Genomic DNA, 70,405 nt, shown 5'->3' on the forward strand with positions numbered 1-70,405 from the left:
GGCATCGGTGGATCTCTGATCATTTTGGAGCTAGGCCGATCACCCCCAGGCAGGAGGAGGATATGTTGAATGTCTCTGAACTGTTGACAGAGAATGGAACATGGAATGGAGAACTTATTCGGAATCGGTTTTTGCCAATAGATGCGCAAGCAATTCTTCGACAGCCGATAGGAAGGAATGAGCAGGATTTCTGGGTTTGGGACCGTGAGAAATTTGGGGTTTACACAGTCAAGTCCGCCTATAACCTGCTCTTTGAAAAGAAGAATGAGGTAGCTAACTCTCAGCAGCCGGCTCTTCGAATGATGCAATCTGGAAGGCAGTCTGGAAGTTACAAGTCCCCCCAAAGTGAAGGTTTTCTGGTGGAGAGTCCTCCATGAATTTTTACAGACTCGACAAATCCTTTGGAGACGACACATTGAACCGGTGGCGAATTGTGAAACATGTGGAGCACCAGAAGAGTCAATAAGACATTTTCTACTAGACTGCACTGTGGCCAAGGATTTTTGGTCCCAAACAAGATTGGCTGCAGGGGTTAAGATGCCGAGCTTGCAAACAACCACCTGGGCCTCTGATCTGATGTCTGACATATGCACTAAACGTGAACAAGCAGTCATCCTTTGTGGCATGTGGGCTCTCTGGATGATGCGCAACAAGCGGCGTCATGGTGAGCAGTCGATGACAATACAACAAGCGGCACTATGGGCAAGGGATACAGCCTTCGATCTCTGGCAATTGGTGCACAAGCCGGAGCCTCGAGAGCCGGTGTCTGTCGCGCCGGGCTGGAAGCCGCCAGAGTCAGGCTGGGTGAAAGTTAATACCGATGCAGCGTTTCATGCGGGCAGAAAGGAAGGAGCGACAGCAAGTATTATTTGAGATCATCATGGAGGTTTTCATGCGGCACAAGCGCAGTGGTATGATCACTGCTTAGATGTGTGCACAATGGAAGCAATGGCGTGCCGTGATGGATTGATGCTGGCTGTACAATTGGGGCTACAGCGGATTGCTTTGGAGACTGATAGCCTGGAGCTAGTTCAGCTATGGAAGGAGTCACAAAGGTCCGTCGTTGATCCGGTATTGCAGGAGATAGATCAAATTAGACTTGCCTTTCACGAATTTTCTTTTTCTCATGTTAGTAGAAATTGTAATAAGATTGCACATTTGTTAGCCAAGCAGGTCACTAGTACAAATCGCTCAGAGAGGTGGCATGTAACTCCAGCGTTTGCTAGTGATTTGATCTTGTATGAGGCCTCGGCCGGTTGAGTTATTGAAAGGCAAGTTTTACACCAAAAAAAAAAAAGCCTCTTCCACTTCTCTGCAAGTTGCAAACCAGCTTCCCGAGTACCCAGCAGGCCAGCACCAACCAACCTCGACCGAGTTCCTCTTTTCTGCTTTAAGAAATCCATCAGCGTTTCTTCCTTTCTTGGGAAACAAGCAGCCTGTTCGTTTCCCACGGTCACTCGCCGCCGCGGCGTTTCCCTCGTCCTCGTCACAACACAACAACAGAGGCCTTGTTTAGATCCCATCAAAGTTCTAAGTTTTTTCACTCTCTCTCCATCACATCAATTTTTAGCCGCTTGTATGGAGTATTAAATGTAGGTAAAAAAAATAACTAATTATACAGTTTAGTTGGAAATCACGAGATGAATCTTTTGAGCCTAGTTGATCCACGATTAGACAATATTTGCCAAATAAGACGAAAGTGATACTATTCATCAGGTTAAAAAAAAAAAAAGTTACAATCTAAACAAAGGCCAGAGCCAGAAAAATATCAGAACGCATCTCTAGCGACTGCTTCGGCCTCGACGCGACCTCCCCTCCACTCGCGGATCCGGACGGCCCGGCCCCTCCGCCCTCCCATGCGCACGGCGCCGCCGCGGCCGACATGACGCTCGCCTCCCTCGCCCGCGCCCTCGGCCGGTCCGCGCGCTCCTCCCGGCCGCGCCAGGTGAGTCTCCCCCACTTATCCCTCCTCCCTTGCCCTCTATCCTCTCGCGCTCATCCGCCCCGCCCCGGTGGGGAACGGATGTCTGACCTTCCGCTGTTCCTTTTAGGGTTTCCAGCTCGGGGGCCTCCGGCAGCCGCCCGCGCCGCCGCTACCGCCGCCTGTCCACGGCGGTGAGGGCGGGGCGATAGGATTTGTCCGCAGCTACTTGACGGCGGCATCGTCGGCAGCTCTTGGGAAGCCCGCCGCGGGCAAGACTGCGGATTGGAGATACATCCTTGCCAGCCCACAGTTCCGACGCCTCTTCTCGGACGAGTCCAAGAAGAGTACGTTCCTCTTTTTTTTATGAGATTATTATCAATGGGTTTGGTGGCTCTGGTTCTGAAAGGGTGCTCCTTTTCTGATTTTAGACTACGAGAACTACTACCCGAAGGGTAAGAAGGAGGTGCCGAAAGGAGATGGGAGTAACAAGTCTGAATCGAAGCGTAAGTTTCCCTCGTGCTTCACTTGTTTGTGTAGAGGAGGGTAGCCATGTTATGGATGTAAATATCATAGCTTTTCATGCGCCCATAGTAAATGGAATTGGTGCATATTATTTGAGTTGACTAACAAGATGGACGACTAACGTGTGGTTTGTTGATTTACTTTTTGCTCCAACTGCTTTGTTGAATTGTTATACCAGCTATAATTTATAAATAGCTCTTGGAGTAGAAATGTATAATGATTTATGCACACTGTGCTCCGATGTGTGTTTTCGTGACATCAGTGCTAACTATTTCACTTTTGATGAAATTCAATCTTGTGGTGTGCAGAGGAATCCAATACAGATGAAGGATGGAACTTCCAGGGGAATGCTATGAAACACCTGCAGAATTTCCTTGCACCTCTATTGATTCTTGGCCTGATGCTATCATCCATGTCATCTAGCACCACAGACCAAAAGGAGGTGATTAATTTCCTACTCTGTATCTCTGTTGGGAATAGTTCTGCAAGTTGATAGTTTCATTTGTTCCTTTTATGGTAAGCTATCTTTGTTGGGCTATGTTTAATCCCCTAAGAACTGGTAATCTATGTATGTTTGTTCTGTTCATACTTGCATAATTTGTTTGCCAAACTTCAAGGAAATGGAGAAAAAAGACTACACCACCATAGGCGTTAAAAGGCTAAGCACTGTATTTAAATTTGTGCCCCCATCAGCTTTCCCAGGATTAGTAGTAAGTTATGAGAAACACCAAGGAGTAGGACCATAAGAGACAAAGATCTTAGAGACGATATGCTATTGCAGAGTAACCTTTATGTAATTCACTGGCCTAAATTGAAGTTCTTTTCATCGATCCTCTTGTGCTGATGCATGGGAGAATTGTTAGTTTGCTACTATTTGCTTTGTGCTTGAAGTTTCCTTTCCTAGCCTTTGAATGTGAATGCAATATTGGGAACTCATTGTTTTCTGTAATGGACAACTGTCCAACAATATTGTTTCATGTAAACATATATGTTCCCTTTTAAGTGTACATACTATATAGTATAATGGTTCATTACAATATCTTTTGTATCAAACATCTGCAGATAAGCTTCCAAGAGTTCAAGAACAAGTTACTAGAACCTGGTTTAGTTGATCGCATTGTTGTTTCAAATAAATCAGTAGCGAAGGTCTACATCAGGAATTCACCTCTTCCAAAGAGCCAAGGCCAAAATAGTGATACCCATATTTCTACCACTGATGTTTCAGGCAAGCCTGCTCCCAGGAGATGCAAGTATTACTTCAATATTGGTAGTGTTGATTCCTTTGAAGAAAAGTTAGAGGAAGCCCAGGAAGCTTTGGGAATAGATCCACATGATTTTGTCCCAGTAACTTATGTTGCTGAAGTAAATTGGTTCCAAGAAGTTATGAGGTTTGCCCCAACAGCATTTCTTGTTGGTCTGATATATTTTATGGGAAAAAGGATGCAGAGTGGTTTCAATATTGGAGGTGGTCCTGGCAAAGGAAGAGGAGGTATTTTCAACATTGGGAAAGCTACAGTGACGAAGATGGACAAGAACTCCAAAAATAAGGTTTACTATTTCTTTTCTTACGTCACTCTGTTTTACTGTTTCACTAGGTTATGTTTTTTATGTATGATTAAAAACAATCTGGCCCAAATGATTTTTCATGCACAGGCTAATTCTTGACCTATGATAACTCCAATTGCTTAATTTTCCTTAAGAAATAAAGCAAGCTACATGAAATTCCTGGATGTGTCTTTTCACTAACGCTTACTTTTCTGTTGGTCCAGGTGTTTTTTAAGGATGTAGCCGGTTGTGACGAAGCAAAACAAGAAATAATGGAGTTTGTGCATTTCCTTAAAAATCCCAAGAAGTATGAAGATTTGGGAGCTAAAATACCCAAAGGTGCTCTACTTGTAGGCCCTCCTGGGACAGGGAAGACTTTGCTTGCCAAAGCTACGGCAGGAGAGTCTGGTGTGCCATTTTTGTCTATTTCTGGTTCAGATTTCATGGAAATGTTTGTTGGTGTTGGACCATCCAGGGTACGGAACTTGTTCCAAGAAGCTAGGCAGTGTGCTCCCAGTATTGTATTCATTGACGAAATCGATGCTATTGGTCGTGCAAGAGGGCGTGGAGGTTTTTCAGGTTCAAATGATGAACGTGAGAGTACTTTGAACCAGCTGCTTGTAGAGATGGATGGATTTGGAACAACTGCTGGTGTTGTTGTTATTGCTGGGACAAATAGACCTGACATCCTGGATAAGGCATTATTAAGGCCAGGAAGATTTGATCGCCAGATAACAATTGACAAGCCAGATATAAAGGGTCGTGATCAAATATTCCGCATATATCTTAAAAAGCTTAAGCTGGACAACAAACCATCATTTTATTCGCAAAGGCTAGCTGCCTTGACACCTGGATTTGCAGGAGCTGACATTGCTAATGTTTGTAATGAAGCTGCTTTAATTGCTGCGAGAAGCGACGAAGCTCAGATTACCATGCAGCATTTTGAGTCTGCGATTGATAGGATTATTGGTGGTTTGGAGAAGAAAAATAGGGTAAGATCAGTAGTATAACCTATGAAGCTGATTTGTGAGATTTGTTTCAACGTCTTACTTTTGGATCCTAATTAAGTAACTTGGCAGCCTTCTTTTTCTATGTAATGTCATTCTTTTTGTACATGTAATTACTTTTATTCCTTATTCTGGCCTCTGAGCATGTTAACCCTTTTGCAGGTCATTAGCAAACTGGAGCGCCGTACCGTTGCTTACCATGAATCTGGACATGCCGTTGCTGGATGGTTCTTGGAGCATGCAGAGCCTCTTCTGAAAGTTACAATTGTTCCTCGTGGAACAGCTGCTTTAGGCTTTGCACAGTATGTCCCAAATGAAAATCTTTTGATGACAAAAGAGCAGCTTTTTGATATGACATGCATGACATTAGGTGGCCGAGCTGCAGAGGAGGTACTGTTTTCTTTATTCATATCTTATTTTTGCTGATGTTTTATGATAAATAACCAGGATTCATGGATGTTTCTCTTATACTGTTAAATCTATACTAACCAATTCAAGCCATTATAATGTTTGAATAGAGTGAATGGGCTGTTATTTTGAACTTCCTACATTCGACATGGACATTAATTATGGCCTGCTTCCTTGATATTATCGCCACTTAAATTATGATCAGATCATATGAATATGTTCATAGTTGTCAATTTAGTAGAAAAATTATAATTCATTTGTTAACTCAGGATACTGCATCATGTAAACTTTTGATTGCATTTTAAGGGGACCAGAAGACGATAATATTTTCCATTATCTCCTCTGCCCATGTGATAAACACGTCGATACCATTACATTTATCAAATTGGTTGCCATCTAAATATGTGGCCCCGTTCGGCTTACCCAGAAACCGGCTTGTTCGACTTATTTTTTCAGCCGGAACAGTGTTTTTCTCCCACAATAATTCAGCCAGAACAGTATTTTTCAGCCAGTTTCAGCCAAGTTTCAGTAAGCCGGATCTCAAGTTGTTACTTCAAGACATCGTAGAAATAATAATCAGTTCCCTGTGTTCCAATGTCTTATGTTGGGATATCTGTTTATTTCACAGTATTATCACCAGAAATTGTTATAAACATATTGTTGAAAGGCGCTAATTGAGCTTTGTTTCAGGTTTTGATTGGCAAAATCTCAACTGGTGCTCGGAATGACTTGGAGAAAGTTACCAAAATGACATATGCACAGGTCGTCTTGTATGGTTTTAGTGAAAAGGTTGGGCTTCTATCCTTCCCTCAGAGGGATGATGGTTTTGAAATGACCAAGCCTTACAGTAATCAGACGGCATCCATCATCGATGATGAGGTCCGGGAATGGGTTGGCAAGGCCTATAAGAAAACAGTTGAATTGATAACAGAGCATAAGGAGCAAGTTGCGCAAATCGCAGAATTGCTGCTTGAGAAGGAAGTCCTACACCAGGACGATCTAACCAGGGTACTAGGAGAACGTCCATTCAAGGCACTGGAGCCAACCAACTACGACCTCTTTAAGCAAGGTTTCCAGGATGATGATGACAAGAGCCAAGCATCAGCAGAGAACGCCGAGTTGCCTGATGACTCATCTCCCCCACTTGGTGAGGTTGTACCCACCTAGTTTTTTCCCCCCTCAAAGTTAGAGCTGTACATTGAGTGCTCATTCTCGATAGATTCTTGTTTGCTGTTGCACCATAAGAAAACTGTATAAATTAGCGCCCTCACTGATTATGCCAATGTGGAAATGCATTTGGATTTTCACAAATGCATTTGGATGCCTTGGGCTCTTCATGGCATCAACAAATGTTCCGACAGTCTGTTCGCTTGTTGGTTTCAGCCAGGGCTTATCAGTCATGGTATAGTATTTTTCTTTCACAACAAACCAGCACTAGCTGGACTTATCAGTCTAGAAACCAACCAGCGAACAGGCTGTGAATTTTGTATTCGAATGTTTTGAAAAGATTCTGTCAGAATGGGGAGTTGGCGCAAAAAGTTTGATTGTCCTGTCTGAGGGCTTGGCTGTCTGTAGCTGGTAACGAAAGTGGCTAAGATGGTGCCTGGAATCTGTGTGGAAGCTAATAGAAAGTAACAAGTCATTGACCTTTGAATTTTTATCAGGTAGCCACTGTGCTTACTTTGTTGGACAAGCACAAACATATTGGACAACGTTGGCAGAGTGGATTTCACTGCAATCTCATGGCTGTTGCTCCAATCTCATGGCTGTTGTTACAGTGACTGGATTTGACAGCAGGGTTGACTTTGACGTCTGCCCCTGCTATGGCTACAGTGTGGTAGGGGAGTCTTTCGGCCCCTGCCCCTGCCGGGCTACAGTGCAGCAGTAGGGGAGCCTTTTCGGCGTCTGCCCCTGCCGCGCGTACAGGAAACAGCAAATTACTTTACAAATTTTTTTCTAATCCTGCTGCTAACCCTAGAACCTCCACCATGTCAATCATCTTCTTCAGCTCCGTGAACTGAAGACGACCGAGCGGCTTGGTGAGGACGTCCGCGAGTTGCCGACCAGTTTCGACGAACTCGATGACGATCTGCCCTCCATCGACACAGTCCCTAAGGAAGTGAAACATGACATCGATGTGTTTACTTCGGTCGTGGAGAACCAAATTCTTCGCGAGGACGATGGTGGACTGGTTGTCCACCATCAGTGCTGGTGGGTGAGCTTCCACATCGGTCAACTCATCTAGCAGCCAGCGCAGCCACACAGTTTGACCCGCTGCTGTGGCCGCCGCCACGTACTCTGCCTCGTACGTGGATATCGCCACCACCTTCTGTTTCAGCGACAACCATGAGATTGGAGCCGACCTGAGGAAGATGAGCACGCCAGAGGTGCTTCGTCGTCCATCGATGTCCCCCGCAATGTCTGCATCGCTGAACATAGTGAGCTGCAGCCTACTTTCGTCGATCTTGGGGAAGACGATCCTCTGATCCACCATCCCCTTGACATAGCACAGCAGTCGCTTCACCGCGGCCCAGTGATCCCCTCGGGGATCCTCCATGAAGCGGCTGACGTAGCCCACGGCGAACGCAATGTCCGGCCTCGTGTGAACTAGGTAGCGTAGACCGCCGATGATACTCCAGTAGAGTGTTGCATCTACCCTCGCCGCGGTAGTAGTCTTTGTCAGCTTCAGCCGCTCCTTCATCGGAGGCACGCACGGTTTGCACTTAGCCATGCCGCTCCGCTCCAACAGCTTCGAGGCGTACGCGCTCTGATCAAGTGTAAGCGTCTTCTTTCCCTATCTCACCTCGATGCCGAGGTAGTAGGAGAGCACGTCAAGATCGCTCATTCGAAAATGAGCCGCCATCTCGCGCTTGAAGCTGTCGATGTCCTCCGCACGCTTGCCGGTGACGATCAAGTCATCCACATACACGTCGACGATGAGCTCCTCCTTCCTCCATCGCCGCGTGTAGAGCGCATGCTCGGTTGCGCATCGCGTGAACCCAAGCTCGGTCAGCGTGGCGTCAAGCTTGGCGTTCAACGCTCGCGGGGCCTTCCGCAGCCCGTAGAGCGCCTTACGCAGTCGAAGCACCCTGTGCTCCGCTCCATTGATGACGAAACCTGGAGGTTGCCTGACGAAGACTGTCTCCGCCAGCTCGCTGTTGAGGAAGGCCGATTTTACGTTCAGGTGATGGACGCGCCAATCCTTTGCTGCTGCCAAAGCTAGCAGCAGTCGGATAGACTGCATGCGCGCTACCGGCACAAAGACTTTCTCGAAGTCAATGCCCTCGCGCTGGACAAAGCCTCGTGCGACGAGGCGCGTCTTATGCTTGACAATGGTGTTGCGGTCGTCCCGCTTGACCTTGTATACCCACTTCAGGCCGATCGGACGGCATCTAGGAGGTGGATCGATGAGCTCCCAAGTCTCATTTTCCACGATCGCCTTTATCTCCTCCAACATCGCCCGTCGCTAATTTGCATCGCGCTCGGGCAGCGTGAACATGGGTGGTTCCTCTACACTGATGAGAAGCAACTCTTGGTCATTGAGCAGCCGACCCACCAGGCCTGAGGACCCTATGCCGCCGATGATGTCGTCCAGCCTATGGAACCACACCTCCTCACCATCGTGGAAAGCATCTACGAACTCTGTGATGTCGCTTGGAGGTGAGGCGAACTCGATCGGCATCGATGGAGTCCCATGTTCCGCAGGAGTGGTCGGCACAGCACCTAGAGTGCTTGGCCCCCCGCCTACAGTGCTCGGCACTGCTCCTCGACCGCTCGTCACCACTCCTGGAGTGGTTGGCACCACTGCATGAGTGCTCGGCACCACTGCAAGACCTCTCGGCTCTGCTACGGGAGCGTTCGACACCCGTTCTAGAGTGGTCAGCACCAGTGCAGGATCGCTCGGCACCTCAGTACCCCTCCCGGAGTGCTCAGCACCCTTCTCGGAGTGCTCGGCTCTGTTGCTAAAGTGGTCTGCACCTCCTCTCCAGCGTCTTCACCACCATGGATGACCAAGTGCTCGACGACGAAGGTGCTGGGGAAGCCGCTAGCTTCCCCCGTGCCCAGACTGTCCCAGTCCCAGGTCGTCTTCTCGTTGAATACGACGTCGCGCGAGACAACCACCTTGCCTCCGCATGGGTCGTAGAGCCGGTACGCCTTGGTACCTTCCTCGTAGCACAGGAGCACCATCGGTGTGCTCCTGTCCTCCAGCTTGGTGAGGACCGGCTTTGTCTTCCTGACGTGGCCGATGCAGCCTGATGTCCAGAGGAAGGACACGCACGGCTTGCGCTCATATCAAGCTTTGAACGGCTTCAGGGCCTTTATGTGCGCGTGGTTTAGGATGAACACCACCATGGTCACCGCCTCACCCTAGAATCTTAACGGCATGCTTTTGGTCTTCATCATGGATCGAGCCATGCCGACCACCGTCTGGTTTCGCCGCTCCACCACGCCATTCTACTGTGTTGAGTATGGCACGGTGTGGTGTCGCACCATACCCTGATCTGCGCAATACGCAGCGAACTCCACCGAAGTGAATTCGCTGTCGCGATCAGTCCGCATCACACGCAGCTTCCTGCCGCTCTTCGCCTCCGCTGCCTCGTCCTTGCTCGTGAGGAGTTGCAGCCACATATAGCGTTTGCAATCATCCATGAGCAGGAGAAAGTATCGCCGACCATCGTTTGTGGCTAGCGTGATTGGCCCGCAGAGATTGCCGTGGACGATCTCGAGAGCGTCCGCCGCGCGATACTTGGCCGCCTTTGAAAACGGCGGCCTCCTCTGCTTTCCCGCTAGGCAACTGTTGTAACACCCCTGGTGTTATGAGCTCGTTTAGCACCACAATTTAGGCCTAAGACAAATTTTCGAAACGAGTTTCTCGAAATTTTTTATTTAAAATATACTTGATGCGATAAGCGAATCTTGTGTGACTCAGTTTAGTGGACTCACATAAACGCCCAGGTGAAATTATTCAGTGCGTCAAGATATTTAGGAATGTCGGACAACAATCCTAGCAAATAAATAGTGAACGGTTTATTCTATTAGAGTAAGCATGAAAAATAACTTTTATAAATAAAATAAAATCCATTAATAAATAGAACGATATATATATAGCCTTGGTCTAATGACATGTTTAAGTATAGACTCGTTTTAGTCCCTATGATAAGTTGGTAACGTCCTCGCTAAGCACCACCGTCCATCTGCCCGTTTTGTCGCATCATCTCTGCCTGCTTTGCTTGTTTCTGTCTGACTCTCCTGTCGCCGTGTCGCTGCTCCCTCTCCCTCGCATCCTTTCTCTGAGAGCGTCTTAAGAAAGTTGGCAGGCTGCTGCTGTCGTGTACTGCTTCGCTTGAAATTCCCCTAGGAGAGCACATGGCCCTGCTTTGCCCACGACGTGTCCTTTTGCTTCCCTGTGCACGCGCAGGTGCGCCGCTGCAGGCACGCCACGCTGGCCCTGTGTTCCTGCTTCCGTGCAGGCCGAGCGTTCACGTTGTTTCCTCCTTCCTTTTTCTTTCCCTGCTGCCGATGGGATGACGCCCAGTTCCTACTCGCCCTCCCCACTGGCCCTCATTCGCGTCGCCTTGGTCTGCTTTCTGCGTCCCTTGCTCGACACTCCCGTAGCTACCGCGCCCAGTCCATCGTTGTCCAGTTTCGCACGCGCGCGTGAGGCCACGGCCGCACTGAACCATAGCTCCTCGCCGTGTCCAAAGCTCAGCGCAGTGACCACGACCTCCTCCTCGCACCTCGTGGCTTTTCCCCACCGTGTCATGCTCGCTCGGTACCCCGGCGTCCGTGTCACTCCACGCCTCGCGCTGGTACGACTGCTCCATGGCGCTGCCCCTTCCAGGCGCCCCTGTCGTCCGTCACGAGCCCACCACCACCGCAGCCGCCTCGCATACCTCTGCACCCCGCTCGTGCCCGCCCTGGCTGTCCGGTCAGGCGACTCGTCGCCCTATCCGTTGGCCATGGCCGCGCCGGGCTGGCTGGCTACCGCCGCCTGCTGTGCGATGCGCAGGGGCTAGGCGCCACCAGCGGGCGTGGCCGAGCCGTCGCAAGCCACTGCTGCTGGGTTGGGGCCAGGTACGGGTGGGGCCGATGCCACCGGTGGCCACCCCCGCTGGAATCGATCTCACCCCGGTGCTCCTCTGCTCTACGGTCGCCGCGGTGCATGGTCCCGACGCCTGGCACCGCCTCCGGCCGTGTCGTGGCTGCCTTGGGGTCACGGAGGGACCCACGCTGTGAGCCGGCCGTTCCGTCGTCGCCGTGGTGTCCTTCCCTGCCGGACCGGTCGTCGGTGAGGCCCGACACGCGTTCCTCTGCTCTGCTCATGAAAAGGTAGAAGGACCTTAATGCGAATAGAAACTAATATGGGGTCCTCATTGCACAATATGTGACTCATATTAATAGGGTTGAATAGTGTCTAGAGTACCGCGGGTTAGTTTAAGGAAAATACAGGGGTTGATTCACAAATGTGCCGCACCACCTGCCCGCGCTGGGCTGGCCTGCCTTGGCCGCGTGGGCTGGCTGGTGAGCCGCTCGTGCGCCTCGCGGGCCATGGCCTAGGCCGTCGGCCGCACGCCTGCCTGGACCGGCTTGTGTCTGCGCGCCAGGGCCACCGTTCACGCCGCGCTAGGACGCGCGCACCGCGTCGGCCTGGGCCGGACTGGATCCGCCTGCGCTGGGCCGCGTGTGCACGCTGTGCCGGGCTGGCCGCGCCATTATCACGGGCCGCTGGGCCGATTTGGTTGCCACCGGTCTTTTCATTTTTCTAAATGATTTTCTAATATAGGTTTCTAGTTAACTTGTAAAATCAATATAAAATAGTAGAGGAATTCAAAAATTGTGAAACCAATTTTGTTAAGTTCCTAAAATCATGATCTATCTATTAGCGTAATTGGTCCATCTAGTTGGTGCTGTTTTTAGGGTTACTCTAATTATTTTAACATGCTTAATATCATTAAAATGTAAACTTGTAGGAATTTCAGTGATAAATCGGTGATAGCGACTCTAAAAATTTTACAGTAAATTATTAATATTATTAGCTGCTCAAGGTAATTTCTGTAGCACCAGAATAATTAGTTTACTAGACAGATAATGGTGCCCTATGTCGAATAATGATTAAATCGATAGAATGGAATAAAGAAACAACTTGGGTTTGTATAACTAAAATAATTGTTGGGAAATAACGTCTTGTTCGACAACATGGATACGTAGCTTAGTACGTTAGTCGTTAGAACTAGCTCGTTAACTTAAAAGGCATAAATCGTATTTTACGAGTCACAGTTGCAGTTGGTTATTTACATCTATGCATTTGCATCAATGTATAACATATAGGTACGATGATGGCTCAACGGATCAATTGAAGGATGATTGTGGATCCGAAGATGGTGTAATGGTATTCTCTCCAGGAGATGATGCAATGTGCTTTCTATTCAGTTGATGGTGGATGATCTGAAGATGCAAATAGTAACTTTTGGTTATATCTTATCCAGGCAAGCCCCGGTGCATAACCTCTACTTTTCTGCACTTTAAATTATATTTGTGCATTAAGTTTTAAGGAGTTGAATGAAACTCACTTGCATATATATATATATATATATATATATATATATATATATATATATATATCTTTATCCTATGAGTCTTACTAGTATAATAGAATCATATAGATTGCTATGCTTCAGGACTTCGGTAGAAGTCGAGTGATTGTCTGTCACTCGCGAGATATAGAAAATATATTACTGTATTATTATCACTTAGAATATATGAATGGTGGAAATGAAAATGGTGACCAGACAGGAAAATGGTTTGGGTATTGGTGGGTGTAAGAAGTTATGTCCTGCGGCCACGGGGCATAGCTTGGTTACACTGCTTTTCTTGTCTGTGTCGGTTAAGGACCGGCCGTTGCATAAGGCTCTAGGTAAGTCACAGACTTATTATCCTGAGCGCATACTTGGGTATGGACGCTTGGAAGACTTGTTACTCTCTTGTCATAGGTTTCGGCTCTTTCTGGACCAACTGTCATGGTAGTTTTTGGGTTAGGAGGTTCTTGCACCGCACTTAGTCTGGGACTCAGGGGCGGGGGCTTAGAGTTCCAGTTTGGACGGGGACCTGGACCCTGTGACAAAAGGATAGTGGGTTAGTCCTGCTTGTGCCTTGGGTACAAGGGGGGCGTTTGTTTTCGGGGTACCCAGCTGGGGGCATTGATTCGCGAATCACCGGGCGATCCGGTACGGCTTGTCTACAGTTTAGCATCGTAGTAAGAACTGAAAGATGAAAGATGGAAAAAGGAAATCTGATTGCTTACCACCTGCTTAAAAGTAGAACAGGTGCTTACATAGAGTGGTTAGTTAATGAACTAATGCACTGCTAATAAAAATCAAATATAATGACGCACTTTTAGTAATGCTCTTGTAGATGAAATAAATCCACAAGCGAGATAGCCTTGCATATCCTTGGAGTCTTTTCTTTCCTCCTGTCGGGTAAGTCTTGCTGAGTATAATTGAGTACTCAGGGTTTTATTTCCCCCTGTTGCAGGTGACAGGTGGATGCTAGAGCTGACTCTTATGTGTGGATTCCTCCTTGTGGGCTCAGAGAGGATTTTCTTTACGCTGCGATCATAGTTTCTATTTATAACTCTTACTAAATGTTTTTATAAATAAAAGTTTTATAACCTGTTGTCTTAGTTTATATATCGATGTTTTATCATGTCATGAATATATGTTTAATTCTGCTGTAACTATGTTCACATGTTTATATTCCATTGTTCAATTAAATTATTCATAACTCTGATAATATGATTACATTCCGCTGTTATAACAATAACTATTATACTCTGATATTGTATCAAAAGTGATGTAAGAAATGGTCAAGAATGATGTAAGCTTTATTCTCTCATTTGTGATCCTGATGGAAAAATATGGATTTTTGGGTTCTCCCCTGTGGTGTGCCCAACGGAACTGTATAATTTAGTGTTCTTTCTTGAGTGCTTAGTGTCTAATGGAAGACGAGCACTCCTGGGTGGTATTAGATTAGGCAGTTCTGCCACAGCTGTCACACAGCTCGCCTGCGTGCTTGATGTGGGACAGCTCTCAGACCATCTTCTCCAGTCGACGGAGCGCGTCGAAGCTGAGATGGCCGAACCGGACATGCCACAGCCATGGCTCCTCGGTGTGCCGTGCAGCCAGGCACACCGGCTGCTCCACCTTCAAATCGAGCGGGTACAGCCGGTTTCGGGACCTCTTCACCTTGGCAAGAAGGCGCTGCTCCCGGTCCCTGATCCTGAGGACGTCGTCCTTGATCAGTCTTGGGGCAGGCCCCGCGAGCGTGGAACGCCAAACTTGACGCCACGCTGGGCGAGCTCGGGTTCACGCGATGCGCAACCGAGCACGCGCTCTACACGCGGCGACGGGGAAAGATGGAGCTTGTCGTCGACGTGTATGTGGACAACTTAATCATCATCGACGCGCGTGCGGAGGACATCGACAACTTCAAGCGCGAGATGACGGCTCGTTTTTGAATGAGCGATCTCGGCACGCTCTCCTACTACCTCGGCATCGAGGTGAGACATGGGAATGAGGCGCTCATGCTCGGTCAGAGCGCGTACGCCTCGAAGCTGTTGGAGTGGAGCGACATGGCTGAGTGTAAACCGTGCGTGACTCCGATGGAGGAGCGGCTGAAGCTAATGAATGCTAGTACCGCGGCGAGGGTAAATACAACACTCTACCAGAGCATCGTGAGCGGTCTGCGCTACCTAGTCCACACAAGGCCGGACATTGTGTTCGGCGTGGGCTACGTCAGCCGCTTCATGGAGGATCCCCGAGAGGATCACTGGGCCGCGGTGAAGCGGCTGCTATGCTACGTCAAGGGGACAGTGGATCAGTGGATCGTCTTCTCCAAGACCGGCGAAAGTAGGCTGTAGCTCACTGTGTTCAGCGATGCATACATGGCGCGGGACATCGACAGACAGCGGAGCCCCTCTGGCGTACTCGTCTTCTTCGGGTCGGCTCCAATCTCATAGCTGTCGCTGAAACAGAAGATGGTGACGCTGTCCACGTGCGAGGCAGAGTATGTGGCAATGGCCACAGCGACGTGTCAAGCTTTGTGGCTACGTTGACTACTAAGCGAGCTGATCAGTGTTGAAGCTCGTCCACCCGCACTGACGGTGGACAACCCGCTGCTTCCTCAGCACCACCTCCACGGGGATGGACGTCAGGATGGTGTCCAGCCTCGGGATGTCGTCCTCGGCGGCGAACACGCCGATGTCCTTCCACTGGATGGCGTCCGCGAAGGGCAGCACGATGTCGTCCGCGATGACCACCGGGATGCTGCCGAGGACGACGGCCTCCACCCGCCGGGGGCTCCAGGGCGCCTAGCCCAGCGGGCACAGGCAGAACACCGCCCGCTGCATGTCCTGGTAGTAGGTCGTCGGGTGCACCGTGGAGATGTCGAACAGTGGGTTGCTCTTGAAGTTCTCCCACACGGAGGCGCGGGCGCCCCTAGAGCATACCTGGGCATCGGGCCGGCCCGGCCCGGCACGGCACGGTCACGGGCCGGCACGGCACGGTCACGGGCCGGCACGGCACGATGGCTATCGGGCCAAGGAGGCACGCTGTGCCCTGCGGGCCGTGCCTCATCGGCCTGCGGGCCTGGCCTTCGGCCCAGACACGGGCCTGTGGGCCATTTTTCGTGCCGTGCTGGCCCGTGAGGCACGGCAAAAATAACAGGCCATGCCAGCCCACAGCCCGTTAAATCTAAAACACCTCCAAATAAACATCTCAATCCATTTAAATATCAAAAAGAGCTGTTTTGTGCAATGCTGCCTCATTAAAAACCTACCTAGGTAAAACTCACCCTTGTGAGAAACCCTAGGCAGGAAAAAAGAGTGCAGCCAGCTCCAAATGTCTTAATCTTACATAGTTATTACAGACCATTGTTCAAATGTTCAAATAAAAACTAAGCAAGTGAGTGAGGGACACATCCACTCTCAACTCACAAAAAAGTACTCCAACACTCCCAGCCAACCAATGCCACTGTCAGCCACCAGATCCATCATCTTCACCTTCTGGTTCATCCAGGAACAGATTCTCGAATGCATCTTTAATTTCCTTGGTATCAGCAGCTTCATGTTGTTCCCTCTTCTCTCCTAGCTCCTAGTCCTTCAACAAGGTCAGCATCTCAACATGTTCTGGTTTCAAGCTCCGGCGCCGTTCTTCTAGGATCCTCCCTGCTAAGCTGAAACAAGACTCTGAAGAACAAGTGGAAACAGGAACTGACATGATATCTCTGGCCATAATAGCCAGGATGGGATAGGTTAGTCTGTGGTCCTTCCACCACAGAAGAATGTCAAAACCATCCTCATAAGCAGTTATGCAGTCGCTGTCCAAATAGCTTGAAAGTTCAGAAGCAGTAGAGTGAGAAGAAGAACAGGCAGTGCCACTAGAAGGACCAGGCAGACCTGATCCTCCAAAAATTACCCCCCAAGCCTGTTTTCTCTTACCAGTGGGTGGGGTAGGACCAGCAACCCTTTGTGACCTGGTTGCACCAAACTTTCTCAAATATTTCTCAAACATTTTATGCAACTCAGTTTTCAAATCAGCATAGTAAGTAGTGTAATCAGTACCAGTATATTCAGTAAGTAAATGGAGGACCCTTTGCATACCTCTCAGCTTAGCTCTAGGGTCAAGAATGAATGCAAATGAGTATAAGAGAGGAATGTCCTTCCAATACTTAAGAAATTTATGCTGCATAGGGTACACAAAGGGTCTAAGATTAACATCCCTTTCACATGCATGCAAATGGGTTGCAATCTCCAGAACATGGTGCAGCACAAGAGGACTGGTAGGATAATAAACACCAGACAGTGTAACAGTAGAGTCATAAAATACTTCCAGGAACTCCAATATTTTCCCAGCCACGTGCCAATGGGCTGGAGACAACAGTGCAGAACCATAATTTGAATTTATGAACACAGAAAATACTTCACTGTAAGGAACCAAGTGTTTTAGCATGAGATAAGTAGCATTCCATCTAACATCCATGTCTAAGCCAAATTTTCTAGGTCTCATACCTTTAGCTTCACAGTAGTTTCTAAACATAGCAATTCTTTGATTAGAGGAGTTCAAGAAATTAATTGCAGTTCTAAAATCCTCTATATAAGGTTTGATTCTTTTTAGTACAGATTTGACTATCAGATTAATAATGTGACAAGCACAGCGTTGATGCATAAGACTGTAACCAGGTGCAGGATCATCAGGTGCAGGATCACAACCAAGATAACCAGCAAACATGGGTGTCAAAGTTTCCATAGCCTTAGCATTAGAAGATGCATTATCTAAAGTGATAGAAAAGATTTTATCAACCAAGCCATACTCCTCAACAACAGATGCAATGGAAGCAGAAATGTTTTCACCAGAATGCTTAACTTGAATCAACCTAAGACCAACAATCTTCTTTTGCAATTCCCAATCAGCATTCATATAGTGAGCAACAACAGATATGTAATCCTCTTTAGCATTACCAGACCATATGTCAGAAGTCAAAGCAACAGATGCAGAAGCATGCACACAGTTCCTAATCATAGCACGACGTTCAGCAAATAACTTATCCAGATCTCTAGTGGTGGTTCTTCTAGATGATCTAACAAATCTTGGGTTATGAGAATTTTTAATATATTCCTCAAATGCATCAGTGTCACCAAAACCAAGAGGAAGATCAAGCCTAGCAATCAATCTACACAGTTCAGTTCTACACATCTTACATATAGCTCTAACACGCACATCGACACCATTAATCTTCTCATAAACCTCCTCAAAGTCACCCCAGCACTGAGACTTGCGCTTACCAAGTCCAGAAACAGCACCAGAGGAAGGAGTACGAGTACCATTACCATCAGCATTACCATTAACACCAGTGTAGTTGGAGTGGGTGTTGGAGTCCACCGTCCCTGTCCCCGTTGCCCCTGCATCGACGGCATCGACGTCGATCGCCGGCTGTGTCCCGCGGGTGGCGTCATCAAACACCGCAAAGGGGTCACGGCCGTCGTCGTCGTGCTCCGAGGACAGCCCAGCCGCGACCAAGTCATCATCGCCAGTCACAGGGAACATGGCACCGTCGCCCTGCGGGTCACACGCCATGGGGCCCTCGGCCGCGGACAGCTGAACTCTAGCACCGTTCCTCAACGGTGCGCGGCTACGGCTTGGTTGCGGTGCCATTGCCCGTCGTCCGTCTACGCCAAGGCTAGTTGACGACGAGGCATCGGCAGCAGACCTGCAAAGAAAAAGAACACGCAAAGAAGAAAAGGATGAGAAAATGATCCCAAAAACAGAATCAAAACACTGAGAAATGTATAGATCTAGGGGCTAGGGTTAGGGTTACGAATGGGGATGGACTTGCCTGCGCAACCGGAGCCGGATGAGAAAATGATCCCAAAAACAGAATCAAAACACTGAGAAACGTATAGATCTAGAGGCTAGGGTTAGGGTTACGAATGGGGATGGACTTGCCTGAGCAACCGGAGCCCGGCGCCAGAGAAGACGAGGGCCACACAAGGGCAAGACGGGATTAAGAAGGACGGCGAGCGACGGTGGAAGAGAGACGGGGAGGCAGACTCACATGTTCATCGACAAATAGAGGAGAAGGAGTAAAAAGGAAGACGGAGAGGGACTGAGGGAGCAGGGAACTCAGGGAGAGGTGATGGAGCGGCGGCGATATCACCGGATCCAAGGACGACGGTCGCACCGGCGACGAAGATGGATCGACGAGAGGAGGCGAATATGGACCGAGCGGGTGTCGAGTGCGGCTGCGGTTGGGAGGCGAATGGGATTAGGGTTAGGGTGTCGAGTGCGGCTGCGGCCTGCGGTTGGGAGGCGAGGCGAATGGGGTTAGGGTTAGGGTGATGGAGCGGCGGCGATATCACCGGATCCAAGGACGACGGTCGCACCGGCGACGAAGATGGATCGACGAGAGGAGGCGAAGATGGACCGAGCGGGTGTCGAGTGCGGCTGCGGTTGGGAGGCGAATGGGATTAGGGTTAGGGTGTCGAGTGCGGCTGCGGCCTGCGGTTGGGAGGCGAGGCGAATGGGGTTAGGGTTAGGGTGGGGGTGGGGGCCGGCCGGGGGGGGTCTCGGTTATATGGGGAGCCGGGGAGGAGCTGAGGAGGCCAGGAGGGGAGGGGGCCGTTCTTGGGCCGCCGGCCTGCTTGCCTGCTTGCGGGCCGTGCCGTGCCGGCCTGTGGGCCTAGGGTTCGGCCCAAGCACGGCCTGCACCCCGTGCCGTGCCAGCCAGGGCCCATTGACCATCGGGCCGGGCCGGGCTAGGGCCGGGCCTAAATAGCGGGCTCCGTGCCGGGCTCACGGGCTCGGGCTTTGTGCCCAGATATACCCTAGCGTAGTAGCCGCCCTCGGGATCGTTGCCGGCGTCGTAGAAGAGGCCGCGGAAGTAGACGAGGATGGACCGCGGGGTGGCCGGGGGCAGAAGCTGCGCCTCCATCTTCCACGGCGGCGCGTACGGCGGGATGGTGATGGAGCCGTCCTTCAGGCACACGTGGTTCCGCTGCCCGAACGTCTGCACCAGCGTGGCGCGCCGGAGCACGGGCAGGATCCCGCGCGCCATGGCCTTCTCCTCCTGGAAATGGAAGCAGGCCCCGAAGTCGTGCGGCGTGACGAAGAAGTGGTCGGCGCCCTCGGACCTGTTCCAGTACGGCCAGCGGTCGGCGATCAGCCGGATCGCGCTGCGCATCATCCACGGGGAGTCGAAGGGCATCGGGTGGCCCGAGGCGGTCAGGTCGCAGGTGTACACGGGCGCGTAGAACCAGTCCGCTTCCTCGGGGTCCAGGGTCCAGGGTCCGGACGGCGCTGGAGAGGAGGGACCGGTGCACGAAGATCTCCGTCGCGAACATGTGCGTCAGGCAACGCGGGTCCTTCTCCACCGGCTTCGTGTTGTATTTCGCCGGGAGGTCGTACACGTAGACCTTTAGCTTGCCCACAGGGTCGTCTTCTAAAACGTCACCGCGCAGTACCTGCGTTTTTATTGGCTATACGTACATAATGAAATTGAGACCCTCGTTTGAAACATGAGAATTTTATATATAGGATGACATGGGAATACACTGTTTCTTTAGAGATTTCTATGCTAAGCAAGAAAACAAGAAGTTACTTCCTCAGTCCTGAAATATAAAAGGATATGAACTGAATTATCAACAGGTGTCCTTTGCCTCTTCCTGTGTTCTAAACTCGTGCTATATATAAGAACATTAGCTCTTCAGACATAGGTTAGGTCGTCATAATCAAATTTGTAGATGGACCATTAGTACAACCTCAGAGAGTCAGAGCTCAGAGCCAAATATGATGTGTTGCTCGTCGGATATCTCAAGCAAGGTTTAAAATAGCGGGCTATTGCAAATAGCGGCATCTTTTTTCCAGAAGCTATAAAGCTATAGCGCAGCTATAGCGGAGCTATGACAGATAGCGGTTTTTAAGAAAACCATAAAAAAATCAAGTAATTATTTCATAAAAACACAAGAATCATGAAAATTACTGAACACAAATATGTTTTCAAGGCTTGAGGAGTCTAGGGAATATTATTTAATATGGCATTATAGCACAATTTATGAGACTCAAGTGTTCAATTTTCTAAAAGATTAACTTAAGAGCAAAAGATAAATATATAATAAGTAAATTATCACTCTAAAAGCTAAAGTTGAAATAGCAGCGCTATTTTAAAGTCACAGCTAATCAATTTAGCGACGTTAAAGCATAATATAGTGGTTATAAATGACATAGCGGAAAAATAGAAATAGCGTAGCGGGAGCTCTCTCCAGAGGCTATAGCAGTGCTATAGGGTTGCTATAGCTCGCTATTTAAATCCATGATCTCAAGTAGGAAGGACGTGGCCTTTTGGGATAAATGCTTCCACCCATGTAAATTTGAAATTTCCATGTCATCAGAAACTGGAAGATCTCAAATGCTTTTTGTTAGCCTATTGCCTTCACCAGGTGTGCTTTATCACACATAGCCAACACCTACATTTCCTAAGAAAAACAGTTTTTTTTTTGTCTTCCAGTTTATGCGTACTGAATACTATAATGGAAGATTATAAATGTTTCCCCTTATTATATATAATCAGTGCTAAGTACTCTAGGCCCAGAATTTGAGTTTCATATAGAAATTCATCACGGTCCCTACTCCCTTCAGACAAAAACTAGTCTGCATTTGAGTTTCATGACATCTAGGATGATTTACTGAATGGAGGAAAAGCGCAGCCAAAAGAGAAAGCCCCCCCCCGCACCTGAGATCCTCTCTGTATGGTGGCTCTGCTGCATCTACTCCACCTCATCTTCTTGATCCCCACAAGCAGCCTCTCGGCAGCACCTGTGACTCTTCCCCAAGCCTCTCCCCTTGTCTGGTCTCACATTGTCATGTTCTAGGTAATCACAAGTGTAGTTAAAGAAGAGATGAAAGACAGGGTGGAAGCTTCTCTGCCAAATATCCTACCAAGAAGCGTTTGGTGGAGAGGTGAGATGGAGCTTTCCTGGGCTTCCTTCGTTCTTCCTCCTCGCCTACACACTAACAGACATCACACATCAGGAACGACGACTATGGGCCATGTGTACTTCAAAGGGAGAAAGGGAGGAGCAAAGAGGGTAGGAAGGCTGCCCCCTACTGAAATATTTTCCCAATTCCTCACTCCTTTTTCTCATACTTTTCTTTTATATATGTTTTTTCATAAATCATTGCTAGTAGGTGGCTGAGCTGTAAAGAAGGTTCACCACTTTCTCGGTCTTTATTTATCTGGTGCTCTGGGTCAAATAGCCAGGATCCATGGACATGCCTACCAGATTTCTACCACCCTCTGCCCCAAATTATAAGTTGTTTTGCCTTTTCTGGATCCTAGTTTTGTTATCCATCTAGATATACGATAAGTCTAGATATATAGTAAAAATTGTGTATCTAGAAAAGCAAAAGCGACCTATAAATTGGAATGGGGGAGTACATTTTACTCTAACAAATTCAATTTAACAGAAATGGTTTTATTGGAATGAATCCATAGTTATTTTATTTTAACTTGGTTACGAGGATGTTAACTATTGTTTGCCAAGCAAATATTTCTCCACTTAGATAGATTTCCTTCTGATCATATAGTGGCATCAGATTTCTGGTTTATTTGGTGAAGGTACTTAATTATGTAAGACTTGATTGCGTTTTAGTCAAATCGTTTGCCTTGCACTAACTTCCCTCACATTGCATCCATGTCTTTCGTGTATTTGTGTCGAACCTTTTACAATACTACCGGAGTTCCAATGGAAGTGCTTTATGAGCATATTAGTGGAAAAGCTCTAATTTATGATTTTGTTTCAGGTGCTCATTGGAAAAATCTCAACTTGTTGTTAGAATGACCTTTAGTAGCTAGGGTACTTAGGCTAAGAGGAATAGCTTTTTTTTATGAAGGAATAGCTTTTGATCACCTGCTAAGGTTGCCATTTGTTATTTCAGTAAAAGGATGGGCTTTGTATATCCTTTCCCTCGGGGGATGGTGGTATTGAAATGGCTAACATTATGTTGGATTTTGATTGGGCTTGGCCCATTTATTTTTATTAAATTAGATACTAAGGCCCATATTAAGTACTAGGTACAATAAGATTTGTTTCCATATGAAAAATTGACTAAATATTGACTCAATTAAATGGGTGACTATTGCATGCACATGTTGTGAAGTTGAGAGAGAGAGAGATAAAGAGGCAAAAGGCTTGCTACACTTGCACGAGCGCGTTGAGCTGTGCCATGGTGTGAACGTGTCGCGACGCGCACGGACTTGCTATCAGGTCAGTTTGCGACAACATGGTTTCACACCCCAAAATTTTAGTGTAAAAATAAAATTTATTTTATAAATTTCTTAATTAATTTGATAGGTTTTTTTTTCATTCATGCCGGTTGCATTTGATCTTTATAAGTGTAAATGGTTTTAAGTATGTCTAGGAGACGAATATCTCTCTCTAAGAAATTTACTAATTTTTTTCTAGAATTTAATTCCTTTATCCTTGAGCTTAATCTTTTTTTTTGAAGTTTCCATCAATCTTTTCATGAGTTCAACATATTTATCTCCAGTAATTTATCAGGGATTTCTTTTTTGCGCTTTGGACTATTTTTTCATGATATAAATGGGTGAAGGGACTATAACGACTAAAAAGAGGGGTGGGTTTGTGAATAACGCAATTTGAAAACTAATGGCCAACTAAAACTTACTTCCTCTGTTGGCTTGAAAAAATGAAGCTTACTTCCTATGTTCCAAATTCTAAGTCGTCCTATGTTTTCTAAGTATATTGTTGTTGCTATGCATCTATATATAGGCTTTGTCTAGATATATAATAAAAATTATGTGTCTAGAAAAGTTAGAACGGTTTATAATTTGGAACGAAGGGAGTACTTATCAAAATCTATGTAAAATACTATCTAGACATGCACTACAATTTTGATAAGTGTTGCTACCTCTAATGCAAAAGATTTTTGCACCCCTCGAACCTTATCAACTAACCTAGCGAGCTAAATTAGGAAGGATAAAGCACACACCAAGAATGCAAATAAATACCGAAACATAAATAAGTTGGATAATTTCATGGATTGTCCACGGGCCTTTCCCACACACAAGTGGTTGTCACTCACACACAAAGCCACCGCTCGTGCGCTACCAAACATGCTCTTAATTTTTCATATAGTCACTTTGCTAGATACTGGTAGTGCGTCAGGAGCGTGATAATTTTCTGGATTAAAATATACCATAATTAATAATTTGTCTAAACTTCTAACACCTTATAGCAAATCAGACAGCATGCTTCATCGATGATGAGGTCAGGAAGCCAGTTGGCAAGACCTATAGGAAAACAACTGAACTGATAGAGCACGAGGATCAAGTAGCACACATATTGCAGGATTGCTGCTTGCATTGAGAGTTGAGAGGGAGGTTCAGGACGATCCAGATCCGACAAGGCAATGGGAGGGCCAGCTACAGGCTGATCCAAAACGTTCCGATGTTCCATTGCAGGCCCAGGAAATGAGAGCTCGTCCAACTCAAATCTGGCATGCTTCCTTAAGTCAAATGAGTCGTTGACTTCTGCCCGGAAGGCTCTCACTATCTTTTGTTGCAAGTAAACCGACGTTCTTCATGAATGGCATCCGCCTGGGGGCCGGGTTACATGCTTTGGTACTCAGATGATGACTGCTGTGTAACATAACCTTCTACTCCCTCCGTTCCAAACTATAAGTTGTTTTGATTTTTTTAATTCATCCATTTTTCTATGTATCTAGACATATTATTATATCTAGATGCATAGCAAAATAGATGTACTAAAAAAGTCAAAGCGACTTATAATTTGGAACGGGGAAAGTACGTGGAAGTGGAAATAAACAGATGAAAAATGTTTTAGGATCTGCTTGGTTCTTTCACTGGCATCTTGCCTTGCTTGGATGGGCAAAGAAACCAAGCAGACTCTTAGCGTTTTGATATGGGAACCGAGTGGTCTACTTTGTTGGACAGAGTGTCCTAATCATCTACCACATTCCTACGGCATGTTCTCTAGAAGATTGAAATGTGGCGTATGCATAGTCAGCTTCGGCTACTGCTGACACTCCGTCCAACTAAATAGCATTTTAAAACGGAACTGCGTAGTCAGAGAAGGAAAAGAATCATCTCACCCGATCGACCAGCAAACTTGGTAAAGGAAAAGATCGCCAGCACAGGAAATGAGCAAGAGCAACTTCTAACTATCTCGCACGAGTCATCGCTCTCGATAAAGGTTGTGTCAGGCCGATCGAAACCAATGCAGGGTACAGCAAGGCTGTCAAGGATCATCGGTTGACATGCCTTACCTTCCTCAAGGTCACGTCCCGGATTTAGAAGTCCTTTTTGGTTTGCTTGTGCATGCGCAGTCCCTTAGCATGTAAGGATAAGGGTTAGGAGCCTACATAGGCTAAAAGCCTAAAAAGGGCTCAGAGCCTCAGACCTGTCAGCTGTGGATATCTATCTCCACTCGAGGTCACTTGTCACTCAAAGCGAAGAACTCAACTACTGCTGATTTAACAGATTTTTTAGGGGTTGGTGGAGCCCCTAACAGTAATAAAACGTCTCGCAACTTTATCGTTGGCTCATGAGCATGTAAAGCTGAGATTCAGCTTGATCGAGAAAAAATTAAGGCAGAAGTGGATACGGTATCGCCTGAAGAGAAGCTAGAACTCAGGCATCTAACCACTAGAAAAAATGTATTAATAGACCAAACATTCTTTTATGAAGTCAAAATTTGTCTCAAATTTGACCATGATCGTATCTCAGCCAATGCTAGCTTCTTGTTGGCTACAGATATAAAGGAACATTGATTGTGTAGCATCGAAAGATCGCAATCTCCATAAAATACCACTGAAAGTTTGCGCCCCCCTAAAATACCACTGAAAGGTTGGACTATGAACTGAAGGTACCATTCCGTTAAAATGAAGTCACAGAGCTGTTAACTTGGACACAGATACCCCCAGTGAGAACTAAATAAACAACAGTATGTGCCCTAACATTTAAACATAAATGAACACATATATTTCAGTAGCAATATAAGCACATTTCCGCACATACATTTTGGCACATATGAAGACATTTAATATAGGGATCCCTTTAATACAAGCACATATGAACACGAACATTCACATTAGCCACTTCTCAACAACCATTTCTCAACAGAGTACTAGTTAAGATAGCAAAAGCAGGTCTGCTAACACATGCATCCATAGTCTAACTAGATCATAACAGTAGTACAACACATAGCATTTGCACTAATAAAGCCATTGCTTAGCCTACGATAAGCCTTCTTGCAATTCCTCCTAGGGATATGTCTGCTGCCGCCCTGCTCCTTGTTGTAGGTCCTAGACTGAGAGGACTAGTGGAAGCTGTCATCCTTCTTGTTGTTGGACCTGGACTAACAGGTGGTTGTGTGACTAAGGAAGTAGAAGGTGCATATACTTTCTTGGATTTTTTAGCTTTTTTGCAGCTAGATGTACTGCCCTTTTCTTTCCTTTTCCTACACATCAGGAAGGTATCAACCATATTTAATAAAAGATCATGTTACAGCAAATGTACAGGGGGGTCAATTTACCTTGAATTAGTAGGAGCTGCCGGTGGCAATTCAACAGCGAGTTCAGTAGGCAGCTCACTGCAACCCTTCTTAATATGCCCAAACTGGAAGCATCTTTTGCATTGGTAAAGACCCCTTTTTCCTGGCTCACCCTTACTTTTGATCCTCTTCACTTTTGGCCTACCTGCAGACCTTTCAAGCTTCGGAGGCACCATTACAAACCCGGGATCAACAATAGGCCACTATGACTTGTCAACCATTGGGTTGACCCCAAACTAATAAGTAGCCTTGAAACGCTAAACTGAGTAATAATCATGAACAAAGTCCTCAAGTTTAATTTGTCTTAGAGAACCTATAAATGCTATAATATGAGTGCAAGGTTTCCCAGAAATATTCCACTGACCACATGAACATGTCTTGCTTTCAAGGTCCATAGCATGCCTCCAAGTATAGTCAATCCAGATATCTCAGCCTTAGACCATGACTCCCCTTAATTGTGTACTTCAAGTTTCTATTCTTCATCTTCAGCTCATTTATAACACTAGGGAGAATTGATCATTCAAGTTTGTTAGTTATAAGCTGCCTCATAGCTATCTTTTCCATGATCATACCCCTAATTTTGTCCACGAGGACATCCACTGGGAACCCTTTGGTCTCTTTAATCCAGTTGTTGAAGGACTCTGATATGTTGTTGTTCACATAATCAACCTTGCACTCCCCTGAGAACTTAGCTCGAGACCAAAGATGTTTGTGCTCTGCTTGCAAGTAAGGAATTGCTGCTGGACAATTCTCTCTAATTTTGTCCCAAAGCCATTGATACCTCATAGTACTGCATGCCCAAGCACAAGGCCACATGTACTTTAGCACATCTCCATCGAAGTGCTTTCTAAAATTATGCATAGGTGCCTAAAACACTCCCTATGCTCAACGTCACCTTGGAAGACATTATGGACTGCTTTCTCTAAGCCTTTGCAAGCATATGTGTGTATTGTTAGTCCATGTGGAGTTCCAATTGCTCTCTTCAATTGCTTCAGAAACTATGTCCAATCAGCTTTTATCTCCTTGTAAAAAATTCCATATGCCACCGGGTACATCCAATTATGTCCATCAATTGCTGTTGATGTAGCTAGCTGTCCATTATATTTACCTATGAGGTGAGTAGAATCAACCCCAACGTATGGCCTGCAACCAGCAAGAAATCCATTCACACATGCTTTGATGGCCACAAACATCCTACAGAAATAGACTCGGACATCCTTTTTTGTTATTCTTGCAATCAATCTCTACTATGCTTCTAGGACATGTAGCTTCTAACTCAGCTTTGAAACTCCATAACATTCTAAAACTTTCGTCCCAAGTGCCATGTAGGCCTTTTAGTGCAAGTTGCCTTCCTTCCCACATTTTATTATATGATATTTTGATCGGAAACTGTCTTTCAAGCTCAACTTGCAACTTCTTTGCTCCCAACTCTGGAGTACACTTGAGTACCTCTGTTGCTCTGTTCGCTATCAACGCTTTGCTAGCCTCCTTACCCCTCACTTGGCTGGTGCTAGCACAAGTATGTCTAGAACCTATTGACACAACCTGAAAAAATAGATAATATGGGATCTGAATTTAGTGTTTAAATATGGGATCTGAATTATTGAAAGAACATGGAAAAAAACAATTGCATAGTCTGAAATTATTGACAGAACATGAAAAAAACAATTGTATAGTATGAAATTAGTATACCATGAAAGTTGGGCAACCACGAAGTTTCTTTGCATGAACTTTCCATCCACACTCTGAATCTGCACATCGTGCCCTATATCTTCATTTATCACTATGCTCTACAAATGTTTGAAACTCCCTTTTTTATAGCATATTGCTTGATCATCAGTATGAAGGCCTTTTTATTAGTAAATGTTGAACCTTCCTTTATATCAGGGTTGTCTCTATCATATGTAGTGAGTGAAACATACGGAGCATCCCGCAATATGGTGGCTTCATCACTTGGCACAGCCTCAGGATCTATGTCTTCAATTATAAATTTGTTGTTGTCCATTTTCTTCTTTTCTTGCTGCATTTTCTCATTACTTCCTACTTCATGTACCTTATTGAAATACCTCCACTCTTCATCAGCTCCAACTGGATCATCTCCCTCATGGTCAACATCGAGCTCCATATAACGGTCACCCTCCTCCTCCTCCTCTACTCTGGAAGGACCAACAGCTGTAACACCAAGTTGCGGTTGTAAGGCCCATTCTAGACCATCCAATCCTACACTCACATGCATCCCTTGAAACATTTCTGTGACCTAAAGCTGTAGGTCATTCTCTTCATTTGGCACTTGTCTTTCATTCTCCATTTCAGTCACAGTACAAGCCATATCAACATGCTCACATCTATCAACAGTCATGATAAACTCCACCAATTTTGAAGCTCGCGGCAAAGTTAGAAGCTCTTGGTCAGTACCAAGGCAAACTGTTAGATTATTCTGACCCACAAACCAGAAGTTTGCTTCCTGATAGCTAGCCCAACTGAAGTGCTTGAAAACATCCTTCTCCATGTCAATGATGGAGTACTCTTCTGCATCCACCCACCAATCCAAGCGTCTGCCTTTTTTGTACACGGATCCATCATCCTCAACATTTGAGTAGGACAAAACATCAATCACTACTCTACATGCATTGGTTGGATCGATCCTAAAAACACTACTCTACATGCATTGGTCGGATCGATCCTAAAAATAGTAGCAGTGCAAATAAATTAGCACTGCTTCCAAAAGTCCTTTCTCATCACTGACCATCCTCATACCAGATCGCACACACAAATGAACCGGATATCGCAAACAATCGCATGCCGCAACTAATTTCAGTTGTGCTACGAGATGCAGTAGATAGCTAAGGTTTCGTTCTTACCCATCGGGAATCTCAGATTCATGCATTGCGTAGTCGAGTGTGGAGGGGCATCTGGCGGCCAAGCCGGTGGTGAGCAGGGATGCCAGCGGCCTGGCGGAGGCGCCACGCCGCACAGGGGATGTCAGCGACCTAGAGGAGGCGCCGTGCAGGGGCGCCCGGTGGCCTGACGGAGGCGCCGCGCAGGGGCGCCTGGTGGCCTGGCTGAGGCGCCGCGCACGCAGCGCGGTGGTCGGCGGAGGCGGTGCCTAGACCCGCGTGGTGGCCGGCGGAGGCAATGCCCTGACCCGTGTGCTGGAACCCGCGGCGGCGGCGGAAGGGGTGAGCGAGCGTGCCGAGATGAGAACCGAGCGGCTCGAGTGTGTTCCTGTCTCAGATGGGTGAGATAGGATAAGGTAAGGGCAAATATATAATTTCATGTCTGGGTTTTAGCTTAGGTTAACGTTTCCGTATGCAAAATTTGACGGAATGGTACTTCTAGTTCACGGTGGATCCTTTCGGTGCTATTTCACGGGGGCGTAAACTTTCGGTGGTATTTTACGGAGATCTCGATCTTTCGATGCTACACAACCAATTTTCCCCATATATAAATGTGGTTCGTAACCAAAGAATTTGTCACACTCCCAAGATGCTTTTTGGTGGGAAGCAGAATTATATACGGTCCTTCGTATGGAAATAATTAGAACGACTTAATAACTTCATAGGCTGCTATATATATTAATTACATAGTCAGCATAATTGCTACATATGTCTCAGTATGATTTTAATATATGGTAGGACTCTAAGGGCACGTACAGCGCCGTCTCTTCATCACCGTTTTTGTGAAAAACACCCTCATTTCACTTGGAGATGGGATATCTAACTTTTTACCATTATAACGGATGTCACATCTCCAGATAGCACTCTTAAAATTGCTCCTACATATTTACCATCGAGAGAGAGCATTTGATACATTCTTGTCATTTTCGTTGACGTGGCACACCAACTCGACCTGACAGCATAGACCGACCATAGGAAATGACATTTTTGCCCCTCATCTATTTCAAATTATAGTCGACATAATTGATGTATGTCCTTGCATGACTTGACTGAATATATGACTATAAGTTCATTTGAAGTACAATACAAATCATACTATTGTAAATCTATTATAATTCTAGAATTCTACTCTCTCTGTTTCAATTATAAGTCACTTTGACTTTTTTGTTTTATTCATTTTGGTATGTATCTAGATATAATATTATATCTAGACGCATAGATGTACGAAAAAAACAAAGTGACTTATAATTTAAAACAGATGTAGTATTTTTTTTATCCCTAATCACACATATCTATACTTCTAACATTCACTGTATATACCTGCCGGCGCACTTCAGTTTATAGTTTTGTAGCATAATTTGCGAGAAGGGGTAGACACTATCACACTAGACGCGCAGGTTGACTTTTGCCGCACTCCAAAGCTACAGAGTGCTTGCATCGCATGGACATTGGACCAGCCAGCTCTCTCGTCGATTTATCAGCAACAGGCAGCAGCAGGCTCAGCAAGCTATGCGACCGACGTTGATGCGACCGCCGAGAGTTGTTAACCAACCGGCGGATCGAGCAGCCGCGAACCGCAAACGAAAGCTACTAAACGGAGCAAAAAGCCCAAGTGCAATCGTGAAGCATGGGGCAGCACGCATGCTCCACCAGAATCGCCAAAGTAACGGAGCCATGCGTTGGATGCATGGATCACAGTCACAGAGATGGCCTGCAGCTGCATGCCTTGGCACCCACCTGTCGAGCCTATGCAATGCAAGTGCATGCCTCTCGATCCCCAGTATAAATATAGCCTACCCCCGTGCTACCAATTACCAAATCATCGCAGCACAACAGAACAGGAGTTCATTTGTCAAAGGGCCTACCAAGCTAAGAGAAATGGCGTCCTCGTCTGCTCTCCGTTCCAGCGCCTCTGTCGTAGTCGCCATGGTCGTGGCAGTGGTGCTGCTCGCCGCCATGGGAGCCGAGGCCGAGACGAGGAAGTACCAGTTCGATGTAAGCTTATTGGTTTATTATTAGTTCATTCATGCAAGCGTAGCGATCCCGTCAATCTTCACCACAGGTCCACAGCAAGTGGCAAGTGAACCGTGTGGTCATGTTAGTGAGTGACGTACTATGCGCATATGTCTATATCTATATATATATATATTTAATATTAAAGAGACAAAATTTCTCTTCACATACATTTTTTCGTCCGTGCCTCTCCGAACTAATTCTGTGTGAAATTTCTGTCCGTCTATGACCCTTGTATTTATTTTTATATATGATATATGTAGGGCTTTTTGATATAACCTAGATAGTCAGAATCCTAAAAAATAAACCTCCCGAGTAACCTGAATACTAATTCTAATCCTAATCCTAATAGAAAAAATAAGAGTACAAATCTATATTTGTACACACAAATTTCTTCCTCCATAAAATTTCTTCGTCCATCTTTACGTAACCATTTTTATGGTCGGAGTCATGAGCCGTGTTCTTCAAAGTAAATGCGTTTTTTTTTCCGCTTAGAAACCTGAGAGTACAAAATAAATATAAATATGAAAAACAAAGTAAAAAAGGACAACAATATAGCCCTTCGAACTATTAGCGCTTCCTAAAGGAGGGTTCATACTTCACACCACTATTGCATTTCTAATTCAAAACAAAACCATCAATCATATTTGAACTTTCTTCAGTTGATGGATCAAATCGTAAGCTAAGATCTTGAGTCGTTTGTTATTCAGCCGGTATAAATAAATATACTCCCAAGCTATATACATGTACCAGTGTAATTCTCATTGAGGGACAAGATAGACCTCCCTCATAATCATCTACGAATAAACTGATCCTAACATGTCGGCCACAAACTCCTAAGTCCTAACTGAGTTATATGAAAGATTATAGAATTACTATGTGGGGAGAGACAAAAAAAAAATATTCCCTGTTCTTCTTCTTTTAGTAACTCTGTTTTATGTGCATGTTTACTAGTTATAACAAATCAATCTGCAATTCTGCATGCATGGCAGGTGCAAATGACGAGCGTGACGCGGCTGTGCGGCACCAAGAGCATCGTGACGGTGAACGGGCAGTACCCGGGTCCGACGCTGTTGGCGCGGGAGGGCGACCACGTGGAGGTCAACGTGGTCAACCGCTCCCCCTACAACATCAGCATCCACTGGCACGGCGTGCGGCAGCTGCTGAGCGGGTGGGCCGACGGGCCCTCGTACATCACGCAGTGCCCGATCCAGCCCGGGCAGAGCTACGTGTACCGGTACCAGGTCGTCGGGCAGCGCGGCACGCTGTGGTGGCACGCGCACATCTCCTGGCTCCGCGCCACCGTCTACGGGCCCATCGTCATCCTGCCCCCCGCCGGCGTGCCGTACCCTTTCCCGGCGCCGGACGAGGAGGTCCCCGTCATGTTCGGCGAGTGGTGGAGGAACGACACGGAGGCGGTGATCGCGCAGGCGCTGCAGACCGGCGGCGGACCCAACGTCTCCGACGCGTACACCATTAACGGCCTCACGGGACCTCTCTACAACTGCTCCGCTCAAGGTCGTCAATGATGACGCTCTCCACAGCAGCATTGTGAGTACGTACGTGTTCTGCTTAACAATGTTCTGTACCTGATAAGAGCTGCGTGTGCTTGTCGGTGATACATCAGATACGTTCAAGCTGAAGGTGAAGCCCGGCAAGACGTACATGCTCCGGCTCATCAACGCCGCACTCAACGACGAGCTCTTCTTCTCCATCGCCAACCACACGCTCACCGTCGTCGACGTCGACGCGCTCTACGTCAAGCCCTTCACCGTGGACACCCTCGTCATCGCGCCGGGGCAGACCAGCAACGTCCTGCTCGCCACCAAGCCGACGTACCCCGGCGCGAGCTACTCAATGGAGGCGCGGCCGTACACCAACACGCAGGGCACGTTCGACAACACCACCGTCGCCGGCATCCTCGAGTACGAGGACCCTTCTTCGTCCCCCTCCGCCGGCTCTTCTTCGTCTCCATCCCAGAACAACAACAGCCTCCCGGTCTTCGCGCCGAGCCTGCCACAGATCAACGACACCAGCTTCGTGGCCAACTACACCGCGAAGCTCCGCAGCCTGGCGAGCGCGGAGTACCCGGCCGCCGTGCCGCAGGACATCGACCGGCGGTTCTTCTTCACCGTGGGGCTCGGCACGCACCCGTGCGCCGCCGCCAACGGGACCAGCTGCCAGGGCCCCAACGGGTCCCGGTTCGCGGCGTCCATCAACAACGTCTCGTTCGTGCTGCCCGCGACGGCGCTGCTGCAGGCACACTTCGCCGGCAGGTCCAACGGCGTCTACGCCACCGACTTCCCGGCGTTCCCGCTGACGCCGTTCAACTACACCGGCACGCCGCCGCCCAACAATACCAACGTGGTGAACGGGACGAAGGTGGCCGTGCTGCCGTTCGGCGCCAGCGTGGAGCTGGTGATGCAGGACACCAGCATCCTCGGCGCGGAGAGCCACCCGCTGCACCTGCACGGCTTCAACTTCTTCGTCGTCGGCCAGGGGTTCGGCAACTTTGACCCGGCCAACGACCCGGCCAAGTTCAACCTCGTCGACCCCGTGGAGCGCAACACCGTCGGCGTGCCCGCCGGCGGCTGGGTCGCCATCCGCTTCCGTGCGGACAACCCAGGTTTAATTATTTGCACTGGAATAATCCTAGCATTATTTCCGAGGCCCCAAGTCCTAACTCGAACGCACTACTGGCGTACGTGCAGGTGTGTGGTTCATGCATTGTCACCTGGAGGTGCACATGAGCTGGGGCCTGAAAATGGCATGGTTGGTGCTGGACGGGAGCCTGCCGAACCAGAAGCTGCCGCCTCCGCCATTGGATCTGCCTCAGTGCTAGGCCAATGTTGATTTCCTCAGTTCCACTGCATTATTTCCCGTCATCAATGTCTTTCCTAGTTGATGTGATTTTTTTGGCTAATGAATTATTCCTGATTGTTCAAGTGGCCATGGTTTCTGTGGCAATAGTACTATGAGAAATTGCTTCGTTCGGCGGAACTTCACTCTTACGATGAGTGCATGCTTCTTGTAATCTTTCTTGTAGCTCAAAGCTTGCCTGTAGCTTTTTGTGTCAAATTGTGTGTGTGTGTATGTATGGGTGCAATGTAACCTTGCGCTTGCCCCGGTGTAACTAATAAAAAGTGTAATGTGACTGATTTCTCTGAATTAAGATGAAGTGTGTACTGGGTCATCTTTTTCACAGTTTGGCTTAAGAGACTTGACTCACGCACTACCGACCCAATCAACCTGATCCGATCTTGTAAAAAGCTCCACCCCGACCTGACCTATGCACCCTGTAGGCCTCAGGCTGTGAAAACGACAAATTCAAGCAGCTGCACAAAGCATAAGCTCACCTTATTGATGGCTACAAAGTTACTTGGCATATACTCCAAGAAACTACCCGGTATTAGCTCCAGTTAGCCCGGTTTGGCATCACGCTAACGCTACTGGAGGGAAACAGGCATAACAGAAATATGATGCACATTGATGAACCAATTATGTATATCCCCTAGATTTATAATTATTTATAAAAAATCTTCAGGCATGGTAGCTTCATTTCATCATTGCTAAGAGTAACAAATAACTTGGACAAAAAACACTCTCGCGGAGGCAACACAGATAATTCTTAGTTTTTCATCTGTAAGTTCCTGAAGCTATGGTTTTCCTTTGTACACATTGTGCACCTTCTAATACTGAATTAGTAACTGTGAATCCACATGATGTAACTATCAAAATGCATCCTATATATGTATAAAGAAAAGTATATTAGGGTAAGACTAAGAGACGCCTTTGTACAGTGGCTGGGTGGATCAGTCCAACCGCAAAAGATTCTGTTTCTCCAGGTGATGCTTCTTTTTGTATTTAGGAACATTCGTCAGTTTAGGCTGCCAGTTGTTTCTGCGAGATAGAGAGAAAATTAGGCTGCCAGTTGCCCACCTCAGCAACAAGCCTCATGATCAAGGCGTTTCAAGGACCAAGGCATTTCAAGGACCTTGCATATATAATGTGGAGTAAAATCCAGGTATAATTGATAGAATTCCATAAGAGTTAGATAATACCTGGAGGCTGTAGAATTAAATCAGATCTAACTTGAATACTTGATTGTATGTGCAGATTCCTTGGCCAAAGTTTCCAAGCCAATCATATGCTCCTTCATTTTCTTTTCTTGCATGCTTGAAACATCTGAGTGGGAATTGGTGCATTCGGTATTCCAGGAAGCAGACTTCTTCATATTATCAGGAGTATCACAATTGTCCATCCCATCTGATGAAAAATCTAGATGCTTCTTCTCAACAGTTTTCAAGATAGCCAACCTTTTTTACCTTAGTCGATATGGAGGGGAAACATCAAAATTCCCTAAAGCAGCAGATAACCCTTCGTCATCTGGAGGACCCAAGGACAAAAATGTTGCAGTCTTGAACGAATGCGAGCTTTCTGCGGTGCACTTTTCCAAGGGAGTATGAAAACCATCACTGTTTAATATATTGGTCTTCAAATTACTATCTGTTGGAGTATGAGAGTATGAGTGTATTAGGCCCATGTATGACTAAGATACATTGCTACCCTTCTAGGGTTAGCCCAATATACTTCTACACTATTCTAGCATGGTATCAGACTAGGCTTTCCTCCCTCCCCTTCCCCAACCAGCCGCCAGGCGCCGCCGGCCGCCGGCCGGCCTCTTGCCGCCGCCATGGCTGGCCGCCCTCCCCCTCCCCCTCCCTCCCCAACCTACTTCCACGTTTTCCCCTCCCTTCCCTACCCGTCGTGGGCCCAGCGCGCGGGCGCCGGCCCCCTTGCCGCGGACGCGGATGGCCCGGCCGCCGCCGCTGTCGCTGCTGGCGTGGGCGCGGGTGCCGGCGCGGGCGCGGGCGTGGGTGGCCCAGCCGCCGCTGCGGGCGCGGGCGCAGGCGGCCCCGCCGCTACGGGTGTGGGCGCAGGCGGCCCCGCCGTCGCGGGCGCGGAAACGGGCAGCCTGCCCACTGCCGCCGCCGCCGCTGCTGCAGGGGCGGGCGCGGGCGCAGGCAGCCACACCGCTGCTGCAGGGGCGGGCGCGGGCGCAGGCAGCCACGCCGCTGCCGCTGGGGGCGCGGGGGAGACCCTGGAGCCTTTCTTCTTCCCCGCTCCCCCTCCTCTGCCGCCCCCTGCAACTCTCCAGACGGCAGGGGCCAACTCCGCTCTCGCTGCCGCTCTCGTGGCTGCACGGGCTGCTGCTGCGGACAGCCAGGCCCGGGTGCGGGCGGCCGCCCTCGCTTTGGAGCGCGAGCGCGACGCGGCTGATGCCCTGGCCCGCCAGATCGCTGAGGCGGAGCAGCTCCTCGTCCTCCCTACATCCTACGACACCGCGGCCACCTCCTCAGGCTCGACGGGTCACCGCGCGTCTCGCACCACAGTCATCTGGCACGACCCGGCCGACCCGCACGTGGCTCAGCTCCACTACCAGGCCGGGGGTGTCCAGAACATCCGACTCCTCGTCCCAGTCGTCCTCGAGCCTGAGTCGCCCTCTTACGCCCGCTGGAGGGACCTGGTTCTCCTCACCCTCCACCGCTACGCCCTCGACGACCACGTCCTAGTCGACGCCTCGGTCGCAGTCCAGACCCCATCGTGGCTGCGCCTTGACAGCGTCGTCCTCTCCTGGATCATCGGGACGATCTCCCTAGACCTCCACGACCTTGTCCGCAACTCTGCTGACGCTCGCCGGGCCTGGCTTGCGCTCGAGGGCTAGTTTCTGGGCAATGCCGAAGCCCGGGCCCTGCGTCTCGATGCGAGCTTCCGCACCTTCGTTCAGGGTGACCTCTCCGTTGGCGATTTCTGCCGGCGCATGAAGAGCATGGCGGACTCCCTCGGCGACCTTGGCTGGCCCGTGGAGGACCGCATTCTGGTCCTCAATGTCCTCCGCGGGCTCAGTGACCGCTACGCCCACCTCCGGACGTGGATCACCCGGCAGAGGCCCTTTCCCTCCTTCCTGCAGGTCCATGACGACCTTGTCATGGAGGAGCTCACTCAGGGCGTCCAGCCAGGGTCGACCTCCGCGCCAGGGTCCTCGTCTTCCTCGACTGCCCTGGCCGCTACTCCTCCGGCGCGTTCGTTCGCTCCACGCCGTCGTCGCTTCTTGGTTCTCCTCCCCCCGGGCCGGGCGGGGGTGGGGGGGGGGGCCGTGGCGGCCGCCGTCGCCACGGAGGGGGGCGTGGGGGCCGCGGGGGCCACCCCACACCGGCTCCTCCAGGGAGCCACCAGTCGCCCGCGACTCCACGGGGTGCAGCCTGGCCCTCTTTCCACAACCCGTGGTTGGGGCGCATCTCCATGTGGCCCTTCCCGGCTCCAGGTGGAGAGCCCCGCCCACCAGTGGCCTTGCTCACTGGAGCTCCTCCGGGGTTTTACTCCCCGTCTGCGTGGGCTACACCTCCCAGCGCATCTTCGTGGGTGCCACCTCCCGACACCTTGCCCGGGCCTGTCGGTTGGAACCCGGTGGCCTTGGCCAGATCCTTTAGCACCATGGCCCTGACACCGCCTGCCGGTACCGACTAGATTGCCGACTCGGGTGCCACTTACCACACTACTCCAGACCCTGGTATACTCTCCTCTATTCACCCTCCTTCTCCCTCTCATCCTTCGTCCATCATGGTCGCGAATGGTTCGTGTATTCCAGTCACGTCCGTGGGTGCCGCCGGCACTCATGGTTCCTTTCTTCTTCCTGACATTCTTGTTGCACCCTCTATGGTTCACAACCTTCTTTCTATTCGTCGTTTTATAGCTGACAATTCCTGTTCTGTTGAATTTGACTCTTCTGGTCTTACTGTAAAGGATTTGGCTTCCCAGCGTCCTCTTCTCCGATGTGACAGCACGGGACCCCTTTACACCCTTCGGCTTCCGACGTCGGCTTCCTCTTCGTCACCGTCTACTTTGTCAGCTGCCTTCGCCGCCACTCCTTCTTCCACCACTTGGCACCGTCGCCTCGGCCATCCTGGACGTGATGCTCTGACGCAGCTTAGTCGCAGTTCCGACATTGGTTGTACTCGGGCCCACGATGAGCACTTGTATCATGCGTGCCAGCTGGGCCGTCATGTTCGTCTCCCTTTTTGTTCTTCTTCTTCACATGCTACGCATGTGTTTGATCTTGTACACTGCGACCTATGGACATCTCCTGTCATCAGCATTTCTGGGTATAAATACTATCTTGTGGTGGTTGACGATTTCTCGCATTATTCATGGACTTTCCCCTTGCGTGCAAAGTCGGATACCTTCACCACTCTCCTCCACTTTTTCGCCTGGGTGTCTACTCAGTTCGGCCTTACCATCAAGGCCGTCCAGTGTGACAATGGCCGTGAGTTTGATAACGGCACCTCCCGTGCCTTCTTCCTCTCTCACGGTGTCCAGTTGCGCATGTCTTGCCCGTATACCTCCTCCTAGAACGGCAAGGCCGAGCGCATGATTCGCACCACGAACGACACCATGCGCACCCTTCTGCTCCAGGCGTCGCTTCCTGCTCGCTTCTGGGCCGAGAGTCTGCACACCTCCACCTATCTCCTTAACCGCCTTCCTTCCGCTGCCTGCCCGGCTCCCACACCACACCACGCTCTCTTTGGTACCCCTCCTCGGTATGACCACCTTCGTGTCTTCGGGTGTGCGTGTTACCCTAACACCACTGCCACCGCTCCCCACAAGCTGGCTCCCCGTTCCGCTTTGTGTGTCTTCCTTGGGTACTCCCCGGATCACAAGGGGTACCGGTGCTTTGACCTCACCTCCCGTCGGGTCCTCATCTCTCGCCACGTGGTGTTTGATGAGTCTCTCTTCCCCTTCTCCACCACCACCACACCATCTCCCACCCTCGATCCTGACCCCTTCTCTCTGTTTCCCACTGACACGGTGGTCCAGCCGCTTTTACCGCTGTCTCCTGCAGGTACTGCTTCCCCGTGCCCCTCGCCGGGCCCGTGCCCCCGCTCGCCGCCCACCAGTGACGCCCCTGGCCCTGCGCCCTGCCCGGGTCCGGAGGCGTCGCCCTCCAGAGCTGCCCCTGCCCCTCCGTCCGCAGTGGGTCCGGGGACGCCGCCTGTCGCACCTCCTGCGCGTTTCGCCCAGCCGGTGCACGTCTACCAGCGCCGTGTGCCGGCGGCAACACTGCCTCCGGCACCACCGGTGGCTCCTTCTCCGCCGGCGACCCCTACACCGCCGCCGCCGCCTCAGGCTGCCCGTGTCGCGTCGCCGGTGTACCACCCGCAACTCCTTCACCGACACCCGCGGCATGTTCACCCTATGGTGACGCGTCACGCGGCTGGTACCCTGTGGCCCTGGGCTCTCGCGACGATGCCCGACGACCCGCAGACCTCTCCTGTACCCTCTTCCGTTCGCGATGCCTTGTCGGACCCTCATTGGCACCACGCGATGGAAGAGGAGTACGCGGCTCTCCTCGTCAACCAGACATGGGATCTGGTGCCCCGTCCACCCGGATCCAACGTCGTCACCGGCAAGTGGATCTGGACACACAAGCGGTGGGCTGATGGTACCCTTGAGAGGTACAAGGCTCGCTGGGTTCTTCGGGGTTTCACTCAGCGCCCTGGAGTCGATTATGATGAGACTTTCAGCCCCGTGGTGAAGCCGGCCACCGTACGCACAGTGCTCTCCCTGGCTCTCAATCGCTCTTGGCCTGTGCATCAGCTGGACGTCAACAATGCTTTTCTCCACGGGACTCTCACCGAGACAGTCTACTGCAGCCAGCCAGCGGGGTTTGTTGACTCTTCTCGTCCGGACATGGTCTGCCGGCTCAACAAGTCTCTCTACGGCCTCAAGCAGGCCCCCCGGGCGTGGTACTCTCGGTTTGCTGCTTTCCTGCTAACACTGGGGTTTGTGGAGGCAAAGTCGGATACGTCCCTGTTTATCTATCACCATGGAGCTGAGACTGCCTATCTGCTGCTCTACGTTGATGATATTGTCCTCACAGCCTCCAGCCCGTCCTTACTCAGCCGTGTCATCGCCTCTCTTCAGCAGGAGTTTGCTATGAAGGATCTTGGTGTGCTCCACCACTTCCTCGGGGTCACTGTTCAGCCTCGCCCCACCGGCCTTCTCCTTCACCAGCGGCAGTACACTCTTGATATCCTGGAGCGTGCTGGGATGACTAACTGCAAGCCCTGCTCTACTCCAGTTGACACACAGGGCAAGCTGTCAGAGGCCGTGGGCACCACCGTGGCAGACCCCACTGCTTACCGGAGTCTTGCAGGTGCCCTTCAGTACCTCACCTTCACCAGGCCAGACATCACCTATGTAGTGCAGCAGATATGCCTTCACATGCATGATCCCCGAGAGCCTCACCTCACTGCGCTCAAGCGCCTCCTATGTTACCTCCGCGGCACTGTCGACTACGGCTTACTCCTTCAGCGGTCTTCCTCCACCGAGCTCGTCGTCTACACTGACGCCGACTGGGCCGGGTGTCCGGACACTCGGCGCTCTACCTCCGGCTACGCTGTCTTTCTGGGCGGCAACCTGGTGTCCTGGTCGTCCAAGCGCCAGCCGGTGGTCTCTCGATCCAGTGCCGAGGCGGAGTACCGAGCTGTCGCTAACGGCGTGGCTGAGGCCTCCTGGCTCCGACAGCTCCTTGCCGAGCTCCACAGCCCTCTCTCCTGGAGCACGCTGGTCTACTGCGACAACGTCAGTGCGGTGTACCTCTCCACCAACCCCGTGCAGCACCAACGGACCAAGCATGTGGAGATCGACCTACACTTTGTCCGTGATCGGGTTGCCATCGGCGATGTTCGGGTCCTACACGTCCCGACCACCTCCCAGTTTGCCGACATCTTCACCAAGGGCCTCCCGTCATCGACCTTCACCGAGTTTCGCTCCAGCCTCAACATCATTGGTGGCTAGTTGCGTCTGTGGGGGGGCTCGTGTGTGTGCTTCTTTTCATGTCCAGTCTGTAACTCCGCTGCGACGGTAGTTCAGACTGCGGGGGGGGTGTTGGAGTATGAGAGTATGAGTGTATTAGGCCCATGAGGCCCATGTATGACTAAGATACATTGCTACCCTTCTAGGGTTAGCCCAATATACTTCTACACTATTCTAGCACTATCTTGAGCATGTGATGGTTTCTCCCTTTTTCTTCGCCTTAAAATTGAAGGAGTACCTGGAAAACTTTCAGCTGCACTCTTCAATATTGATTCAACACTTAGCTGGTCTGATATTTCTCCATCCACAGGAGAGGTACTATAGCCAACGGGTGATTGGAATCCATCCCCACAGCCTTCCAATACGTGATGTGTAGAAAAAATAGGGGAATGAGAAGGGACAATATCCTCTAGCTTAGGTATCTCATAACAAAGAGAACCAAAAGAATTAGACTCATCCGGCAAGGATAATCCACAAACATTGTTGGCTGTTTTGCCTCCTGCCCTAACTGATCCTGAATACCCCATTGTATCTGTTACACTATCAAGTATCACTGCATCCACATTGAGCGGATCTTTAGGATGATCCTTGCAAAAAAAAATCTATTTCTGTGCCCTTATCATGAACAGAATCCATTTTCAGCCCTTGCATTGCTAAAGCAACAGCAGAACAATTAGCTTCTAATGCCTCACACAGAATTTCTGGTTGAGCTGTTGGCATAGAAAGAGAAAGAAAATCTGAATAGCTCTTGATATTTTTCAAATTGGAAGAATGCAGATGAGTTGTATGTTCAGAATGATCAAAAAATTCTGGGGGGTGTTTGAAATAGATATCGGGCTCCTTGTTCAAGTCAATATGGTTCCCAGAAGTTGGCAGCTTTGCATTTGCATGCTTCAAAGTATTACGAACCATATGCACAGAAACTGGTGCAGTGCTGCTGGCATTGTAGTCACCTAGCCTTTTTCTTAATGAACTATTCCAATGGTTTTTAATGGAGTTATCTGTCCTGGAGACAAGAACAAACTTACATCATAACAGGCTGAAAGTATAAGCAGTTGCTTAATTCAATGAGATAATTTATGGTGGCGAAAGAATGCAACGAATAGAAAATTAGAAATACATTTCACTATTTTGTTGAGAGTTTCAAATCTAGCAGCAAATCACTAATAGTTTTGGCAGTCATGTATTACCATACTAGGAGGATGTGAGATGAAGTAAAGTTACTTTCCAACCATTTCAACTTATAAATATAATGTTTTTGGCACTAATAAGCAGAGGAGCAACGTACTGAACTGCACATCAGATACAAAGATTACAAATGTGTAACTAGATGGCTTCCCATAGACAAGGACTCAAATTCATAATCCTAAAATGAAATATAACTAAATGTTGAAAGAACTGTCCTAAAATTTAAGGTTGGCTATAAAACTGGACTGGTGATAAAAGACACATCCGGACAATATTCCCACACCTAACATGCACATCAACAGTGGGTAAATACCAAGTAGTCATGTTCAGTAAAAGGTCCTATTATTTCATTACACAGCTGACCAACATTTCTATGGAGCTAAAACATGAAGTCTTCATGACTAGTACAATTCCTGCATTTATATAATGAATAACTGGCCTCTTAAATATAACATGCAAATATTTCAAGTAACATCAAAACCAACATATGGCTAAATCCATAAAGTAAAAAAATATTTTTCTTTCTTGATGAATACGTAGGAAGCCATAATAAACAAACAAATGTTAAAGAGGATGATATTGTGAAGTAGTACCTTCCAGGAAGAAGCTTCGCAATTTCTGCCCATTTGTTCCCATGCAAACGATGAGCATCAGCAACCACACACTCCTCCTCAACAGTCCATGGCATCTTATTTATTTGAGGATCCAAATGATTATGCCACCTAAATTATGAGTACCATCAAAAATGAAATGAGATATCTTTAGGTTCTTTATTCTGGCAAACTTGAAACTTCTTAAGAAACATGGAAAATACATGGAATCTTGCAATGTTTATAGGTATTCATTATTAGACAAAGGCCATTAGGCTTTGTATATTCCTTGATGATAGATTACAGAAGGGATTACACTTATATAGGAGAGAGAGGAGATGGCCCAAGGGGCCAGCAGTGTGAAAGGGCCAGTATAGCTGGCGCCTGCACAGATAGCTAGGAGATTACAGTAAAGGAGCAAATAATTCTAACACCCCCCCGCAGTCGGAACGTCGGTGGAGCGAACGTTCAGATTGGAGCGAAAGTCCATGAACACAGAAGACGGAAGCCCTTTGGTGAAGACATCTGCGAACTGTGAGGTGGTGGGAACGTGAAGCACACGAACAGCACCAATAGCAACGCGTTCTCGGACGAAGTGGAGGTCGATTTCCACGTGCTTGGTGCGCTGATGCTGAATGGGGTTGGAGGAGAGGTAGATGGCACTGACGTTGTCGCAGTAGACGAGGGAGGCAGTCTGTAAAGGGTGGTGCAGCTCCTGTAGAAGTTGTTGCAGCCAGGATGCTTCGGCAACGCCGTTGGCAATAGCCCGATACTCAGCCTCGGCACTCGACCGAGAGACAGTGGGCTGCTGCTTGGAGGACCAGGAGATGAGACTGCCCCCGAGGAAGACCGCATAGCCGGTGGTGGAGCGTCGAGTGTCAGGGCAGCTGGCCCAATCCGCATCAGTATACACAACAAGTTGCGTTGGAGTAGACCGAGGAATAATCAGACCGAAGCTGAGGGTGCCCTGAAGGTACCGAAGGATCCGCTTGGCAGCCACAAGGTGAACTTCCCGGGGATCATGCATGTGAAGGCAGATTTGCTGGACAGCATACGCAATGTCGGGTCGAGTAAATGTCAGGTACTGGAGTGCACCTGCAAGGCTGCGGTAGGCAGTGGGATCAGCAACAGGAAGACCGGCATCTGCAGGAACTTTGGCACAGGTGTCGACAGGAGTGGAGCAAGGCTTACAGTCGCTCATCCCATGGCGAGCAAGAATGCCCAGGATGTACTGACGCTGTGACAGAGTGAGGTGATCCTTGTGGCGCTAAACTGCCACATCGAGGAAATGATGAAGGGGGCCAAGGTCCTTCATGGCAAACTCGTTCTTGAGTGCTGCAATCAGGCGATGCAGGAGCTGCTCGGAGGAGGCAGTGAGGACGATGTCATCGACATAGAGAAGCAAGTAGACTGTCTCGGTGCCACGGCGAAGTATGAAGAGGGATGTATCGGACTTTGCTTCACTGAAACCCAAAGAAAGCAGGAAGGAGGCAAACCGGCTGTACCATGCCCGTGGAGCCTGTTTTAGTCCATAGAGGGATCTGTTGAGCTTGCATCCATGACTAGGAAGTGCAGGATCACCAAAACCAGTGGGTTGTGAGCAGTAGACTGTTTCTGACAGGGTCCCATGGAGGAAGGCGTTTTTCACATCAAGTTGATGAATCGGCCAATCCCGGGAGTGATCCAAGGTGAGGACAGTCCGGACGGTAGCAGGCTTGACGACGGGGCTGAATGTCTTGTCGTAATCAACGCCGGGACGTTGGGTGAACCCGCGAAGCACCCAGCGAGCCTTGTATCTGTCCAGGGAACCATCGGCATGAAACTTATGCTTGAAGATCCATTTGCCGATGACCACATTTGCCTTGGCAGGACGGGGAACGAGATCCCAAGTGTTGTTGTCCTGTAGGGTAGCATACTCTTCCATGGCCCGACGCCAGTGTGGGTCGGCGAGGGCGTCACGACAGGAGTGTGGTAGAGGTGACAGAGCCTCAGTGTGCAACGCGAGGCGCGGCTATCGGTAACCGGACTTCCCGCGGGTCGCCATGCCATGAGTGTTGGCAACTGGCGGGATGGGGACAGCTCCTGTTGGAAGAGGAGGGTCACCCTTGACGAAGCGCGGTGGTGAAGGAATCATGTTGGAGCGTCGAGGAGGTGGTCCAACAGGGGACGCAGGTGGCGAGCTGGGGGCGGGTGGACGCCGAGTGTAGACATGAATGACCGGTGGTTTGTTGAAGGAGGACGCCGGAGGTAGTTGTACAGGGGGTGCCACCATGGGCGCCTGTACAGAAGGACCCGTGGGCACCAGAGCAGAGGGCGCCGGGGGCGCCTCTACAGAGGGCGCCATGGGCACCGACGAAGTGGGCGCCTGTCCCGAGGGCGCCATGGGCGTCGGCGAAGTGGCCGTCTGTACAGAGGGCACCATGGGCGCCTGTACAGGTCGAGCTGGAGAGGAGCCCGGTGGCCGGGGCATGAAGCCCGGCGGAGGCTGCCGGAGGGCCGGTGCGCCCAAGGTGGGCACCGGCGGGGAGAGCACACGGGCGGGCAGAGGGCCAGCAGCCCACGGTGTACCTGCAGGTGGAAGTAAAACTGACGATGAATCGTCATTAGTTAGAAAATCAAGCTCGTGTGTGGGTGGCGAAGGTCGACGGAGGGAGAAAGGGAATGTTGTCTCGTCGAAGACAACATGGCGTGAGATGATGACGCGGTTTGTGGCGAGGTCAAGGCACCTATACCCCTTGTGGTCAGGAGAATAGCCAAGAAAGACGCACAAGGAAGATCGTGGAGCGAGCTTGTGAGGAGTGGTGGCGGTGAGGTTGGGGTAGCAGGTGCACCCGAAAGCTCGAAGGTCATGGTAGGAGGGGAGAGTGCCATGGAGGGCAAAGAAGGGAGTGCTCATGTTCAGGGTCTTGGTTGGGAGGCGATTGATGAGGAGAGTGGCGGTGGCAAGGGCATCAGCCCAGTAAGAGGGGGGCATGGATGCTTGGAAGAGCAAGGTGCGGGTGACGTTGTTGACGGTGCGAAGCATGCGCTCGGCTTTGCCATTTTGCTGCGAGGTGTAGGGGCATGACATGCGAAGGGTGACACCTTTGGCAGAAAAGAAAGCGCGCGACGCGGAGTTGTCAAACTCACGCCCGTTGTCACACTGCACGGTCTTGATGGTGCAACCAAACTGAGTGAGCACATAGGCGAAAAAATTGGAGAGAGCATTAAAGGTGTTAGACTTTAGTTTAAGAGGGAAAGTCCAAACAAAATGCGAGCAATCATCAATAATGACTAGATAATATTTGAAACCGGATACACTGATGATTGGGGAAGTCCACAAATCACAATGTATCAAGTCGAAATTTTTAGTTACACGAGACAAGGAATTGTTAAAAGGCAAGCAGACATGACGCCCAAGCTGGCAAGCATGGCAGAGAGTGTCATCGTTGGGCTTGCTGCAGATGATGGAGGACGACTTGGCAAGAGTCTGAAGAGTAGCCTTCCCGGGATGACCGAGCCGATAATGCCCAAGTAGTGGAGGAGGGAGTGGCCACGAGAGCGCAGGAACCGGATGGTGATGTCGGGAGCTGCAAGGTGTAAAGGGGTCCCGAGCTGTCACAGCGAAGGAGGAGGTTCCTGGTATGAAGATCCTTCACAGAAACACCAAGAGGGTCAAACTCGACAGAAACAAGATTATCAGTGGTGAATTTCCAAATTGACAAGAGATTTCTAATAATGTCAGGGGCAATGAGAACATTGTTGAGGCGAAATGGGCCAGGGAGGGTTGAGTAGCCGGTGCCAACAACCGGAAGAGTGGCGCCATTTCCCACAATAATTGAAGAAGGAAAGGAGGAGGTTGGTGACATGGTGACCATACCAGGAGTGCCGGCTATGTGAGAGGAAGCACCCGAGTCGAAGACCCAATCTGAGGTGCTTGACGGCGGAGTGAGGGTGACGGTGCTGAAAGCGTTGGCGAGACCCTCAGTAGTCCAGGGCGACGGCGAGGTGGGCGCCTGCTGGGGCGCCTGGTAGTATGCCCCGGGGACCGACGGAGGAGCGAAGTAACCCGAGGGCACCCCGGCCATGAGAGCTTGCTGTGGCGGTGGACCGCGAGAGCCGCCTGGGTTGGACTCGGGCCACATCTGGATGGACCCGGTCCATGGGTTGAAGAAGGATGGCCACTGTTGGCCATTTGGTGGGCTGGCTTGAGTGCCGGCTTGGGCGCCGCCGTGGCCGCGTCCACCGCGGCGACGTCGTCCGCGGTTATTGCCGTTGCCGGACTGCTGGCCCCCAGCAGCCTGAGGATGGCGTGAAGGAGAAGGGGTGTGGCCGAGCTGCTGTCCCCCAGCAGGCTGTGGAGGGCACTGAGGAGCAGGGGACGGAGCAGGCGGCTTGCTGGACGGCGCGGTGACGAGGGCCGAGGGCGGAGCTGAAGGTGACGCCATGTTGAGTTCGGCCAGCCTCAGGTCAGCATGGACGTCGGCGAAGGATGGGAAGGGCTTTTGCCACGTGACGAGCTGCGACATGAACTGGAAGCGTTCGTTAAGGCCGCGCAGCACATTCAACACCAGGGTCCGGTCTAGGACGGGTTCGCCAAGGTCGGCGAGCGCGTCCACCATGTGCTTCATCTTGTGACAGTATTCATCCACAGATAGAGCACCCTGGCAGAGAGTGTGGAACTCGGCGTCGAGGAGCATGGCGCGTGATTCACGGTTGTTGAAGAATTGCTGCTCGAGGCCGAGCCACGCCGCCCGAGTAGTGATGCCATCACGCTCGTGGACGACGTCGAGGAGGTCAGGGGCGATGGTGTTGAAGATCCATGAGACGACAACACAGTCCATGCGGGACCATGCCGCATCGTGGAGGTGGATGGCGTCGCTGAGGACGTGGTCCTTCAGGGCAAACCAGCCGAGGATGAGCAGGATGAAACCGCGCCATTTGGAGTAGTTTGAGGCTTGCAGATCAAGAACAATAGGAATGAGGTTCTTGATGTTCTGCACAGCGGCCGCCTGCCTATGAAGATGGGCGACAGCCGCAGTCTCCGTGGCGATGGAGTTGGCATCGCCCTCCGAGTCGTCGTCGCGGTGATGCTCGGGGTGGAGCCGCGCGCGGAGGGCCGTGGCCTGCTATTCCAGCAGGTCAGCCTGCTCGCGCTCCAAGTCGAGAGCGGCGGCGGCAGCGCGGACCCGCTCCTGGGCGGCGGCGGCGGACTTGAGGAGGTCCGCCTCCTCCTTGAGTTGGGTGCTGCGCGCCTACTTGGGGAGTCGCGCAGGGAGGCGGCCTCAACTTCCAGAGCCTTGGCGGCGGCGAGCGCCTCGTCGCGGAGCTTGGTCGCGGCGGCGGCGGCCGAGGCGCCGGAGCCGGAATCGCCGCCGGAGGAAAGAGCAGCCATGGGTACGGGAACCGGCGGGGTACGCGCGGCGGCCGGAGGAGGGCGCACGGCGGCCGTTGGGGCGGGCGCAGCAGCCAGAGCGCGGCGGTCGGAGAGGCGCGCGCGTGGGTCGGGGCTGGGCGGCGGCAGAGAGTAGCGGAAGCAGGGGATACGATTAGACTGATACCATATTAGACAAAGGCCATTAGGCTTTGTATATTCCTTGATGATAGATTACAGAAGGGATTACACTTATATAGGAGAGAGAGGAGATGGCCCAAGGGGCCAGCAGTGTGAAAGGGCCAGTATAGCTGGCGCCTGCACAGATAGCTAGGAGATTACAGTAAAGGAGCAAATAATTCTAACATTCATATTAACTAATATCTCATATTTATTAGTCCCACAGTCTGGGAATATCAAGCCCAACAAAAGAACTTCAGAAATAAAAGACTGCCAACCATTTTATCATGTTTAATAAGAAAAGATATTTCAATTAAATTGATTAAGAAAGAAATCATACTACATTCAGCCTTTTCTCCAACCAAAAAAAAAGGTATACATGCCATTTGCATACCAATGGCGCATGATTCTGCAGCTGTGGGCAAATCACAACATCCTTTATTACCTCGATGCAACACTAGGAAATCATGGCTCCAATAGATCCCTTCACCTCATACCTAGTGTATCAAAGTTTATATGGCGCCCATGGTAAACTAAACATAAAGTCCTCTAGGGATGAGACTGCACAGGAGTGCTTCGGCATTGGAGTTTGAGAACCAAAAGACAGGAAGATTTTTATCTAGAACATTTATTCTGATTTGTGAATAGGAGTTGGGCTGTATGTTTCTAATAGAAGCTGAGCTGGCATTCGATATTTTGTGTTCCCCGGCAGTTTTTATGTTGATGATGAAATTTAACAAACTGCTAAGTGACTTGGCCAAATGAAACACGTCACTAAGAAATCTCAGAGAAAAAACAGATCACTCTGAATTCAAATTTAAAGGCAAAATGGAAATGCAAAATATAAATGCAGCATTCCACTAATAATTTGTTTGTATCAACACCCTTGGTACATCATTATATGAATACCTCTCTCGGCATTGTTTGCCAATGCGACCATCTAGTGACCTTGCTATAACGGACCATTTTTGGGGGCCATGCTTCTTAACCATATTGATAATGATATCAACTTCCTGTAAGGATCCAATGATAAATTATTATAATTATAAATACAAAATTTGCAAGCATTCATTTTGTAGGACTGAGAATATGAACTGGACAAACCTCTTGGGTCCAAGGACCTTTTTTAAGTTCAGGATTAAGAACTTTTTGCCATCTATGCAGGCATTGTACCGCTGTTCTATCAGGGAAAGATTGAGCTACATACAGACAACAAATCTGAAGTTAGCTTAATACATTTGTGATTTCTTTCTGCAAGGTTACAAAGAAAGGATGAAACCTACTAGGTACTCAAAGTCTAAGTAGCTCAATTTCATTGTAATGAAGTACACTTGAATGTTGAATCCCCTTCAACATGAGCTCTATCTTGAACATTTAAAACAAGAATATGGGGGAGGAAACAGAAATTGAAAATAAATGGAAATGATTTGGGAATGCCTTGTAAATCCACTATGAGTCTATGATACAACACATTCTAGCGAATGTATTCTTAGAAATATGAGTGTGTGGGTGTGTGTGTTGTAAGGGTTCTTATCCCTTTTTCTTCTTAATATAAAGATACACAGCTCTCCTACTTGTTCAACTAAAAAATACAACACATTCTAAACAAAGCTAAAGAGTAAAAGGACTTCACTGGAATCACAGTCACCAGCCCTATTTCTAATGTCCAAGACAGAACTTAATGACATTATCTTCAGAATCATTTTTATTTAAGGATTCCTATTTATCCACTTTTGTTCCCTTCAAGGCTTCAAACCCTTCAAATTAAAATTTGAGGCTACCTCAAGTACTGCTGCAATAATGAACTCAGTCTATGTATCCAGTATGCACACATATGAGCAGATTGACAACTAACTTCAGAGGAAAAACAAGTTGAGGACTTTCTACCCCGAAACACAAATAATAATACCAGAAATTTCTGCACCCAATAAGTAGAAAAACTTTGTGACACAAGAATTGTATGCATAAGAAAATAAATTCATGGTTACTAGTTTTCTCAGAATTGACTGTTGAAATACACAGGGATGCAGAGCATAAAGGAGAAAGCAAACCTATCTTCTTCCATTTTTTTCCCTCACAAGCATAAACTGCATTCCGCAATGTTTCATCCTGCAGCCACACAAAAAAGGCTATAAGCAAAGAGTTGAGCATTTGTGCTGAAAACCAAGATTGAAAATCAAGCATTAGTGCAGAATTAGTGGCCTGCCGTGATGGGGCAACGGATGCAATAGTGACGCAAAGTAATGTAAAATGCAAGTATAAGAAAGGTTGAGTATTTTTTTATATTTTCTTATGCAAAAAAAGGAAAAAGGATGGTTAATTGTAACTGGAAATATAGATACATAAGATGGAACTCTATTGAACATACACTGAATTAACTCAGAATGACGTAGAAATGAGTTCAGAGAACATTATGTGCCTCTTCTAATGTCCAGCCACCCTTAGCTCTCCTTACAGGGCCACTTGTTCGCCTGACATGTAGGATTTGGTCAGTAACATTAAAATAAGATATAAACATTCATGTAATGAGAAACTAACTAGGATCGAGCACAAAAAAGGACAAGTTACAATGGATAGACTGCCTATTGTAAAAAACAACATCTATGACAGCACAGCCAAGAAACCAATTCTAGTAACCTGGGTTTCTCAGCCATTATTCAAGTATAAGCTTCAACTTATCTTTTCTTTCAACAAGTAGCTTACAATCATTAAATGCTTTATCAGGATTTAAAACATGAGGAAATCTTTAAAACAACTTAATATTTGTTGAAACGATGAACATTTGCTTGTGGGGAGTTCGTGGTTAGTATGATAAACATGTTCTCTTCGAAAAAAGTGGTTTGTTGAAAGTTGTGGAGTCCGTGTTATAAAATAAGTGTGGACCTCAAAATGGGCAAAAATTATTAATTATTGAATTACTGTCAGTGTATCTCCCTGGTCAATTATTTTTAACTCCATACATTTCGCCTAAATATCAATAAATTACCTCAAAAGTACTCTTTTTTAAACATTTATTCCTACATAGTCATCTTGAGAGCCATTACTAACATCACCACATCAGAGCAAGGGAAGCCAAAAGATATAGAACTCCTAGTTTCCTATACGACTGGGGTGCAATCATCAGCTATAGAAATATTTAAAACTTCCAGAAACATAAACACTAGTAAAATTAGTCAACAACTATTTATTTATCTAAAGATGCAGAACTCCATGATATCAAATTTGTATAAACTACTATTGATGGGAAAAACGAAGAATGAGTCTACATACTTTTGCAAAGTTTAGCCAGAAACATCATGAACACTATATTAAACAATGAATAACTGCTTTCTCCATCGCAAATCGTCATAATGTAAACAAAAGGAACAATTTATCTACATATTGAATATGATAGCCTTTGCAAAAGTTATTCAACAAATAATTCGATAAACAAATTGCTCAGACTACGATGTATCACCCATTCACCACACCACCTTCATAACCAACAGAAATCGCCATTCTCTCCGATGTTAAAACCATTGCAAAGTACCTTCAACATGCTTCTCGCAAGAAAAATAACTGCAGTTCCTAAAGTTGAGAAATGTACAAATCAACGAAATCTTTCAATGAACCAACAAAAGAATGGCAGAAGGGAAGCATAGCATATCCACAAATGGACAACTAGAAATGCCATTACTTGTGTCCTTTCCAAACAACTACGACCCTGAACCTCAAAAATATAACGTCCAAACCAAATGAATCCACTGTGCATCACAATTCCTAATAACAGAACAGATATGTCACATAGTCTTACAAATATAACAAATACACTCACATTTGAAACCTGTCATTTTAGATCCACTAAAACCTCGATAATATATAGCATTTAAGAAATTAGTTTTTCTACAAAATCAATATCAGTACACCATATAATGACATAAAGTTTCAGTCAAAAAAGACTCAACTCGCAAGACCATGTGTTTCTCGACATTACAAGAACATGACAGCTCGAAGCAACTTATAGCTTCTAGCTTCAACAACACTATGCTACCTGCAAAAGCTCACGCCTTTGTTGTCCCAACAGTCAACGCAGGGCGCCAGAGTAAGGTTTACTGACATCCGAAAGGCAACGACATGTTCTCGAGAATAAAACTACCAGGCGAACCAGCTAACTTGACAAACTATTAGAAACACCACTTTTCCAAGGCAAATGAAAATCACATCCAATCCACGATCCGATGAACTAAGCACACAAGCGTCCGAATGAAGTAAGCAACCACTAGAACACACCAGCAGAGTCTCAATTCTCGAATGGTTCACAGCGGCGGAGAGTACTACCTGCGACCAGAGACTGAGTTCGCCGGGCTGAACACCACCGGCGACATCCCCGCGCCGGCTTCATAGCTTGTTGCGTCTGAAGCTGACGGCAAAGGGCTCGATGCCGCCAGATTGGACCAGTTCCACGCGCTCCCCTCGTCCTCCACTTTCACCGCCGCCATGGCGACCACCTACCGCCGCAACTACCTCATCACCACTGTAGCCACCTAAAACCGCATAGAAATGGGGAACAAACAAAGCTTCAGTTAAAATTCCCTAGAAACGCTTGAAAAGACAGAATCAAAGGGGCGTCGACGCTTTACAAACAGCAAAACCCCTAGATCGGGGAATCAGGGAGGATCGAGCCGGAGAAGGAGATGGCGCGAAGAGAGCGCGTAGAGAGCGCAAGGCGGGGAGGGCGGCCCGAAACCCTAGGCGGGATAAAAGCGCGACCGTTTTGCCAGGAGCATTACTTCGTTTTGCCGGGAGCATTACTGAAGATGCTCGCCGGTAAGAAGTTCGAAAGCACCTATGTATTAACACTTTTTTTCCTCCTAAGTCAGCCCGTTCGCTTGGCTGAAATTGGTTGAAAAAACAGGCCAAAGCTGAATTGTTGTGAGAGAAAAACACTGTTTCGACTGAAAAAAGAATCTGAATAAGCCAGCTTTTAAGGTAAGCCGAACGGAGCCAATATGCTCTGGAAAAAGTCTCAAATACCCTCACGTCGCTTCTTCACCGTGCATCTACGACACCTCGTGCATCTACCTCGTGGGAATGTAGCGCCTGCGACCTATGCACCCGTGGTTGCCTCGTCGAGCGCCCCGGCAGAGCACGCCTGCTCGCTCGGGCTGCCGCCTCATGCGCCATAGCTGAACTCACTGCGACCGTCTGTCTCCTGTGCCTGGCGGAGCTCATCACAGCCATGGTCTCCTGTACCCTGGCCGAGCTCGCCTCGCCCTCGGTGTTCCGCTCCTAAGCCGGGCGCCTACTTCAAGGGCTCGACGAGTCCGCCACCGTCCGCGCCCGTCGTCGACCAGCCACTGTCCACGCCCGCCACCGACCAGCCACCGTCCGCACTGAAAGCTCTAGTTTGGTTTTGGTGAATTGATGAAACCCTAAGTGCTAACCTAGTTTATCAAGTGATCATGAGATAGGTAGCACATTCCAAGTGCTGAAGTAAATGAAGATCATGATGATGGTGATGCCGTGGTGATGATCAAGCGCTTGGACTTGAAAAGAAGAAAGAGAAAAACAAAAGGCTCAAGACAAAGGTATAAATTGTATGAGCTATTTTGTTTTGGTGATCGAGACACTTAGCGAGTATGATCATATTTAGGTTCGATAGCCGTACTATTAAGAGGGGTGAAACTCGTATCGGAATACAGTTATCAAAGTGTCACTAGATGCTCTAACTCATTGCATATGCATTTAGGATCTAGTGGAGTGCTAACACCCTTGAAAATGTTTGTGAAAATATGCTAACACATGTGCACAAGGTGTTACACTTGGTGGTTGGCACATTTGAGCAAGGGTTAGGAACTTCACCGGCGGAGTGTTCGCCCGTAGCGTGCGGACAGTCCGATGGTGCCACCAGCGCCCTAGACAGAAAAGACGAAGGTCACTGTAAGTGATCGGACGCTGGTCTCGGTTGGACCGGCGCGTCCAGTCAGTGGCAGCAGAGGGCACGCAGCATCGGTCTCTGACCGGACGCTGGAGGGTTGCATCCGGTCCAACTGACGTGGCAGTGCACAGGGGAGTCGACGTGTGATCGGACGCTGGTGGTGTCCGATCAAGCATGACCGGACGCGTCCGGTCGTGAAAAGTCGTCTCTAGATGCTTACTGAAAATGACCGGACGCTGGGGTTCAGCGTCTGGTCACTTTGAGCTGCTGCGTCTGGTCGTCACTGGACCGTTGAGATCGGGCGATCAACATTTGAAGAGAGGAGACACGTGGCACGTATCGCGTGATCGGACGCTGAGGTCCAGCGTCTGGTCACTCCGCGTTGTGCCCAATGAAGGGGTACAACAGCTCTATTTCGTGGAGGATTCTATTTAAGCCCCATGGCCAGCTCAATGTAACACCTCGGGTGTTTAAATATTAAAAACAGGACATGCCATCATATGCATTGCAAGGCATTGATCATATTGCAAACTTTGATATGCATTCACTAAAACAAGTTTCCATTTATGTTATGAGTGATGAATTGAATTATTTGAATCAAGTTCAAATTTTGGTTTGGATTTGGAATTTTCGAGAAAACCCTGATTTTCAGCATTTGAATTCTACCATGAAAACTCATTTCAAAATCTAAGTATATTTTGGGGTTGAGCCCAAAAGCAAAAGTGTAGAGCTTGTCAAGTTATACAAAGTTTGTTTTTGGAGTTTTTAAAGTTGTTATGAAAAATTTGAAGTAATTCAAAAAAGCGTAATTCGTTAAATATCCCCTATTTGAATTAAAAAGTTCATTTCAAAATGTAGGCCGAATTAGGGGTTGGTTATAAAAGCAAAGTTGTAGAACTTTGAATTTTGAACAACTTTTATTTTTGAAGATTTTTGAGTTGTATACAAATTTGGGAGTAATTTGGAATTTAAAATGAATGGCAAATTTGTAATTAAGGTGAACAGTGGCCGCCGCTCTGGCTACACCGTCGGCGACCTTCGGTTTGCTTCGTGGCCGTCTGTGGCATCGCGCTGGCGCGGGATAGGGCTCCGTCGTGGCTTCCTTGAGCTTCTGAGCCGCTCTTTAAGGCCGAGACGCCGTCGCCGTCGCTCTTTCTTCTCCTCTGTTTTTGCCGTCGCCACTGCCATAACTCCGGCGAGCTCTTACCGTCGCTTTAGCGCACTCCAGCCGCTGCAAAGCTTGTCATAGCTTTGCCTTGCCCTTGCGCCTCGATTGAGCCCAGCCTAGCTACTGCTACCGGCCGGAATCGCCTTGTTTGCCGGAACGCCGTCGCGACGTCGGTGCGAGCCGCCATGACCGTCGTCGTCGTCTGCAGAAGCCTCCAACGCATCTCGGCTTCATCTAGTTAGCCACTCAAGTCGTGGTGAGTCTCTTCATGCCTAATCCAGCTCCATCTTGATCAGTTTTGCGCCATAGTTGCCGTTCCACCGTTGCGCCGTCGTGGTCAGCCGTGTGCGCCGCTGGTTGCCGTGGGCAAGCCGGTCGGGGTCATCCCAGGCCACGCCAAGTCCACCTATCGGTGCAGCCGAGTCTGGCGATGATCTTGCGCCACTTCACCGCCATCTTTACTGCCTTGATCGGCCAGCAGCATCGCCGCTGTGTTTCCTTACGCTGCTCAGCTCGGGGAAGAAGACGATGAACTGTTGTGGGTGTCAAATGAAAAGTCAGTGATTATTTTAAATAGTGCTGTGATTTGTTAGTTTTGTGTAGAATTAAATAGAGCTTTAAATACTATAAAATTTTTTGTGTGACCTCTCTGAGATGTAAACTATTTAGGAAAAATATGAAACCATGAAAATCAACAGTTTTTGGATGCTTAAAAATTAGTCCTTTTAATTAAGAAATGCTTGTTGTGTAATTTTTATAGGCCAAAATAAATATCCAGTGACCATGAAACTTTTATTGTATTTGTTTATTGTTAAAGCCTGCCTCCACAAAAAGTTTGGGATTAATTTGATGATGTTTAATTATACTCTTATTTATATGCCTTAATTATTAGTTAATAATTGTCAAAATGATAAACATAGATTATAAGATGTCCTGATTGATTTTTGGAGTTGATTATAGATCATGAAACACCCCACCCCTGCTGTGTCATGGCCAAGTGATTACCTTCTTGATATGCTTATGTTCGCCCTTTAGTTAATAATTCTAAATGACTTAGTTAAGAATTTTCGTTAGTAAATGCATGTTAATAAACTTGATTGCTTTTTAGATGCAACCTCTTGGGTAAAAAGTAAAAGTTATACATTTCCTTGTATATTGTTTATACATGTCTTTTCATGATGAGGCTTTAGTTGGTAAGCATGTATGATAAGTGAACCTTTGACTTGTTAGAAGAATAACTAAAAATGCTTTATGATAATTACTTGCAATTGTACCGTGAAGGAAAGTTGTATTCCAGTTGTTAACTTTTGCATCCATCATCAAGCATCATATTTCGTATTCCGCATCATGTTAAACATAGCATTGTTACTACGTGTAGTGAACGAAGGTGAACACATGGTAGTTAATCAAGTTGTGGAGGAGTTTAATCCGTCGGTTGAGGTCGGATCGAATACTTGTGGAACGTCGCAGGAACTGGACTTTTCCGTCAACGAAGGCAAGCCTCGGATGCATACAATCCTACCTTGTGTTTTACAAATTAATTTCGCTTTTGCTCTCCTGTACTGCATTAAGTGATTAGAAGTCAAGTGGAAACCTAATTGGTGCATTACCAGCCTTGCTTTTCCATATCTACCTTGATTACCTGTTTTATTCGTAAATGACTAGTTATGCTTAGTCGGGTGATTACCTGTCACCTGCGAGTTTTAAATGGATCTTTGGTTACTTATGTTATCATGAAATATGAGCATGTGAAGTAATAAATCTAGACCGGGCGGACTCGGTGTGTGTGAGCCACAAGACATGGAGGTCTTGTGAGCGGATTCTTTCCGTCTGTGTCGGTTAAGGTCCGTATCGTTGTTGAACTGTGTGCGGTGAGACTTTGTAGTACTAACCACATACTCTGGTAAGTCTTAACTTGGCGATTCTATGATGAGAATGGCTACTCACGCACTGAGAGTGGAGAGATGGCGAGAATAGCATGTACCCACATGGCAATGGGCTGGATTGGTGGAGTACTGTATTTTCGGGTGGCGCGGACCTGTTCTTGTTTTAGAGGATCTGAGAATAGGTTGGTATATGTAGGTCGGGGACCTGCATATGTCGTGTGGTCTGGAATCCCCAGCTGGGTTATAATCGGTTCGAATCGTCGTTGCTCCTCGGTTATGGAGACTCACTTCTCTGTTCATCATCATAGTTTAATCATTGAACTTGAGAAGGTGTTGGATATGAAGTTTCATGATCTCAATACGGATCGTGTCATCTTTATATAGGATTTTATGAAGTTTTAACTGTCGAAATAAAGAATTTTGTTAAAAAGCTTTTACGCAAAAGAACTTTGATTATTGCTAAAGCCCTACCTTGAATCCCTGAGCCTACATTCTTGAGTCTTCTCAATTTTATTTCAGTTAAGTCTTGTTGAGTACTTTTGTACTCAGGGTTCGTTGACCCTTGTTGCAGGTGAGCCTCATGAGCAGATCTGTTTTGGATCGTGCTGCATGACTATTGTTCGATCTGACGATGAGAAGTAAATATGTGGCCCTTGGGCAGGACAGTTCTATTGTGTGTTTTGTATTATGTATAATGCCACTCCACTACTATATTTTGTATTAACTATCGAACTTAGTTTGTAAGGTTTGAAACCACTGGTTTGTAAACTAAGTTATTGTAAGACTTCCGTTGTTTTTACTCTGATGTATATATTTGAATAAATGTTATAATACTGCAATGACTCTGTAATGTGATCCTACTCGGAAATCGTGGATGATTCGGGGTTCCCCGAGGACACCCGACAGTCTTCTTAAGTTACCAGAAACATATGCATAGATGTCAAAGGTCATTGGACAGTGACAGGTGCATGTGGGCCCTATAATTTAGGAGGTTCTGCCATACTCAAGCTCACTCTCTTAGCCATTTACATTGACATAGCAACCTTGTGAGCTTAGCCAAAGCCCTCTCACTCATCTCTATCATTGATTCATTATCTTTGAGATTGGAGAGAATCCAAGTGCATTGCGTGAGTGTTTGCATCTAGAGGCACTTGGTGTTCGTGTTTTGCTGTGGCATTCACTTGTTACTCTTGGTGGTTGCCGCCACCTAGACGGCTTGGAGCAGCGAGGATCATCGAGCGGAGGGTGGTGATTGTTTCCGGCTCCGATCGTGGTGATTGTGAGGGATTCTTGATCTTTCCCCGATGGAGAGCCAAAAGGTACTCTAGTGGATTGCTCGTGGCTTGTGTGATCTTTATCTTGTGTTGGTTGTGCGGCACCCTATTGAGGGTTTGGCGTGTGATGCTAATTAGCACGTGAACCTTTAAGTGAGTGAATCGCCACAACGAGGAGTAGCTTGCCGGCAAGCAAGTGAACCTCGATAAAAAATCATTGTGTTCATCATTTGATTTCGAGGTGATTGGTCTTCATTGCTATTCATTCTTGTGATTGATTGGCTCCTTCCTCGATACGGCGGTATAACCTTCTTGCTCACTCTCTTTACATTACCGCAAACTAGTTGTCAAGCTCTTTAGTGTAGCTAGTCGTGAGAGCTTGTTAGTTTGATTAGTGTGGCTCTTTAGTTAGCTTTTGAGAGCACACTAACTTAGTGTAGTGTTATAGCCATTGTGTGGATAGAAACTATATAAACTAGAATTATGGAAGGTGGCTTGCATTTTTAGTAGGCTAGCGCAACACTTGTTTCGCCTCATAGTTGTCTAATCGGTTTGTTAAGTGTTGTTGTAGAATTTTTTAATAGGCTATTCACCCCCCCTCTAGCCATTAGGACCTTTCATGTGCTCACCGTCGGTGGCAGCTAGCTCGATGGGGCACGGACTTTGTGCTGGAGTTCGCCGGCGATGAGAGGTGCATGGTGCGAGCGCTAGTCGAGTGTGTCCCCTGGCGTGGACGTGAGGCACCGCCGCATTGACCTCGACAAGCCCGAGATGGTGCCACGTAGGACACCAGGCAGCTCTCCCTAGACTCCACACCCTGACGTCATCACCCTACGCTAGAACATGTCGCACATGGCACCGCCACCCCACCGCGCGCAGCCACGACCGCCACCGTGTCCCACGACACCGTCGTCAGAAGTGACAGTCGGCCTCCTAGCTCCTGCGCCAGCGCGGCCACACTCGCCCACCCGCTCGCCCACCCACGGTGGTCTCCATCGCCGGCGCTGGCGGAATCGAGTAGCGCCGCCACCGCGGACCCATCCACGGCGACGCTGGCCTGACCCACGTCCATGGTTGGCTCAGTCAGCGGCGTGGCCGGATCCATGTGCATGTCAGGCCCCAGCGAAAAGCGCGCGGCCGAGGAGGAGGACGAGGAGTCGGCGGCAGGTGACGAAGATGGAGATGACGGAGCACCATCGGACCAGGCCACTGCCGCGAGCCTCCTCTTGAGCCCGAGCCAGGTGACGATGGCCTCCACACTGTCGTTCGCAGCCGAAGCGGGCGTGCCGCTGCTCGCGGCGTGGTTCGTCACGGGATACAGGGCACGGGTGGCGGTGGTCATGGCTCGTGCGGCTCTCTGCTGCAGCTTGCCACCGTCTTCCTCGTGTAGCTGCCGGAGCTCTGCTCGAGCACAGCCAGGTGGGCGAGCTCCCATGACCGGCGCATGGGCGAGCTCCCGATCCCGGCCGCCGCCGGCCCTCCTCCGCCCCGCCCCGGCTAGATCTGGAGGTCTGCCACCACTGTCGGTCGTCCTCCACCCTGCGACGACGCCCTCCCCAGCTCCAGGATGCCTGCGGGCGGCCCTGTTCCATGGCGCGGTTCTCCCAGCGCACGGCCTGCTCACCGGCACGCGCCCTAGCCCCACGCGCCTCTCTAGCCAGCCAGCCACCATCGGCACGTGGGCGAGCTCTCCTGACCACCCTCGGTCCCCTCATGCTCTTCTTGAGGAGGAAGAAGGTGCCCTGTCACTGACAGTTTGGCCCCACGAGGCACAGAGAGAAAGAAGGGAGAGGACAGAGTTATGAAAGAAGGGTATTTTGGACATCATCGTAGGTCGGGCCCACATGTCAGGGCTGGCAAATGGCAGAAATCAAATAGAAGGCGGACGGAATGGCTTGTGAGGCAAAAAAAAAGTAAAGTGTCATGGCACATAGGTGCGTTCGAACTTTTTAGTGGCCTGTAGGCCTGGAGCATCTTTAATGATGGCACACAGGTAAAAGGCTCTTTTGCCAAGCACCGCGTCGGGGGCGGCCTCAGTTGTGTGTTTAGGGAGAGGACGAGCCAGGGAAGGGGAAGATAGGAAAGGAGGCGGCTTTCAAAAAACCTTGCCCGTTGAGCAAAAGTGGTGAGGAATCAATTACTTCTAATATGTTTGCACTTAACCCCCTGGATCTTTTAGTATTGATCTAGACTCTTGTGTAACTAAATTTACCAACTTCCATTTTTGTCGACCTTTAAACGTGTCAAGAGAAGTTCAAGAATCATGGCATGGCATGCATCAATTTCTTAAGCTGCACATTGCGTTATAGATTGTACTTCTTTGCGTCATTTTGACATGAAACTATGGTTGTGTTGAATAGCACCTATATCATTCTCAAGATTCTAAAATCTCTACCAACATGGCATCTGGGTTATATTTTTCGAATGGCATCGTTAACGGTATGAGATAGTTATTGGATGTGAGATAATATTTTTAATAATATTAACTTTAGCACACAGCTCATAATACGAAGAGTGCCACATGGCAACTTCACATGATATTGGAGTGTGTGCATGAGACTATCAGTCATGGTACAGTATTTTTCTCTCATAACAAATCAGTATGAGCCGACTTATTAGACGTAGAAACCATTAGCCGAACAACTCCTAACTCTTGATTAGGAGATAGTTTTTCTCTCTTTTCTATTAAAATATGAAATAATATGCTTAGAGCTAGCTCATAAGTCACCACGATAGTAGCACTAGTATTCAATGAGAATAAATGTTGTTTGTAGGTAGGAGTATAAGTGAAGTATTTGCCCTTTTGATGTCTATTAAAGTTAACCTTAAGTGCTCTAGAATTGTTAGATGATATTTTCTAGTATTAATTACTTAAAAGAAGTTATTGTAAACAAGTTCATCAATGGGATGGGCATGGGAGTATGCTTGGGATCCAAATGGAAGAAAGTCCCACACGCGGTGTGAATCACATGTTCTACCTAGTTATCGGTGATTATACACCTGTAGTATGTTCATACTAGTGAAAAATACAAATTAATCATTGCTTGCAAAAAAAATAAAGAGTAATTTGTACAATGTAACAAGAAATTGTTCCTCTCTTTCCAAAATAAGACGGAAAGCTGGTGAAACCAGTTTCAACTCCTTTGGCTGTGTTGTAAGCCGAAGCTAGTAGAGGCCTTTCCAAACGCTAGAGTGACGCTTGTGTTTGTGGTTGGTCCCAAATGAAGGACCACATTGCGATTAACAATCTTTCTGGGGGTGTAGAAACAAGATCAGACGAAGTGAAACACGATCCAGGAACTGAAGGCACCCACCAAACGTGGAAAGCGACGGCGGAATCTTAGGGTGCGCCGCTGGTGCCTTCGGTGCAGAAGTGCCTTGCGACGCGTGGAGTACTGGAGTAGTGGCGTGGACTCCCCAAGCCGGCAGTTGCCGTAGTGGGCACGAGGTTTTGAACCAAACCCGTAACGGCTCCTGCTCCGTCCGATCGATCGAGGCCGGAGCGTACGGCGCGTCCGATCCCTCGCGCGTCGGCCGTCGCGTCGCGCCGCCGCAGCCGCTTGGAGTCTGGCACTTGCCGGCACGGTGGCCCGGTGCCTCGGCCTGGTCTTGTCTGGTCTTCTTGCGCTCTACACCTCGGTGTTGCCAAGGTCAAACTGCTGTGCGGCTGCGATCCGTCGGCTCTCCACCGCCCCGTTGGTTTGGGGCCTTTTCGCTTGAGACGGCTTATCAGCTCATTTTTTTCTCACACTAAATCAGCTTCAGCCGATTTATCAGCCGATTTTAATACCGACCGAAAAGGCCCTCGGCTTGCTTGATTGTTTGTTTCTCGGCGTGAGCCGGACGCTGACGTCAAGCATACCGAGGTTTTGTTCGGATCTTAGAAGTTGTTTGACTTTGACAAACCGGAGACAATCTAAACAAGGCCAAATTAAAGTTGTCCGTTTGTCACAGAGTTTGTTCGAATCGTGAAGGACGAATGAACGAGACGTACACTCATGTGCTAATCTCAGTGGCATTCCTAGTCCAGTAGTTCTAAGACTCTTACTAGCTCGTACTGCATATATGGATTCATGCAAAGCCTGTTTGGATGGTGACCTGCCAGGCATGTTCTTTACCAGGCATCAATCCTGACCACCATCGAAATCGACGATCTGGATCTGATGACTGACAGGCAACCTTGCCTGGCATTGAAACCAAACAGGCACTGAATTAGAATTTTGGAATAGTCTTGCCATCAATAGCCATAGATATTGTGAGATAACTCTTGCAGTCTAGTGAGAACCAACCAGATCAAACATGTATCACACCAACTATTTCTACATGCATTATTCTTTTTTGAAAAAACTACATGCATTATTTCATCACCAAAAATGCTCTAAATCATGAGAGGATCCAGCGGTAGGACGGGCGGGGCTCGAGCCCCCTCTACCGGCTCCCGCATAATGGAGCTCTCCTTGAGCTCCTCCATTTATCTGGACAAAGATGGGAGAAAAAGAGAGAGGAAGAAGAAAGGAAGGACGAAGAGAGAAGAAGAAATGGGAGGAAGAAGCAAGCCCCTCCTTGTATTCAGGTTGCGTCCGCTACTACTCTAAATGTATTCCTCTCTGTTGTATCTACCGGCGATAAGAATGGGAGGGGACCCATTCTTTTTCCCGCAGATTTTATTTCTAGTTGTTTAGGGTTTAGTTCAAATAAATCTTTCGGAAAAATCATATGATTTTTGGTCGGAATCATGTTTCCTGCGATGACTTCGGTGATTATCACGACGAGATCGTCGTTGCATGCGTCTATTTCATCGGCAAGTGACCTTTTTATGATCTTTATCTGCAAGGAGAGGGGCGCTTCTGGGCACTCCCAACGAGGACAATTACTCCGGGTTATCAATCTCATCGTTCATGATCACGGAGAGGAAATCAAGGTTTGGAGATGATAAATCTGCATCCTATGTTGTATCCGACGATGCAACTACCAATATTCTTTCATCGATATAGATGCATTTTGGACTGGTTTCGAAGTGTTGGATCTTACGGCATGTCTAATATTTTGGGGCTAATCGTTGGATTCGGCATAAGGACCCACTTTGGCTCCGGCGTTCGAGGAAAGCCATTGGAAAAGAAGACGATGGAAGAATCTGGATAGCATATTATGCATTTTTTTATTTCAAAAATTTTATGTGTAATTTAGGAACGTACCATGCCAAAATTTAATATAGGGCATGTTCGGCTAGTATTAAAGCCGGCTGAAGTTGTTTTTGTTACTAGAGAAAATACTGTACACTCATCTCATACATTCATTCGTGGGATCAATGTGCTTAACCCAAACGTTCCAGCAGGATTCTTCTTTTCGGATATACCAATGGGCTTGTCCGAGCACGGTCCGCCCGGGCCGGCCTGGGATGGCGCGGTGGCTGGTCAGGGCCGAAAGGGCCACCGCCGAGCGCGGCATGCTGACTTGCAGAGTTTTTTAGCCTTTTGGGTCGTTGTGGTCGCCTGGTCGGCTGCCAGTTCCCTGTGCCCAGCGCCCCACCCGTGTCGTTGTGACTCGCGAGGGGTCTTCCAGTCTTCCTGTCCTTCCATTCTTCGAGCGCGCCCCGCAGACTCGCAGAGCCCGCGGGAATTGCCGAAGAAACCTCCGGTCTCCCTGTGCATTCTCGCTCGGTCGCTCCTGAATCTGACGTCTGACCTGTTGCACAGCGCTGCCGCCAGCAACGCAATGCTGCGTCGGCTCATCTCACGCCGGGCTCAGTCAGACAACCAGACGCGGACTCGTGTCAGGATGAGAGCTTGTCCCCTCTCTCCTCGATCTCCTTTCCCCCTCCGGCCCTCCATGAGCAACGTGACATCTGCTCCCAAGGCAAGCAGGGTAGCAATTTCGGTCTTGTTGGATGATCAGGTTTCGCTTTAGGATGCAATCCAGGCGTTCGATGGTATTCCTCTGAGAAGAGGCCTGCGTTCGGTCCGGTCTTCAGCTCGGAGGTATGAGCTGCTAAAGTCATCGCAGAGCTGCTCTGCTCCCTTTCTAAATCCGATACCACAGCTGTAGAGTCGGAGTGTCTCGCTTGCCTGTAGTAGTTGATTCCTCATCATGCCCATCGGTTGACTTGTATCTGCTTGCTTGTGTGGTGCAAAACTGCAAAATGCAATACTGTCGGTTTGCTACGATTACCCCTTGCCTTTAAGAACCAATTCTGGTCATTGGTTGTTTTGTCCACTGTCCTTTGGTGGACCAGTATTTCTGCTGTGAAAGTAACGAGATTTTAGCCTGGTATTTTGTCCAGTTAAATTCATGTTTTTCATTTACAGGAAAGACAGTTTGAAGCCAAAATTGCGCTTTGATATTATTTGCTAAAACAGAGTAATAAAATGCAATTATATAGTGTTTTATTTTCCTTAAAAACTGCTGATTGCTCAAAAATGGACTGCAAAGGAACCATAGCAATATGTCGTGTGAAGCACTGATCCAATAGCTCCAGATTTTGAACAAATTTACTACTTCTCATTGGTGACAATGATCTGCATTGAGTAACCCGCTTCTTGCACTTCCATTTAATTTAGTTTTTTGTATAGTACATGCTCAGTTTGTCCAACACCGGTTGAGATGGTTTGGACATGTCCAACGGAGACCTCCAGAGGCATCGGTGCGTAGTGGAATCCTAGGCCAGGATAGTAACGTGAAGAGAGGTAGAGGAAGACCGAAGTTGACTTGGATAGAGGCAATAAAAGGAGACTTGAAAGGATGGAATATACCAAAAGACTTAGCCTTAGGTAGGAGTGCTTGGAAGACAGCTATTCACGTGCCTGAACCTTGATTGTTTCTGCTGGGTTTCAACTCTAGCCTACCCCAACTTGTTTGGGACTTAAAGGCTTTGTTGTTTGTTGTTGTTGTATAGTACATGCTCACCTAGGTGATTTAAGTGATTGTCCTTATATCATTAGAACACTGGATTTCAGTCCAGAACAATTGAAGCGGAAACACTTTTTGTTCAGGTAACATAATGAGCTTCCTTTACAGAAGTATTGCATCCCGGTTCGATGTACTAGTGTACTTGCTGGTGATCCCTCTTTTTTTTGTATTCTTAGCTTACAAGGCACATATGAACTGTATTGGTAGATATTTTACTTTACATTTGATGCATCTATGTACATTCTGTGCTGCTGATTAATTTTTTCCTTTTATGGTAGCCTCTTCCAGGGGATGTTCATCATCCTTTCTACGGCAATACCTCAGTTCAAGGCCAACTATGTAATGGCTTGACTCTTTAGTTGGTGAGCCAACTCTCTCGTGCTTCACTCACAACTTTCTTCCATTCTACTAGTAGACATGTAGTTCTGAATTCTGATTATGACATCGTGACATCTATTCTGCTTTCTGATCATGAGCTTTCTGTTACATTGATTCATTAACGTACACATCAGTGCAGATCAATTTAGAGCTATAGACTAGGGCATTTATATGTTAAGGTTGGTTGGTTGGTTGTTACACTGGAGAAATCATTATCCAGCTGTACCTTAGCGATGTACTTAGCTTAATATCAACCGCCAGATGGCCGCTAGGTACTTGTGTCTGCTCACTCTTGTGCTTTACTCTCCACTGTGATCCAAGCTGACAGAAATAAAGCAAAACGGATCACATCTGAAACAGCAAGCTTCAAAACGGAGTTGGCAGTAAATTGATGCTTTTATTGCTGGTAATTTTGACCCATGTTCTATGGCTTTTTTTTATTATTTCGGAATTGATTTGGACATGTAAGGAAGGGTAGGCCTGGTGCAGTGGTGAGAACTGTCTCACTGAGTCACCAGGTCACGGGTTCGAAGCAGCCTCTCCGCAGATTTTGCGGGGAGAAGGCTTGCCTCGGTTTTTCCCTTCCCCAGACCCCACTCATGTGGGAGCCTCCGGCACTGGGTCTGGCCTTTTTTTTTTATTTGGACATGTAAACCTTTTACCAGGTCCATAAATCTGAATCTGTCCACATGTACTAACAAAACTGTAGGATAATTCTCTTATGTAAAGAAGCCTTAGATACATAATGTGTCAATAGCAGACATTATTAAATACAAAATGAAAGGATTGGTTGTAGATTTGGGAGAGCTTGCTGTACAGTTTCAATATTCACCAAGATCTAATTGTGTTGGGCTAGCCATAAGTTGTTGCGCTGTCGCTGTTGAAGTAATTCCTCAATGAATTCTCTTTTAAGCATAGCAGTCTTCCAAGTGTGGGAACATCCATCTATGGAGATAGCCTTACATGTCAAGATATTTACCTATTGAGCCTCCGACAGATTGGAGAGATCACTCGCTTTCATAACTGCTGTGACCTGAGAAGTGGAGAGGACAACAAAAGCTAAAAGCAATGGCTCACCTGATCTACTGAGACTTGTTGTTGCTGCTGCTGCTGCTGCTTGCGTAATCCGCCGACAGGAACACTGGTTTTTTCCTTACAAGAACAATTGCAACTGTGTGGACAGGTGTGTTTCAAAACCTATCTTGTATAGCTTTTTATTTTTGGATTCTCTCATTGGCAGCTCTAGATCAACCTTATTTGTCTCTTTGTACTTCCTTTGTATTGCTTCGAGAAATTGTTTGATCATCTTGAACCTAGTCCAAGAACATCTGAAAAGAAATTTTGGAATTAGGCTTACAGGCGTGCACACCGCGCCAATGGGGTCTCATTATTTCCTTAGCAGAGCCTAGAATCATGTGCTACCTTTTGAGCAGGCACAGAGAAGCATCATCTTAGTTGGGTCACAGAGCTACACTACACGAAAAGGAACAGCCGAAACTATATACATAAGCGCAGAAGTAGACACGCATGCGTGCGTGTACAAAGATTCTGAAATAAACAAGTGTTAGATTTTTTATATGCATATATATAAGAATATGGCAAAGATGGGGGCGTTGTCAAATGCCAATAACTCCTCCCGTTGCCTGGCCCACCAACCGGATTACATTACAAAAATGGTAAAGCTAAGCTCTTCCTTGATGCCCAAGCGGTTGGCCCTTCACTCTGACAACACCTTTGTGATATGGTACCAGCAGTCACAGCAGCACAAGGAAGAGGGAGGGAGTCTGCGGGACTCGTCATTACAGCCTTTTCCCCGGGCACCACCCCAGCCGCACAGCTCACTCCAGCCGAAAGCACGCCATGGCAGAGGAGAAGAAGAGGCACAAGCACAAACACAAGGAGAAGGAGAAGGAGAAGCAGTCGGGCGGCACCGGCAAGGAGCAGGCGGCGCACTTCAAGCCGTGCGCCGACGTGAAGGGCATCCGGTTCGGGGGCCAGTTCATCGTGAAGTCGTTCACGGTGCGGCGGGCGTCGCCTCTGGAGCTGCTGCGGCTGCTGGACATCCCGCCGTCTTACCTGAGCGAGTGCCAGAGCCTGCCGTTCCCGTCCACCACCACCTACATGCCCACCAGCTTCACCATCCTGGCGCACCAGGCGTGGCACACGCTGACGCTGGGCCTGGGCACCAAGAAGTCCAAGGTGGTGCTCTTCGTGTTCGAGTCCGAGAGCATGAAGGCGGCCGTGGACCAGCTGTGGCCCGCCATGATCCCGCTCGGGGACGTGAACAAGAAGCTCATCCGTGGGCTCACGGGCAGCGAGATGGCACGGTTCAAGTTCCGGAAGGGCTGCCTCACCATCTACGTCTACGCCGTGCGGCGGCTCGGCGCGGCCGGGTTCATGCGCACCGATGACCTCAGGCGGATACTGCAGTCGGTCGTGGAGCTCAAGGACTTCCTGGACCACACCGCCATGCTCGCCATCCCGAGCCAGAAGAGCATCACTCTGCAATCCCGGACAGCGGTGGCTCACTGAGATCACAGGGCATCTCCTTCCTCTGATCTGACGACGGCACAAGAACCTCGATCGGTTCAGCATCGCAGAACAGGTACGGTCAGCTTGTAGTTGTAATCTTCAGAGGGCCTCAATTTTTTTTTAATCTCCCAGTTCGATTCGTTTGTTCAGTGTCGGTGCAAGTGTTCACCTCCTCAGCTGGGAGCAGCTGTACAGATCTGTTGAGCAAAAAGTGTTTTAGCAAATCAAGCATAGGTTTTTTTTTCCTTTTCTTTTGTCCCAAAGGCAATTTTCCTTGAATGGATCTTACTTACATGTTGGTATACTGGATCCATCAATGAAGCCATCTGTTCTAGTGGCACTTTCTGGACATACTGGGCAGCACTTGCTGCTGAGTGCTGTAGGTATAGCTACGGTACAGTACAGTGTTTGGAATTTTGGCGCTCCTACTCCTACCGTGCCTTTCCTCTCTAGTACACTCATTGTTCCACAGCATTGTGAACTCCTTTTGGCCCGTTCGGCTTGTTCTTATTGTTTCTTGAACAGTGTTTTTCTCTCACAACAATTCAATCAGAATATTATTTTTTAGCCAGTTTCAGCCAAGATTCAGATTAGCGAACGGGGCTAAAAGAGTGTTTTTGGAATTTGGTACTAGAATTGCACCCAATTGCGTACTCTATTGCACAGCTGGTTTCTCAGGGTTACTGTTGCTTGTTAGGATTGCCAAATGGAGCTGTCAGTGTTCACTTCGGAAAAGAAAATGGAGCTGCCAGAGGAAGGTGAATCCTACAGGATCTCAGAGAAAGTGAATGCTATTAGCTCTCTCTTTTGTGAGGAGCTCTTATCTTTTTATGTGGAAGTAGCCATCATGTAATGTAACTGGTAGAAAGAGATGTATATATGCTATCTTTTGACCTGTTGGAGGGGGTGACACCAATCTTTTCGAGCATTTGTTTTGCTCCATGCTCCCCTGCGGCTGAAAATTTTGACCGAGAGCCCAGAGAGAAATAGGCCCGGCCCCGGCGGGACAGATGCTGCGGGTGCTGCCGCCATGATCATGGGGGAGGTAAAGTTAGAGGGTGTTTGGTTGTCCTTCTAAATTTTAGGCTATGTTTGGTTGGGTTTTTGGCTTTGGCTTTTGGCTCCAAAAGCCAAAAGTCTAACCAAAGGGGCTGTTTTTGGAGGGTGCTTTTTCAGAAGCAGCTGCTTTTCCGTAGTTCATTTTTAAAAGCTGGTTTAATTCTGCTTTTGGCTTTTGGCTTTCTGCTTTTCGAAATTGGTGGAATAAAAAGCTCTTCCATAGTTGTTTCAAGAGAGATAAAGATAAAAGGTATATTTTATACTTGTTTAACCAAACAGCTTTCAGCTTTTCTACAGCTCACAGCCCACAGCAGCTTTTCTATAGCTCACAGCCCACAGCAGCTTTTTTCCACAGCCACAGCTCAACCAAACAGGGCCTTAGTCGTTGTTTTATCGGACGTTTGACATATATATGGATTATTAAATATAGACTACTTACAAAACTAATTACATAGTTTATGATTAATTTGTGAAACGAATCGTGTGAACCTAATTAGTTCATGATTTGACAATATTTTGCTACAGTAAATATATGCTAATGACGGATTAATTAGGCTTAAAAAATTTATCTCGTGGAGTATTAACGGATTATGTAATTTGTTTTTTTATTAGTATCTAAATATTCTATGCAACTTTCTTT

General features: G+C 48.2%; 4 protein-coding genes and 4 pseudogenes across 6 annotated transcripts; 5 read left to right on the forward strand and 3 right to left on the reverse strand.

Moving 5' to 3' along the window:
* The first annotated feature begins 1,778 nt into the window (after positions 1-1,778).
* LOC136516903 (ATP-dependent zinc metalloprotease FTSH 8, mitochondrial-like) lies at positions 1,779-7,080 on the forward strand. Its single transcript, XM_066510404.1, has 8 exons — positions 1,779-1,945; positions 2,052-2,268; positions 2,353-2,427; positions 2,755-2,888; positions 3,509-3,994; positions 4,216-4,983; positions 5,161-5,388; positions 6,097-7,080. The coding sequence occupies exons 1-8, from the start codon at positions 1,883-1,885 to the stop codon at positions 6,571-6,573; spliced, it is 2,448 nt and encodes an 815-aa protein (XP_066366501.1). The 5' UTR covers positions 1,779-1,882; the 3' UTR covers positions 6,574-7,080.
* A 7,840-nt stretch (positions 7,081-14,920) lies between these two features.
* Positions 14,921-15,322, forward strand: LOC136515850 (uncharacterized mitochondrial protein AtMg00810-like). The gene has a single exon (XM_066509327.1). It carries the CDS (start codon positions 14,921-14,923, stop codon positions 15,320-15,322), a length of 402 nt encoding a protein of 133 aa, XP_066365424.1.
* A 198-nt stretch (positions 15,323-15,520) lies between these two features.
* LOC136515851 (probable glucuronosyltransferase Os01g0926700) lies at positions 15,521-21,721 on the reverse strand (annotated as a pseudogene).
* A 4,460-nt stretch (positions 21,722-26,181) lies between these two features.
* On the reverse strand, positions 26,182-28,784 carry LOC136515852 (uncharacterized; annotated as a pseudogene).
* Positions 28,785-31,234: 2,450 nt separating this feature from the next.
* On the forward strand, positions 31,235-34,636 carry LOC136517027 (laccase-12-like). The gene is made up of 4 exons (XM_066510538.1): positions 31,235-31,440; positions 32,451-32,976; positions 33,086-34,084; positions 34,170-34,636. The coding sequence occupies exons 1-4, from the start codon at positions 31,324-31,326 to the stop codon at positions 34,298-34,300; spliced, it is 1,773 nt and encodes a 590-aa protein (XP_066366635.1). The 5' UTR covers positions 31,235-31,323; the 3' UTR covers positions 34,301-34,636.
* A 359-nt stretch (positions 34,637-34,995) lies between these two features.
* On the reverse strand, positions 34,996-53,865 carry LOC136515854 (transcription factor MYB3R-2-like; annotated as a pseudogene).
* Positions 36,152-37,963, forward strand: LOC136518237 (uncharacterized; annotated as a pseudogene).
* Positions 53,866-64,819: 10,954 nt separating the features above from the next.
* LOC136518141 (uncharacterized) lies at positions 64,820-70,107 on the forward strand. 3 transcript variants are annotated; one of them, XR_010774430.1, is made up of 5 exons: positions 64,820-64,868; positions 66,085-66,158; positions 67,172-67,357; positions 67,926-68,779; positions 69,404-70,107. XR_010774430.1 is itself a non-coding variant. In XM_066511809.1 (4 exons), the coding sequence occupies exon 4, from the start codon at positions 68,035-68,037 to the stop codon at positions 68,704-68,706; it is 672 nt and encodes a 223-aa protein (XP_066367906.1). In that variant the 5' UTR covers positions 64,820-64,868; positions 66,085-66,158; positions 67,172-67,357; positions 67,929-68,034; the 3' UTR covers positions 68,707-69,388. The 3 variants fall into 3 exon arrangements, 1 of the variants encoding a protein (XP_066367906.1); XR_010774429.1 differs by having other exon boundaries at positions 67,929-68,779; XM_066511809.1 differs by lacking the exon at positions 69,404-70,107 and having other exon boundaries at positions 67,929-69,388.
* The last annotated feature ends 298 nt before the right edge of the window (positions 70,108-70,405 follow it).

The sequence above is a fragment of the Miscanthus floridulus genome, chromosome 17 (genome assembly GCF_019320115.1).
Source record: "Miscanthus floridulus cultivar M001 chromosome 17, ASM1932011v1, whole genome shotgun sequence".
NCBI classification, from domain to species: domain Eukaryota; kingdom Viridiplantae; phylum Streptophyta; class Magnoliopsida; order Poales; family Poaceae; genus Miscanthus; species Miscanthus floridulus.

Excerpts from the sequence above, each read along its gene's own strand:
- LOC136517027 (XM_066510538.1), top strand. The coding sequence starts at position 31,324 with ATGGCGTCCTCGTCTGCTCTCCGTTCCAGCGCCTCTGTCGTAGTCGCC. Across the intron at positions 31,441-32,450 it reads CGAGGAAGTACCAGTTCGAT|GTGCAAATGACGAGCGTGAC; the intron begins GTAAGCTTATTG and ends CATGCATGGCAG. Across the intron at positions 32,977-33,085 it reads CTACAACTGCTCCGCTCAAG|ATACGTTCAAGCTGAAGGTG; the intron begins GTCGTCAATGAT and ends GTGATACATCAG.
- LOC136515850 (XM_066509327.1), top strand. The coding sequence starts at position 14,921 with ATGAGCGATCTCGGCACGCTCTCCTACTACCTCGGCATCGAGGTGAGA.
- LOC136516903 (XM_066510404.1), top strand. The coding sequence starts at position 1,883 with ATGACGCTCGCCTCCCTCGCCCGCGCCCTCGGCCGGTCCGCGCGCTCC. Across the intron at positions 1,946-2,051 it reads GCTCCTCCCGGCCGCGCCAG|GGTTTCCAGCTCGGGGGCCT; the intron begins GTGAGTCTCCCC and ends TGTTCCTTTTAG. Across the intron at positions 3,995-4,215 it reads ACAAGAACTCCAAAAATAAG|GTGTTTTTTAAGGATGTAGC; the intron begins GTTTACTATTTC and ends CTGTTGGTCCAG.
- LOC136518141 (XM_066511809.1), top strand. The coding sequence starts at position 68,035 with ATGGCAGAGGAGAAGAAGAGGCACAAGCACAAACACAAGGAGAAGGAG.